At 40.2% G+C, this 61,640-nt stretch overlaps 2 protein-coding genes across 2 annotated transcripts; both read left to right on the top strand.

Annotated features, from left to right (window-relative positions):
• The first annotated feature begins 7,019 nt into the window (after positions 1–7,019).
• On the top strand, positions 7,020–12,681 carry MS3_00008895 (uncharacterized protein). Its single transcript, XM_051217243.1, has one exon. The coding sequence runs from the start codon at positions 8,229–8,231 to the stop codon at positions 11,163–11,165; it is 2,937 nt and encodes a 978-aa protein (XP_051064143.1). The 5' UTR covers positions 7,020–8,228; the 3' UTR covers positions 11,166–12,681.
• Positions 12,682–18,557: 5,876 nt separating this feature from the next.
• On the top strand, positions 18,558–23,045 carry MS3_00011089 (uncharacterized protein). The gene has a single exon (XM_051219495.1). The coding sequence runs from the start codon at positions 22,123–22,125 to the stop codon at positions 22,477–22,479; it is 357 nt and encodes a 118-aa protein (XP_051064142.1). The 5' UTR covers positions 18,558–22,122; the 3' UTR covers positions 22,480–23,045.
• Positions 23,046–61,640: the final 38,595 nt, after the last annotated feature.

Raw genomic sequence — 61,640 nt, 5'->3', positions numbered from 1 at the left:
GCTTTAATCAAAGAGTACATAGTTGGAATACACTGTCTCTACTAGGTCCATGTTACAAGCAAATCAGATATTTTAAAAATTCTGTTTTATGGGTTAGACGTCCATATGGTATATCACACTGCTATGAAAATAACTAATGGTTTAAAGAAGTAAGGATTAATAGTAAATCAAAAGATATGAGAGGGTATAAAATTGCAGAAAAAAAAAAAGAAAAAGACTTTAGGGTAAAAAAAATAAGACATTGAGAAACTCACAAGACTTTGTGGCCAAATTTTGAGCTTTGAATGATCGACCTTAGTAGATCAGCATCCATAAGATTGAGCTGTCTGTCTACTTGCAGTAAGAAAAAAAAAAGCATGACTTTTTTAGGAAGAATAATGTACATTTAACCTGTAGAGATTTGGGGACTGAAAGCTAGGGTTAGGAGCATGAAGTCATGAATAATGAATAGGAAATAATAGGAATAATAGGAAAGGATAAGCCATATATCCTGTGATTTGGTTATATTCATATTAGTAACAGTCGAACTTGTTAGAATTTTGTTCTTTCTAGATACTAGGCGGTCCATAATAAAGTGCCTCATCGGTGGGCGGGAGTTCAAGGTAATGTTGAAGCTCTTTGGAGTCTAGAAATAGGGTTATTAGCTTTTTGAATCTGGTAAACGTATCACAGTTACGGATAGGCATTGGCAGCCTGTTCCACAATGAACTGTACCGTACTGTAAAAGAACTTACAACGCATTTGTTTTTGGTGTTTTACGGTGAAGTAGTGTATATGCGTTGTTTCCGCAAGTCTATAGGCTGGGTCGTGGGTGATAGTCGGGCAGGAGGTTAGAAGGGAGAGCCCATATATCGCTTTGTAGAGAAATATTAAATTGTGTTTTAGCCTACGGTGCCATAAAGGTTCTAAAGATAGATGCTTACATCTGTCTGTGTAATCGAGATTCGAGTTACATCCTAGTAGTTGACGTGTGAAACGTCTTTGAACATCTTCTACTCTTATCTTGTCTGCGATATTCATATTAGAGAAGACAAAAGAGCAGTATTCAAGGGTGGGTCGTACACATATTTTGTAGAGTAAGTTTACCCTCTGTTGTGAAAAGGTTTTTCATTATAAAACCAATTAGCCGTCTAGATTTAGAAATAATAGAGGAGGCATGTTCTTCAAAGTTTAGGCTTCCTGTGTAATTAATTCCTAAATCGTGTACTGATTCAGTGTTTGGACTATACATTCATTTAAGTGAAGTCGCGGTTTATAGGGATGCTTTCCAAAGTGCATGATCCCGCACTTGTTGAGGTTAAATGGTAATTGCCATTTTCACTCCATATAGTTAAGTTATTGAGGTCCTTTTGGATCTGGGATACACTTTCGCTTAGTGTCTCAGGCTTATAGCTGTATACTATTTTGAGATCATCAGCATATAAGTACGGTTTCCCAAATTCTATGGTGTTACATATATCGTTTATATACATAAGAAACAAAAGTGGCCCTAATACGCTTCCCTGGATGACTCCACTGGTGATTGGTCTAGGGGACGAGAGACAGTCATTGTACTTTACCATCTGTTTACGTTCTGTTAAGAACGAAGCAAACCATGAGTACAGTGGGTTGTGTATTCCGAAGGACTTTAGTTTGACGAGTAGCCTTTGTGTGGGACCTTATCAAAGGCTTTCTTAAAGTCTAGGAATAGGACTGATACAAGGAGTCCGCTGTCTCGTTTCAGAGTTATATCATTCAGGTAGTCGACTAGGCATGTATCGCATGATCTGGACCTAAGAAATCCATGCTGGGAGGTCGACAAGAGATTGTTAGTTAATAGATGTTGGACTACAGCCGCCTTAACTACTTTTTCCATCACTCTGGATACCACTGAAGTTATGTTTATAGGCCGGTAATTTTCAACGTTTGCTTCAGGTCCTGTTTTAATTTTGGGAATGATATGTGTAGTTTTCCAGGCAGTAGGGTAACACGCTGAAGAGAGTGATATCGCGAATAGTTTGAGAAGCAAAACACACATATCATCACCTCCACGTTTTAGCATGCTAGATGGAATACCATCTGGTCCATCAGTGTAGGAGTGTTTCAATGTACTGATTGCTTTGGAGATATTTTGTACACTGAATTCTACATTAGTAATTTCACAGGGAGTTACTGGGATTGGTTCTGAATCATTAAATGGTTTTTCGTTAGTTAGTGAGAAACAAAAATGTTCACTGAATAATTCTGTGATAAGTTTGGGATCTTCGTATACTTGTTTGCCTTTAATGAATATACTCCCTCTCGATTTAGAGCGTTTAAGTTTATTTTGGAGTAGTATGGTGATTGCAGAGGAGTTATTATTAAGTTCAACTGCACGTTTTTCTGTGCTACTGCTTTTTGTTTACTTATTGCCTTTGTTCGGACAAGTATTTCTGTCATCGTTACTAAAGAGGAAAAGTCATTTAAGTTGTGGAATCGAGTACAATGTCTTTGAACACGTCTTCTTGTACTGACCGGTATATAGAGATCTTTGGAGAACGTAGGTTTACAGTATTCTAAAGGTGCGATGTTGTTGATGATACTTTTGATGTTGTGATAAAATATATTGGTTAATGTGTCGGTATTGTTTGAGGTAAAGAAAGTTCTCCAATCAGTGCTTTTTAGGTAATTGTGGAAGTTATTCCAATCAACCTTGCGATAGTTTCTACGAAGTGTTACGGTTTTACTTATATCGGTTGTGGTTTTTACATTAAGGCTGCATATGACAATGTTATGATCGCTACCTGGGAACTTTTTTCCAATATACAAAGTATTGGGGATGAGGCCACTGGTAAAGACTAAGTCTAAGATGTTTTGATGTCTGGTAGGAATTTTAAACGGCTGAATGTCCCAGCTCTACATGACTATCTATGTAACAGAAAGAGAACAGTAAAAATCCCTCTGCAGCTTCTTTGTTGAACAGTATTTTCATTTATTTGTTCCTTCTCCCTTTTGTGTATTCCAACCTTTGTTTCGATCTCGTTTAACCATGTCTTTTGTTCTTCAGTCTCCCCCGTTTAAGCCTTTATTATGTGATTTTGATTAAAGACTTATTTTTTGTTACCTAATTTTCTATTGCATGTTGCCGGACCATTGACAGTAAGGTTGTGTTTGACTAAGCTCAAGGTCACGGCGTGGTTCATTTTGTGACTGTTAACCTTCTGACTGTCTGCTTGGGAGAATTGCTGCAATCCCTGCAGATAGATATTTGATCCCATCTTATTGGGAATATTTGTATTGATTCTCAGGTATCAAACCCTTTAGTATTAACTGTCTCTTTCATTGTTTAGCGCGCTACTTTGCGTTAGAGAAACTTCTGACTGTATAGCACAGGCTGTACCGTTTGAGGTATTTTGTATTTTTGATGTAATTTGTTCTGTTTTCTTAGTTAGAACCGTTTATATTGAGCACAGAGTTTGTGTTTTGATATAATATAATACGAGTATCTCAAAGACGCGTTGTGGGCTATACAGAGGAACTTGGTCTGGTCTAATCGAATAAATTTTGGGTTCGTCAGTCCGTTGTTCCAACCGGATATTGGCTGTTCGGTCGTTACAGTTCTCAAACGAACAGTAATCTCAAGTGACAAATTCTGGAATGCCTGGAAAGCGCAATAAGGTCAACGAAAACTTGGCGTTGGGCCACGGAGAAATGCAATCGGATGCACCTCCAGATGCACGGCAAGTCAAATTAGATGCATTTTCATGTCATGGCTCTAATGTTAGTTTAGTAAGTAGACGTAGTAAAGTTAGCTCTAGAATTACCTTAGCAGAGTTGAAAGAGAGACAGTTATCAGAAATGAGAGACTTGAAAGATAGGCAGAGGAAACAACTACTGTGCTTTCAGAGAGAGTTTGGGTCGTTAAGGCTGAACGAAAGCACGTGCAGTAAGTTGTCTTCTGATTCTAACTGTGATGACAGAGGAAAGGAGCACACTCACAGGTTTGTAAGTCCTTCTCATGACCTTAGGACAAAGTCTCTAGAAAAGTCAAAATTGCTAGATTATTCGGGAACGAAGAGGAAGGAAGTGACCTTGGAATCTCTTAGTGTAGGTCTTGAACTTCCAAAGGTAGAGCTAAGTACCTTTGATGGACAACCGGCTAAATACTGTAAATTTATTAGACAATTTGATTTATATGTGGTTTCCAAGGTTGATGACGTTGGTCAACGGCTCATGTACTTGTTACATTATTGTAAAGGCAAGGCTCGAGAGGCCATAGAGGAATGCATAATGCTTCCACCGTCGTTGGGTTATCGTAGGGCGTGCGATATATTGAAACGGTTGTTCGGTAGAACACACGAAATATGTCGGGCTTTGATGAAAGATTTAACTGAAGGTCCTGATATTGCGCATAATGACGCAGAAAGTCTATCTAGACTAGCGATAAAGATGGAAAACTATTCTATAACCTTAGAACAAAATGGATTATTCAGCGGATCTCAACTCCGTAGTGACAATTGAAAGTATAGTAAAGAAGTTGCCCACGGTTTTACAGATGAGATGGGCTGAGACAGTAGGAAAGGTAACAGCAAATGGAAGAGAGCCTACTTTTGCTGAGTTAACAGAATTTGTATCATCTAGAGCGGAAATATTGCTTAGCAGATTCGGACAGATTGCAACTGCTAGTAAACGAGTTGCAAGCAAGGTGGCCTGTTCCACACAAGGTCTGTCGTTCGGTAAAATCGTTAGCAAGTCACCTTGTGTTATATGCGGAGAAACTCATAGTGTGGATAAATGTTTCCAGTTTTCCACCTTAGCAGTCAACGATAAGTGGGCGAAAGCAAAGGAAAAGGGCTTGTGTTATTGTTGTCTTCGAAGGGGCCACAGATCTGTGGATTGTAAAGATCGTGTTGTGTGTACTGTCGAAGGTTGTCGGGATCGGCATCACCCATCGTTGCATAAAACCATCCGAGTTCAGAGTGGTTCGAGTGAGTGCTTAAAGAAAGTCACTGTGGGTACACAGAGTCATTAAAAGAGGACGTGTTTCTGGGTCTGATCCCTGTACGCCTTAGAGCTGGGGACAAGGAAGTTTCTGGATATGCGTTTCTAGACAATGGCTCAGATACGACCCTAATCAAGTTAAGCACTGTACGACGTTTAGGATTATCGTCAGATGGTGCGTCGATTACCATCAAAACGGTCAACGGAAATAAGTTAAGCAGATCGACCACTAAAGCCTTTAAAGCTTACTCATTGAACGGAGACGAATGTATAAGTATTGAACAGGCTGTTGTAGTTGATGAGTTGCCGGTGCATCGACCAAGAGTACCTGTGAAGGACAGCGCCAAGAAATGGCCTCATCTTACTGACTTGCCTTGGACAGAATCAGTGGATGGTGAAGTTATGTTGCTTATTGGTTGTGACGTGCCTGAAGCGCATTGGGTCCTAGATCAAAGATTGGGTGGAAGAAAAAGCCCATATGCTATTAGGACACTTCTAGGATGGGTTCTGTTTGGACCGGCAGGCTTTAGCAAAAACAGTAAAAGGATGGTAAATTATATTTCTCAGTCTGACAACCCTGTAGAGCAGTTAAAGGAAATATATAACTACGAATTTGCTGACGTGCACTCCTCCGATAAAGCATTATCTTTAAATGACTTGAAAGCAGTTGGCATAGTGGAGCGCGACACTTATTTTGACGAGGGTCATTGGATTGTCCCTTTACCTTGGAGGGTGGAGAGAAATGTAGTCTCTGGTAGCTATGATCTAGCTAGACGAAGATTAGAAAGTCTAAGACGTAGACTCACATTCAATAAAGACTTTCGGGAAAGCTACACTTGTTCCATGCAGCAGACGATTGACAAAGGGTACGCGGTTGTGGTTCCAGGTATGCAACTCGATCCGGGTTATCGTCCAAAATGGTACTTGCCCCATCATGCAGTGATTAACCCCAGAAAACCAAGCAGAGTGAGAGTGGTATTGGATTGTGCTGCTAAGGTGGCTGGTAAATCCTTGAATGACCTTCTTTACCAAGGTCCAGATACTACAGCAAGTTTAGTTGGGATCCTGTTACGTTTCCGCGGATGTGGAAGAAATGTTCATGCAACTGGCGCGAACTTTGAAAGTGGTAACATTTTTTCACGTGGTTTAGGAATTCTTCGACTTGCTCTTTTGTAGGGTGTATTATACTGTGATTATCATCCTATCCTGTACATCGGGAACATCTCACCACGAAACATAAGAAAAAACTTATTTTCATTCGACGGACAATTACCAGTTCGTATTGTACCTATTGCGGACTTAAGTCGTAAATAGGTCTGCAATTTATTATATACTCACAGTCTCTAATCCTAGTATTAACCAGGTTAATACTTAATAACATTTAATACTCAGATATTATATTTAATTTAACGAGCACTGTGCTCACTTATATTCATATCATGTCCAATAACTCCAGTAAAAGAGGAATTTCACCAACTTCTAAGCCAAATAAAAGGTCCAAATCCGCAGCCCCTCTATCTTTACGTGCAGTATGCCAACGGTAAGACTGGTTGACATACAAGACACTATACCTACGTGCATTGAAAAGTCAGCACAGTCTACTAAACAGTATGTGCTACCAAGGCCTAAGTCTAAAATTTCAAAAACTAAAGAGTCCAATGGTCCACCTCATACGCACCAAAATACTGATAGATATAGTAATGACATCCGACAGCTACAAAACTCTCTATCCGAAATTAACGGCAAACTTGAGCAATTAGCACCCCTCACTCATATATGGGGCCTTGATACAGACAGAAATCTTGAGCAACTCACTAAAGCTGAGTGTATTTTGGAGTTTGTGGCTGAAGAAGTGACGAAGAGAGTAATGTCCTCCTTCAATGCAGTTGTGTATAACCTCCCCGACCGCACACACCCATCTAAGTTAAGAGATATTTGCCTAAGAGCATGCGGTATGCCGAACGTTAACTGCAAAGTCATCCGCCTTAGAAAAAAGTCAGACAGATCAACTTGCCCCCTCTTGTTTATGTTTGGCTGTTGTAACGATGCTAAGCAGTTTATTGATTTGAGCAAAAACATTAGCTCACTAATTCCATACAAAAATATAAAAGTCACTCCAGACCCTACGCCCTGTCAACGTCGTGTAAGAAGACGCGAAGCGATAAAATTGAATGGGAGTGTTACAGTTAATAATCAGCCAGAGACAGTTTGCAACACAGCAAATAGTTTAAAACACACGAACATTAAGCATGACACCACTCCACATACGGCTGATCACTCTGTTGATCTAGATGAGTCTACAGATCAGAAACCTTTGGATAAGATACGGACCCCAACTGACACCAAAAACCATAACGACATGACTAATCCCAGCTGTTCATTCAGTAATGTACTAAAATGTGAGTCGTGTAACAACACATGTGCTACTAAACCTATACACTTGAAAATTTGTCCTGCTAAAGACATTCCACAAGTAGACTTGAATGAACGTAAGTTCATCTCACAAAGACAACGAAAGAATCCTGCTCTGAAAATAAAGGGTGGGAAGACAAAACTCATGATACCGAATAGGGAAACACGTAAGATTGAACCCAACTGCTCTATAGGTATCCCAAGAACAGTGAGCAGGTTCTCCCCGCTGCTATCGTATAACTTGCCTTCAACACCTCCAAGTTGCAAAAGGGTGGTGGGCTTCAACGTAGCAAGCCTTCTTACACGCAGACTAACGAAAACTACCAGAGAACTGGCCACCCAAATCTCCCTCTGAAGCCTAAAACCATAAATAAGAATGGTAATAATAGGTTTCTCACTCCACACCCTACCTACATTCCCCAGGATCGCAACTGTAATTACTCTCAAAAAGAAAACTTCTCATACCCTTTAGTACCGACCCATCACATAACAACGGCTCCCATGTATAACAACAGTCGCAACTCCTCCCAGTTACGCGTAGCAGACCCCTCTCGCGCTAACGTAAAAAGCCATAACAGGGGCTACGAGTCTAACCATCAAGACTATTTTGTAAATAACCATACACTTCACAGTAGGCCTGTACAAGATTTTTTTGGAATAAGACCCCTAGTGACACCTCTGTTGAAGCATATAGCCCAGGTTATTTCAAACCACATGCAAACCATAAATTTGTTTCCTCCGTACAGTTTCCATCACAGAGTACTCCCACCCTTTCCTCCTGGGTAAACTCCCCAATCAACTTCACCAGCTCATTTGATACATCTCCCAATAAGTTTAGCTATCAAAATACCGAGCTAATGAAGAGCATCCAATCCCTCACATCAAACTCATCTTACACTCGCGAGGGTTACGACGACTTTATCCGAAATACCCTCACCCATTTTAACTTAGTAGGCCACTTGCTTAATATATGTCTTATCAACGCTCGATCGATCTGCAACAAAAAGACGGATTTAGCCCTGTTTGTATCCATATATCAACCATCAGTTATTATGATATCTGAAGCATGGACTAACAGTAATATTTCCGACCGAAGCATATCTCTAGATAACTATTCCCTATATAGAAGCGATAGATTGAATGGACGAGGCGGAGGATGCCTTATTTACGCTCACTCTAGCCTGAACTCACTGCTATGTGATATGCCTGAACTAAACAAACTGAAGGATTCGGTGTGGATTGTATTAAAGCCGTCGAATTCCGTTACCTTACTGCTCGGCTGTGTTTATCGTCAACCTAACGCATCAATAGATGAAATAGCAGTATTATCGGAGGTATTCACGCTAGCATCATCCCTCTCATTCACAGGCAAGCTCATTTGTGGTGACTTCAATATGCCCGAAATTTCTTGGCTGCCAGTCAAAGCGCCGAGACGTTATGAATCATTTATTGAATGTCTAGAGCTTGGACAATGGACTCAGTATGTCGATTGCCCTACCAGACATCAAAACATCTTAGACTTAGTCTTTACCAGTGGCCTCATCCCCAATACTTTGTATATTGGAAAAAAGTTCCCAGGTAGCGATCATAACATTGTCATATGCAGCCTTAATGTAAAAACCACAACCGATATAAGTAAAACCGTAACACTTCGTAGAAACTATCGCAAGGTTGATTGGAATAACTTCCACAATTACCTAAAAAGCACTGATTGGAGAACTTTCTTTACCTCAAACAATACCGACACATTAACCAATATATTTTATCACAACATCAAAAGTATCATCAACAACATCGCACCTTTAGAATACTGTAAACCTACGTTCTCCAAAGATCTCTATATACCGGTCAGTACAAGAAGACGTGTTCAAAGACATTGTACTCGATTCCACAACTTAAATGACTTTTCCTCTTTAGTAACGATGACAGAAATACTTGTCCGAACAAAGGCAATAAGTAAACAAAAAGCAGTAGCACAGAAAAAACGTGCAGTTGAACTTAATAATAACTCCTCTGCAATCACCATACTACTCCAAAATAAACTTAAACGCTCTAAATCGAGAGGGAGTATATTCATTAAAGGCAAACAAGTATACGAAGATCCCAAACTTATCACAGAATTATTCAGTGAACATTTTTGTTTCTCACTAACTAACAAAAAACCATTTAATGATTCAGAACCAATCCCAGTAACTCCCTGTGAAATTACTAATGTAGAATTCAGTGTACAAAATATCTCCAAAGCAATCAGTACATTGAAACACTCCTACACTGATGGACCAGATGGTATTCCATCTAGCATGCTAAAACGTGGAGGTGATGATATGTGTGTTTTGCTTCTCAAACTATTCGCGATATCACTCTCTTCAGCGTGTTACCCTACTGCCTGGAAAACTACACATATCATTCCCAAAATTAAAACAGGACCTGAAGCAAACGTTGAAAATTACCGGCCTATAAACATAACTTCAGTGGTATCCAGAGTGATGGAAAAAGTAGTTAAGGCGGCTGTAGTCCAACATCTATTAACTAACAATCTCTTGTCGACCTCCCAGCATGGATTTCTTAGGTCCAGATCATGCGATACATGCCTAGTCGACTACCTGAATGATATAACTCTGAAACGAGACAGCGGACTCCTTGTATCAGTCCTATTCCTAGACTTTAAGAAAGCCTTTGATAAGGTCCCACACAAAAGGCTACTCGTCAAACTAAAGTCCTTCGGAATACACAACCCACTGTACTCATGGTTTGCTTCGTTCTTAACAGAACGTAAACAGATGGTAAAGTACAATGACTGTCTCTCGTCCCCTAGACCAATCACCAGTGGAGTCATCCAGGGAAGCGTATTAGGGCCACTTTTGTTTCTTATGTATATAAACGATATATGTAACACCATAGAATTTGGGAAACCGTACTTATATGCTGATGATCTCAAAATAGTATACAGCTATAAGCCTGAGACACTAAGCGAAAGTGTATCCCAGATCCAAAAGGACCTCAATAACTTAACTATATGGAGTGAAAAATGGCAATTACCATTTAACCTCAACAAGTGCGGGATCATGCACTTTGGAAAGCATCCCTATAAACCGCGACTTCACTTAAATGAATGTATAGTCCAAACACTCGAATCAGTACACGATTTAGGAATTAATTACACAGGAAGCCTAAACTTTGAAGAACATGCCTCCTCTATTATTTCTAAATCTAGACGGCTAATTGGTTTTATAATGAAAAACTTTTTCACAACAGAGGGTAAACTTACTCTCTACAAAATATGTGTACGACCCACCCTTGAATACTGCTCTTTTGTCTTCTCTAATATGAATATCGCAGACAAGATAAGAGTAGAAGATGTTCAAAGACGTTTCACACGTCAACTACTAGGATGTAACTCGAATCTCGATTACACAGACAGATGTAAGCATCTATCTTTAGAACCTTTATGGCACCGTAGGCTAAAACACAATTTAATATTTCTCTACAAAGCGATATATGGGCTCTCCTTTCTAACCTCCTGCCCGACTATCACCCACGACCCAGCCTATAGACTTAGAAACAACGCATATACACTACTTACCGTAAAACACCAAAAACAAATGCGTTGTAAGTTCTTTACAGTACGGTACAGTTTATTGTGGAACAGGCTGCCAATGCCTATCCGTAACTGTGATACGTTTACCAGATTCAAAAAGCTAATAACCCTATTTCTAGACTCCAAAGAGCTTCAACATTACCTTGAACTCCCGCCCACCGATGAGGCACTTTATTATGGACCGCCTAGTATCTAGAAAGAACAAAATTCTAACAAGTTCGACTGTTACTAATATGAATATAACCAAATCACAGGATATATGGCTTATCCTTTCCTATTATTTCCTATTCATTATTCATGACTTCATGCTCCTAACCCTAGCTTTCAGTCCCCAAATCTCTACAGGTTAAATGTACATTATTCTTCCTAAAAGTCATGCTTTTTTTTTCTACTACAAGTAGACAGATAGCTCAATCTTATGGATGCTGATCTACTAAGGCCGATCATTCAAAGCTCAAAATTTGGCCACAAAGTCTTGTGAGTTTCTCAATGTCTTATTTTTTTTACCCTAAAGTCTTTTTCTTTTTTTTCTACAATTTTATACCCTCTCATATCTTTTGATTTACTATTAATCCTTACTTCTTTAAACCATTAGTTATTTTCATAGCAGTGTGATATACTATATGGACGTCTAACCCATAAAACAGAATTTTTAAATATCTGATTTGCTTGTAACATGGACCTAGTAGAGACAGTGTATTCCAACTATGTACTTTGATTAAAGCATTAATCATACTTACCACAAACGTAGGAGAGCCTAACATCACAAAAGGAGGGAGGGTGGCGTTACTGACCAGCAAACATGAAGGTGGGGAGATAACTTCAATCCACCCATGTCTGTAGGGCAGAACATTTTGTTTAATTACGGCTCCTTATGGTTTAGTGGGATGTCACGGACTTAAGGTATTGAAGCTGATTTATCACGCAAAATACCTCTTTAAATCGTGTTACGAACGTTAAATTGGTTTCACTTCCTACTCAGAAATCCTATTACAAGCAAACTAGACAATTCGCTAATATACGAAGCCTACTCAAGACCCTATAAAACCTTAAAAAAAACGAAAGGGGCTCTAATAGCTTCGATAATAAAAGGAAGATAGCCAGTTGTATATCACAATACTGTTTCTAGCACTATATTTTATTTTATAATCACACATAATCTTATACTCTCAGCTCTTTTCCGAATCGCCTCCATTTGTCAGTTGTATGTCCACTCACACCTTGCTAAAGCTTATTTTCTTTAACCTATTAAAATGCTCTTTCTTAACAAATACCTTAATAAAAGAAAATTAGACTGAGTAATCATACCTTAAACATTCCTACATGAATATTGGCTACTCTGCCTCTCGTGTTTTCTTTTACTTCCTCCCTCTTTCAGCTCCCTTGAGATATGGAACAGGTTACTTCATCCTGCACCATCCTTAAAGCCTTGGATATCCCAAAGGGACATAAGGTTGCGATTTCTAGAAGCTCATACCTTCAATGGACCTATTCTTGATCGTCAGTCGCACATTCGCAACGCAACTCTCGTGAAGCGCGCCAACTATAGTACTGATTAAAACAATCTACATTCATGTCTTATAAATTTTCAACCCAGCTATGTAATTTAATACAGTGTATATTGTATCATTTGTATCAATTTGATCTTGCCTGTAAACTGGCATGCCTCATGTAACAAACTGTTATTTGAGAATAAATTATTATTATTATTATAAGTAAAGGTCTCGAAGCCCGATTGTGGAGCGCTACGTTTCCTTTGGTGGCCGAAGGGTGATATCGAGAAGGAACCGGTGGAGTATCAGATGACATCACATCCCTTCGGGGCAATATCCTCACCCTTCTGTGCAAACTTTGCATTGATGAAGACGGCTCAAAGGTTCTCTAGTGACTATGATAACAGCGTAGGGGAATCGGTACTGAACAACTTTTATGTGGATGATTGCCTAGTATCCTTTCCCAATGATGAAGAGGCGAAAAGTTTTGTGGTACAACTAAATGAATTGATGGCTCGAGGAGGTTTCAAGTTGAAAAAATGGGTGACTAACTCGGAAATTGTAAGGAAAGTTTTTCCGCAATCTAATAGTATGGAAGCTATTGTTGATATGTCTCTGAATCAAGGGCGGACACATCGAGCCATTTCATCTCTTTTCGATCCACTGGGACTGATAGCTCCAATATACCTTCCTGCCAAACAACTCTTACAGAATCTTTGTAAAACGCGTATCGGTTGGGACCAGCCTCCGAGTGATAGTGTTATGTCCTCGTGGAACGAATGGGTCACGTTTGTGCGGAGGCACCATCTGTAAACTAATGATCGTAGAATGAATAAAATGGGAACATTTCCTTCAGTTAATTATAAAACTAAAGAAAATAGATTTTACAAAACTGTGTAACTCGAAAACCAACCAGAGAGTCGTACAATACACTAATTTAAATTTATTAGGTTACAGATACATGTATCATCTGTATAAAAAAACTTTGGTGTGAACCAATAACATCAGTCAATCAGTCAGTCAGTCGGCTACAACGTAGGACCAGGCACATATATGCATCAATCCAAGTTGCCATACCGCATTAGCACAGCAAGATGAACACCCGATTCATAGGAGTAGTTAAGTCAATAGTGGTAATATATGAAAGATTGTTAAAGTGTCATATAAGGATATAGTACAGGAAGAAAGATTTAGTACATAGAAAGGAAGATATGAAGCGATTTTAATCTCTTAGTTTAAGGGAAGACAGACAGTGTATACACCGACGCCACTGTGATCGATTCTGAGCCATCTCACCAAGAGTCTACAACCATTGGTTACGACAGTCACGTGGACCCTAACTGAGTAGTCTGCATCTACCAACATGGCTCAGACCAGATGTTAGTGTCTTCAAGCACTAATGCCACGTTTTGGTTTGGCCACCCTAACTTTCTTCCAACCATCCCCAACACCCGTTAGCATTGCACCATTTCATCTCTTTTCGATCCACTGGGACTGATAGCTCCAATATACCTTCCTGCCAAACAACTCTTACAGAATCTTTGTAAAACGCGTATCGGTTGGGACCAGCCTCCGAGTGATAGTGTTATGTCCTCGTGGAACGAATGGGTCACGTTTGTGCGGGGCTCGGAACGATCAGTGTTCCTCGAAGCATTATAAATGAAAACAGAAAGAACTTTAAGGCGATTGAGCTGCATTTATTTTGTGACGCCTCTGAACCTGGTTACGGTGCGGTAGCTTACTCGTGGAACACCATACAGCGTTCTACTCCATAGTAAGTCTAGAGTGGCACCTATAAAACAGGTGACTGTGCCTAGACTGGAACTAGCAGCGGCAGTATTGAGTGCTAGAATAGGGAAGTTTTAAATAGGAACCTTCCTCAGGTGTTTGACAAGACTCACTTCTGGACGGATTCTATGATAGTACTGTACTATATAAAAATACAGATAGTAGGTATTCCACCTTCGTGGCTAATCGCCTGGCCGCTATTCATCATTTAACATCTGTGGACCAGTGGGGGCACGTAGAGTCCAATGAAAATCCTGCTGACTGGACATCACGAGGCATACGGAAGGAGCTAGATTTAAAGAACCAGATTGAGGGTCCTTCCTTCTTAAGGAAGAGGAGTCTGTAGGAACACTAACGCTTATGTGCGAAAACCCCCAGAAAATGTTGAATTTAAAAGATGTCACACGACCAACGCAGTTGCGCTAAAACATAGCTTAAGTCCAATTCTGCTATATCACTCAAATTGGATAAAGCTGATTAAAGCGGTAGCATGGCTCAGAAGATACGTGACCTATATAACCATCATGTACTCCCATCACAAGGACAGGTCCCTAAGTGTGGGCTATCTGTCAGTTGATGAATTGGATGCAGCTAAACACAAGATATTAGCCTTAGTGCAGAAGGAAGTGTATGGGGAAGCAGTAAAAGTGTCTCGATGCAATGGCGTAAGCGCAACTGATATAAAAGAGCTAAAAAATCTTTCACCTACGCTAATCGATGGATTGCTTTGTGTCGGCGGACGATTAAATTGCTCGGATTATCCACTCTCAATCAGACATCCGGTAATTTTACCCAGTCATCACTCCGTAACAGAACTTATTATTAGACACCATCACCACCTAGAAGGTCACACCGGGACATCACAAGTGTTAGCTACCATACGAAGAAATTATTGGATTGTTAAAGGAACCAGTGCAGTTAAACGAGTGATAGGTAGATGTGTGAGGTGTATACGCGCGAAAGCCACATTAGGCCAACAGATGATGGCACCTCTCCCCAAGTGTCGAGTGCAGCAAGGCTGGTTTTGCTTCTCCTCCGTCGGGATAGACTATTTTGGGCCGTTGATAGTTCGTCGGGGAAGAAGTGAGGAAAAAGATATGGATGCCTATTTACGTGTCTCCAAACACGTGCCGTACATTTGGAAGTAGCTTTCAATTTGAGTACTGATGCTTTTATAATGGCCTTAATACGTTTCATAGGGAGGAGAGGAACTCCTAAGGAAATCTATAGCGACAATGGAACTAACTTTGTCGGGGCTACTTCCGAATTACGGGCTAATATGAGTGTGTGGGACAAGCATAAAATAAACGACTTAACAGTATCGAAGGGTATACACTGGCATTTCAACCCCCACTAGCTAGCCATCGAGGAGGAGTTTGGGAGAGATTAATACGGTCTGTTAGGAGGATCTTACTATCTATTTCCAACGGGCAAATATTACACGATGATAGTTTGGCAACTTATTTTGTGGAGGTAGAACGAATTTTAAACAACCGCCCAATCGTTCCTGTGACGTCAGATGAAAAGGATGATTTGGCGCTCACGCCAAACACTTTGTTATTACTAAGAGACTGTGATGGTTTAGGAGTGGAGTGTAGTGTTGCGGATAGGTATTCAAAGCGATGGAGACAGGTCAATTGTTTAGCCAATACCTTCTGGCGTCGATGGATAAAAGAGTACATTCCTTTACTGCAAGTGAGGCAGAAATGGTTTTGCAAACACAGAAACTTAAAAGAAGGCGATGTAGTTCCAGTGGCTAACGATGCAACTACTCGGGGTTCATGGCCAATGGGACGGGTTGATAAGTGCGAGACAGACAGAGATGGATTGGTAAGAACAGTGATGGTGCGAATGAGAGAAGGTGTAGTAAGAAGAGATGTGCGAAAGCTCTGCCTTCTAGAGGGAGCCGAGTAATTGTAGATTGTAGCTTAGGTTTATGGATGTACAGGCGTACTGTTGTAAGTCCTGTGCCTCCCATTGATATAGAGCAGTTAGTAAGGAGAGCCATGACAGAAATGTATTCTAAGGTGTCTTTGCGTAGCTGGAGGGATTTTGGGGGCCGGTGTAACAGAAAGAGAACAGTAAAAATCCCTCTGCAGCTTCTTTGTTGAACAGTATTTTCATTTATTTGTTCCTTCTCCCTTTTGTGTATTCCAACCTTTGTTTCGATCTCGTTTAACCATGTCTTTTGTTCTTCAGTCTCCCCCGTTTAAGCCTTTATTATGTGATTTTGATTAAAGACTTATTTTTTGTTACCTAATTTTCTATTGCATGTTGCCGGACCATTGACAGTAAGGTTGTGTTTGACTAAGCTCAAGGTCACGGCGTGGTTCATTTTGTGACTGTTAACCTTCTGACTGTCTGCTTGGGAGAATTGCTGCAATCCCTGCAGATAGATATTTGATCCCATCTTATTGGGAATATTTGTATTGATTCTCAGGTATCAAACCCTTTAGTATTAACTGTCTCTTTCATTGTTTAGCGCTACTTTGCGTTAGAGAAACTTCTGACTGTATAGCACAGGCTGTACCGTTTGAGGTATTTTGTATTTTTGATGTAATTTGTTCTGTTTTCTTAGTTAGAACCGTTTATATTGAGCACAGAGTTTGTGTTTTGATATAATATAATACGAGTATCTCAAAGACGCGTTGTGGGCTATACAGAGGAACTTGGTCTGGTCTAATCGAATAAATTTTGGGTTCGTCAGTCCGTTGTTCCAACCGGATATTGGCTGTTCGGTCGTTACAATCTACAACAGGTGGTTTGGGATGTTCACCCTCAACTCGATGTGGATGGTCATTGGGACTTCTTACTGCACACGCTCTTATGTGCTACAGACCATTCAGTTCCTCAAACGGTTCCCAAAAGCTGCAAGCCACCTACAGTAATCAAGAACCGTACCCTTCGCCTGCTAAGCCGCAAAAGGCACTGCTGGGCGGAATACAAACGAACTAATAACGATGGAGCGTATAGGCAATATAAACATATCAGGAACATATGCACGAAGGCTATAAGAGAAGACAGGCTTCTGTACCAAACAAAGCTTATGGACAAATTCGCCTCTAACCCTAGAAGCTTATTCCGTTATGCAGCCTCTCTTCGTCAAGCCAAAACAGGAGTTTCTCAACTGGTAGGTCTTAACGGCCCGACGAACAATGATGGCGACGCCGCTAACCTTCTGGCGGCACATTACTCTCAAACATTTCAACCGGCTGACATCAACTTTACTGACGACAGTTTCATCTGCAATTCCACAGGACTTTCTGAAGTAGACCTAAGCGCTGACTTGGTGTTCCGGAAATTGCAGCACATGAGACTAGACACTTCTCCTGGCCCGGATACGGATCATCCTGCCATACTGAGGGAGGCAGCCTCAATCCTGGCAACGCCGCTCAGCGTGATGTTTTCTCACTCGCTTAGCCGAGGCAAATTACCGGAAAATTGGAAGTTGGCTCACATCACACCAATTTTCAAAGGTGGTCGACGCAATGAACCTTCAAGTTATCGGCCGGTGGCTCTTCTGTCATTACCTTCAAAACTCATGGAGTCCCTGATATGCGACGGTTTAAATGACTATCTACTGTCCTTAAATTTCTTCTCACCCCAACAGCATGGTTTGAGGAAGGGTTACTCTTGTATAACCAACCTGCTGACTGCGGAAGAACTTTCCACACAATCTTCAATAGTTTCATCCGTCCCCATTTAGAGTACGGAAACATAGTACTCCCCCCCTCACTCCAAAAGGACAAGGTCACTTTGGAGCGTATCCAGCGGCGAGCCACGAAATCAGTTCGAGGACTCAAATCTAAGCCTTACGAAGAACGCCTCCGTTCACTAGACCTTTACCCACTAGAATATAGGCGTCTTAGAGGTGATTTATTAATGGCTTATGGTATACTTAACACTTCTGGACATCCTCTTGAACACCTACTTAGGCTTAGTTCGAATAACAACCTAAGGGGTAACACCCAGAAACTGGAAACACAACATAGCAAGACGGAATGTAGACACAATTTCTACTCCTTAAGAGTTGTCAAAAGCTGGAATTCGCTGCCAGCCGAGCTAGTCCAAGCGACTTCTCAGGAGTCCTTCAAGAGGCAACTTGACCTATTCTTAAGGACCAAGAACAGCATCACATTATGATTTACCAATCTCTTTTCCTCTTTTATTGTTAACATACCTAGGTTCCTGCCTGGAGGATTTGGTGATCCCCTGCTACTAGACACGGAAGCCTGTTAAGCGAGAGCTTCTTCTATTCCGTCCACAACCATTTGAACCATTTGAACATTTGATATCGTAGAGCGCTTGCTGTAAACTATGACCTTGAGAGGACGCGTACGTCAAGTTTGTTCCAAACGTCAGAAGTTTCATAGCTGTGCTCTCAGAGCAAGATTCTGAAGAAAAAAAAAGAGAAACAGAAGAGCAGCAAGGCACTTGGATATGAACGCCAAACGTTGCTTAACATTGTGTAGTAGAACGGGCAGAGGTATAATAAATTAGAATAAATTCATATTATGTCTTGTTAGAATGAAGTGAAGTCAGAGGCTCCATATTAGAGAATGTACTAATGAAGAACAATGAGTTGTGTCGTTTAACAAGTTGGAGTAAGCTCACATGAAGGAAGGGAAGTCAAGGTTGGTACAAGGGAAGCGGTTTATTAGGAGGGTGTGTATATAGAGGGTGAAGTGTTAAGAATACTAATGACTATATATTTTGTTGTCTAATTTTTTTTATTTTTTCGTCTGTCCGATGCCAGCTACACAATCCTTGTGTGAAAGTTCGAGTTAGCATGTTATAGGTTGTCTTAGTAGAATAGCTAATCCAGCATAATATTGGAAACATGAGTCTGAGTGGTGAGCGTAGGAAGACAATTTATATCACAGATTGACTGACTTATTCTCAATCATGAGGAGCCTGATACATACAAAATGTTCTGTCCCCGCAAACACGGGTGGATTAAAGTTATCGCCCTCACCATCAATGCTTGCTGGTCAGTAACTCCACCCTCCCTCCTTTTGTAATGTTAGGCTCATTTAGGCTTATTTTTGTATATACGTCATACCTCACACAATCCTCTGTTTCACAACCTGTTGGAAAGCACTATTTCTATTAGTACCATTTTACAAGCTTATCAGGCAGTTACAAGCTATGGACTGTGGGTAAAGCATCGATGCAGTGCCTCTGTTGACTATAGTATAAAGTATAGTTTGCCAATCGGAGTATAAGCGTTAAGAAGGGTATATTGTAGGATAGTTGTTGTAAAGAAGGATTTTAGATTCATTTTGATAGAAATTACGGAGAATAAAGCCAAGGGATTTCCGCATTTTGGATGCTTTGGCTGAGATGTGTTCAGAGATATTAAGACTGTGTGAGTAATGTACCCCTAGGTCAGTTACTGATGCCAGTCTGGGCAGTGTGTGATTGCTAAGTGTTTCATTTTAAGAGATGTGTCTCCTATACATAACCAGCCTCATTTCTCTGTGTTGAGCTCTAACCTCCAGCGTTTGCACCAGTTGTCTACCATGTTGAGTTCATGTTGGATTGTTTGCATAGTACCGCGTAAATCGCAAATGTCAGTTTTATAGATGACTTTTAAGTCATCGGCATAGAGGTAGGTCTTACCTGTGCTAAAACACTTGCATATATTGTTGATGTAGATTATAAAGAGCAATGGACCCAAGACACTACCCTGCACAACACCACTGGTTATTGGTCGAGGTGTAGATGTTTTAGAGTTAATGTTATTTATTTGATATCTGTTCGTAAGGAAAGACTTGATCCATTGCAAAAGGGGATTTATAATTGCAACTGACTTAAGTCTGTTGATTAGAAGATTATGAAGTACTTTATCAAAGGGTTTCTTAATATCGAGGTATAGTATGATAACTAGTTTCTTCTGGTCACGTATACGAGTAACCTCGTTAAAGAAGTCTATCAGGCATGTACTGCACGACCTTGTTCTAATGAAGCCGTGTTGTGACGGGTCTATTAGATGTTCCTTGAGTAGGTGATCAGATAGTTGATTTTGTATCACTTTTTCCATTATGCGTGATATGACTGGAGTGATATTTATAGGTCTGTAGTTTTCAACCAGGTTTCTCGGTCCGGATTTGTGTTTGGGAAGAACATACGTTACCTTCCAGGTTTCCGGATATGTACCTGTCTCTAAAGATAATGTGTATATTTTGAGTAGTAGCGTCTGTATGTCCGGTCCTGACATTTTATAAACGATTGAAGGGATATCATCGGCACCAGAACTCGCATTTGGCTTAAGGGTTTTAATGGCGGTATGTATACTCCTAATGTCGAAGTTTATGGTACTAAGATAGTTTTTGCCGGTGCACTTTATGTCGATATCTGGAGCATCAGATGTATTCCGATTGTGAGGAAACCATTCACTTAATAGTTCACATATGACGGTTTGGTCATTATACGTTACTCCATCGTGCAGTAAGGAGTGAATGTTGTGGTCTGTGTTCTTTCTTATGCGTTTCGTGAGGAGACGACATAGGGCTTGGGCTTTAGATGCAGCAGCGAGCGCAGTACGTTCCTCTACCTGTTTATGCTTGTTGTGTTGACTTTGTACTCCGTCAAGTACAGAGTATATCTGGTGCAGGGCACTGAAGTCTTTTTATATTTAGTACATCCTTTTCGGTTTTCGTAGTTTAGACCTAGTCTTTTAGTTTACATAGGGAGTAATTGTTTTAAAACCAATTTTAGAGGGTATAGTAGTGTCTAGTGCAGATTTGGTGGTGATATTGAATATTTCTAATGTTTCTAAGAGGTTATTACTGGTAAAGAAACTGCCCCAGTCAGAGTGCTTTATTAGAAATCGAAAGTTTTCCCAGTCAGCGTTTGCATAGTCTCTATATTGGAATCGCGTGTTTAATGTCTTTAATTTGTTGCATATGGCAAGAATCGGAATGGTGCAGAGGACTATTTTATGATCGCTGTTGTGAAACTTTTCGCCGACCACCATTGATGTTGGTGTGACATTATGACGCATATCTACTTGGTGCCTCCTTGTACTAATGTTTATATGTTTAAATAAATAAATAAGTAAACAGATGTCTTAGAAATATTGCTTGCATCTGCTGGTATCACCGGGTAAGTAACAGTGAGGTTAGATAGGGTATGGTAAATCAGTTGATGAGGTTGTGAGTCTTCATCGACTGAGATGGTTGGGCTACGTGTTGAGTGTGCCTGAACACCGATTACCACGACGTGCAATGCTAACGGGTGTTGGGGATGGTTGGAAGAAAGTTAGGGGTGGCCAAACCAAAACGTGGCATTAGTGCTTGAAGACACTAACATCTGGTCTGAGCCATGTTGGTAGATGCAGACTACTCAGTTAGGGTCCACGTGACTATCGTAACCAATGGTTGTAGACTCTTGGTGAGATGGCTCAGAATCGATCACAGTGGCGTCGGTGTATACACTGTCTGTCTTCCCTTAAACTAAGAGATTAAAATCGCTTCATATCTTCCTTTCTGTGTACTAAATCTTTCTTCCTGTACTATATCCTTATATGCAATCTTTCATATATTGCCACTATTGACTTAACTACTCCTATGAATCCGGTGTTCATCTTGCTGTGCTAATGCGGTATGGCAACTTGGATGATGCATATATGTGCCTGGTCCTACGTTGTAGCCGACTGACTGACTGATTGACTGATGTTATTGGTTCACACCAAAGTTTTTATACAGATGATACATGTATCTGTAACCTAATAAATTTAACTTAGTGTATTGTACGACTCTCTGGTTGGTTTTCGAGTTACACAGTTTTGTAAAATCTATTTTCTTTAGTTTTATAATTAACTGAAGGAAATGTTCCCATTTTATTCATTCTACGATCATTAGTTTACAGATGGTGTCTTACTTATTCTATTTAATGGGTCTTATTGATGGCTATTTTGTAGCATTTCATGCATATTATCCAACACCAACAACAGAAGAATTGTGTACATCAAATGTTAAACTAGCCTTTGAACTTATTCAAGCAGCTGGTATGGTTGAACCTCCAGCAAAACTTGAAGAAATTGTTGCAGGCGATAGCAGTGCTGTATTACGCGTGTTGTATGGCATCTATTCATATTGTGCACATATGGAGGATGAACAACGTCGGTATGAAATAAATAATATTCGGGAACAAGGTGAGATGGATGAATATTACGGTAATAACCAGAAACCTTCTGTACAACATGGTCTAATTAATTTATCGTGAAGTATATGTAACTGTGATAATATGTCTCTGCTGTTTTCTGTGATGTTAACATTTTAAAAATTACCGTGGAATAAAATGCGTTACCACTGGAGTGATTTACTTTTAATAAATAACAGATTATCGTTTGATGTTCTTTAGTTACTTTCTTTTTAGAAACAATAAACAATAAAACGAATTTGTATGTAAGTACTCCATTATATTATTTCTCTCTCTGTCTCTCTCTCTCACACACACACACTCCTTTGCGAATCTACGCTCTGCAGTCTGACATTTTTACACTAATAAACGTTCTGATGTCAGTTTTGTAGTTATCTACATTATTTTTTTGCGGTTAATTGTTTTACTTTCCTAACAATTGATGTCAGTTTCAATTTCTAGATACGATAATAAAAGCAATAACTTTGAAAAGATTCATTTATGATTATGTTCCTTTTGGTTAACTGATAGTGTAGTTTATTATTTTTCTCCGCGCTATGTAGTTTTATTGTATATTGTATAAGTTTTCTGCGCCCGTGAGTTTTATCTCACTGAATGTATTCATTACTACCAAATAGAATGGGGTTTTGTTTTTCTAGACGTTTATTTCTTGCTCTTATTACAACGTTTATGTTATATACCATTTCATTGGACAAATATATGAAATAATCATGCCTACATGTATACAAACGGAATATCTTAAAGAGATCAACTTTAGACAACAGTCATCTGTTAACATCGAAAAAGATTTGTCTTATAAAGAAAAAAATTGAAAGTTCAACATCAGAGAGTGATTTGAATTTCACAATAAGCATTCGTAAAAATAGTTTGTTCATTTACAAGTTCTATTCCCAATCCAGTTCATGATTCAAGTTACACTAAATATTTTATTCGCACAACAAATGTTTACATGGGCTTCTGATTATTATTTCATACTAACTTAAGCCCCATAACATTGTGCACTACATTCGCTTTTCGTGAAAGCAATTAGGCAGCCATGTAAGTGATGCTCACTTCGAGGCAGCGTGGAATGATATAAGAAAAGCTGTGGAAACAGCAGTGGCATCTGCTTAACTTTGGAACTACTTCAGTGGTTCCAACATGCGCGGGTAGTGATTTCATGATAATTTTGACCAGATTATTGTAATGCAAACATAGTTTATATTCCAAGAAAACACCCTACACTAGTAATGCAGTACAGATCGAAACACTGAACAGCACACCTGTTTTTTGTTTTTAACAAGCACTTGTGGGGAAGATGAATCAACTTGATGAAAATGAAATCGATAACAACAAGATTTCACCAACTATGAAATAACCAAGGTTGCACAGACTTCTAACACAAGTGACGACAACTACACACACACACACTCAACTTTACTGGCAACTGTCGACCTAACCATTGAGATAAACAAGTTGCAAGGCAGTAGTATTCTGAGTTTAGATGTATAAGATATCGCCCAGATATTTTCGGATTACCATGTAGACCGTACGGAAGAATTAAGTTTCTGTTCAACATGACTATATTATATTATCTGCATGGTATCGGTTTTCGAGTAGTGTACCCAGAACAAACGTCAATGAAGTTGGCAACGCTACAGAATTTCTAAAACATTGTGAAACAGTTGTCAAAATAATAATATGGACTATACTATTGTGTCATTAAAAAGACTATGAATGTGGTAAATAAACATTTCCGTTGAATCTGAATACAGTACATTTTTAATATAAAATGAATATTTAATTATTAATGAAAAAGTATTACGATAGTTGTGGTTATAGTTTTGATGAATCATTCTGTTTAAAAATTAGGGGAAATACTGAAAGAATTTATGTTGTTTAATAGAAGAAGATTGGTGAAGATTACAGATTGTTTCTAATCATAATATAATATTTAGTAAACCAGATAACACTACATCAATCATGATGAAAACTTGATTTGCAGAGAAGTTGAAAAGATGTAAGAGTAAGGTGTATTTCTGAAGAGTATTGATATGATAGGGAAGGTCTTATATACGTTGTAGAGTTAAACACCTTCAAAATGGATTTACTCTACTCGCCTATAGTATTGAATTATACTTATTTTTCTGGCAATACTTTGTACATCAACGTGTTATTTTATTTTTTAAAAATATCTCTTCTAGTGGGCAGTTGTCTTGGTTTTTGATATCAGCTTATTGAAGAGCTACATCAATATTTCGGTCACAGGAGTATCTATCACCTGGGTACATTTCATTTACATAACAAGTGAAAGTCACCGTATTATTCTCGTGAACATAATCACCACATATGTTTATGAATAATAGTTTTAATAGAGATCTGAAAATGAAAATGTTGTTGCTTAATATAATAGGGAACTTTCGAAACAACAAAATGACTGAACTGATGCATAACCTAGGACAGCAAGGCAACACTTTATATCAACGAAATTCGAAAGTGTGAAGTAAGTGTAAAAGTAATTATAAGGGCAGAACATTGCGGTGCAAGAAAGCGTTATCAATGAGAAATTATGAATGTGGAGTAAAAATAAAATACTTGCATTTGCAATGGGACCATCGGACATAAGCTTCTCAGTGCGGGCTTCAACAAGTTCATTGAATTCCTGGCGTTTGCGATTTGCCACCTCACCAGACGAAATCGATTTCCTGCCACGAACGCCTGACGATTTTGCATGTGTTTTTATACTTCTAGTGGAAGTTTTGGAATTTTTAGTTGAGGCAGCAACTCGTTGTAACTTTGGACCGCTTTCCGACTCCGCTGTACTAGTTGATAGACATGAAGGGATTAGAGGTAAAAATTAAATGTGATTTGAATTTAAAGCTCTTTAAATCTAGTAAATGAGAGTACAACCGAAAGCATAACTTGATTACTTGATTATTTAAACCACACAAATTCAAAACCAAACCGATGGCACTAGAAATATGTATGATAATGTTGATTGTCTCAGAATCCCCTCTTAGGTCTATAAGAGAATATGGCTAAGAGACATCATCCTTAAACCGAGACAGTATGACATTAGCTTGAACATGAAAATTGCTGTAGCTAGCTTTAAATCACTTAAATATACCATTCCGATAAAGTCAACTGACAAACTTACGCCTGTTGCTGTTCGTAAAATAGCAAAGACCTAGAGGAAGAAAGTTGAGATTAAAGAAAAGAAAACGAGAACAAACAATGATTGGTATGGAAACGAAAGAACATTCAGTCACCTCGAATGCTTTAACTAGAGAAAACGGGTGATAAATGAGTGTGAGCAGGGTCAGTGGAAAAAAGAACAGTGTAAATAGATGTAGGATGAAGATGGATATGAGTGGGATAAATGGAGGTTAAAGTAAAGAAATGTTGACACTGATGAATAAGTTTTGTGCATTCCCTGCCATTTTTCTTGTGGTCGAGTGGTCTAAGGCGTTGGATCTGTCCTGCAGTGTTAATGGGCGTCGGATCGAGTCCCAACCACATCAGAGTTGTTCACAATCACTCGACTCACAACATAACCAACAGGTGACACTCTGCACATTCTCACAGCGTTCCGTGTCACTTGAACACTTGGTGCAATGCACAACACCGACCAGTGGCACTGCCTTACCTAGTCCCACCCACATCATAGCTCCTCACAATCACTCGACTCACACCATAACCAACAGGTGACACTCTGCACATTCTCACAGCGTTCCGTGTCACTTGAACACTTGGTGCAATGCACAACACCGACCAGTGGCACTGCCTTACCTAGTCACATTCACAGACAACATGGTCTCACAGTATGCTACTCCTCTGATGCATGCTGATCAGTGTATTCCTATCAGCCATCGGTGGAGAGGCTGAATAGAAGACTGACGCTTGTTGTGGAGCACATGCTTGGATTCACTTGATGCTCTAGTACGAGCACGTATTTGTATGCGTCTTACTGGACGTAGGAAAGATGCTGCAAGAAAGCCTGTTACGGTTGCACTTAGTGATGATAGTCAAGCTGAGTATATATTTGAGGAACAACTAGGAATACACCTATCTGCCCAACACGTTAGGACATAAAGTGACGAGTATTCCAGCCATTATAGCTTGATTGTGTCATTACGACATACAATCAGCTATAGTCTGAGTCATGTTGACAAATATACAATACCTAGTTAGGATTCTCATGATAACCTCTACCAGTGGTTGAAGACGGTAAGTAACACCTAGAATTGATCATAATGGCGCAAATTCTTTATCTTATCATATATCTTAAGTTATTGTTCCATTTAAGAAAAGGTGAGATTTATTACTATTAAGTCTACTATTAACATCAATATCAGTATTATCATCATACAGTATTGTTTATTAAACATCTGAGTTACAAGACTTTTACTAGTTAATCAAATGATACTACTTTTAATTGTGTAATTTGTCAGATCAACCATTTAAAGAATTAAAGTGAATAAACTCTCTCTGTTAGTAGATAAACTTCTTGTCAAGAATAATACATAAATGTACCAAGGCTTAAAATTTGTAACCTGAGCAGTAAAGCTCAATGCCGTTTCACAGGAAAACCAGACACCATATAGACTTCATGTTATATCCCGATCAGAATAACGAATGATAACTTTGGGGATCCATTTATGGACCAATAGTATACGTATACTTTTATCTTATATCATTGCTAAATAACTACACTATTCATATTCGTGTCCCTCTTATTATGAGCTTTATTTTAACCTGTGAACTATTATTATGCGACTTACCATTCTTGAGTAAGGCCCAGTTTATCAATTACTACCTCCCACATTCACAGGCTTTTTTGTCTAGATCTTGTACAAATGTTGTTTCCTATTTTATTGGTAGGTTGTGGTCTGTTTGATTGGTATATAAACTTAGTATATTTGAAATACATGATTCATATCTCGGAGGCCGAGATTGGTGATCTGGAATCAATGGGCAGGACTAGGCGGAAAGCAGGACCAATAAGCACTCTAGACTGCTCTCATAGATTTTATGCGTCATTGGTCCGGTTGATAATTCATTGTTCTCTAATTCACGGTATCATTACATCATAGATTAACAGAGCATACAGGCTACAAGTTATAACACTTCAATGCTACAATCTGAATCGTACAATTAAATCCTGGTACGACTGACTAAATATTCCTTTGAAAATTTTTTACTGATACATTTCTATATCATAAAATTACATTTACAATCGGTATAATTTTCTTGTTTAAGATCAGTACAAAGTTAAATTTTGTAAATTATACACTTATGAAATCGATTAGAATAGAAACGACTATAACCTGAAGTATATAAAAAGAGAAAAAGAAGAGAAGAGAAGAGAAGAAAGAAAGAAAGAACCAAGCAAGGAAGGAAGGAAGGTAACCAAATTGAGTCAATCAATCAATCAATCAATCAATATGATCTCGTCTGGTAATCATGTCCTATTTATATTTAATTAATAATCCCATTTGTTTTGTAATAAGAAAATCTCTTTTTTTCTCTTTTCAATTTGTTCTTATGTTATGAAAAACAAAAATGATCGATTTGATTCAATTAAGGTTTTATATTTATTTATTTATTTATTTATTCAATTAATATGAAAAAACAAAAAACAAACAAACTATTTCATGAATAAAAGTTGAAATCAAATTTAAGTAAATAAGTAAAAGATCAATAAAAAGAAAGAAAAATGAAAGAAAAAGAGAAAAAGAGAATAGATATGGATAAAAAAGTTTTTTCATTCATTTAATCAAAACATAAAACACATAAAAGATGAATATTTTCAAAGAGAAAGAACGAGAGAGACAGCGAGAGAAAGAGAGAAAATCTTCTTCATCTAATAGAACGATGTTTTTTTTTCATTTCATCTTTATCTCTTTATTGTTTACTATTATTTGCATTATTGTTAAGTTTACATAATGAACTAAAATACAAACTATTGTAGTGGTAGTCCTAGTTGCTGTCGTAGTACTAGTAGTAGTAGTCGTAGCCGTAATCGTCGTCGTTGTCGTATTCGTAGTAGTAATGGACATTGTATTTTTTTGTTACGATCTATCATGTTTAATTTTGATGTTCCAATATTCAGTAAGTTAATTTAAAGAGTAATCTAAAAGTGAAAAAGATTAAGAAATGACTAGATATAAAGCTAGAAAGCAGTTGATAGCGTAGACAGGACAACACAATAGAAGGTTCTTCGACACTATGGTGTGTCTGAGAAAATAGTCAATGTCATACGGAATTCCTATGATGGATTAGGCTGTAAAATCGTGCATCGAAAACAATTGACAAACTCGTTCGAAGTAAAGACCGGTGTCAGGCAAGGATGCTTACTTTCATCCTCTCGCTTTCTCCTGGTGATCGACTGCATTATGATGACGTCAACATCTAGAGAGGAAAAATGTGATACAGTGGACACATATGACACAACTGGAAGATCTAGACTTCGCAGATGATCTGGCTCTTTTGTCTCACACACAACTACATATGCAAGGGTAGACAACCAGTGTAGCAACAATAGGCCTCAACATACACAAACGGAAAACAAGATTATCCGATACAACACAACATGCATCAATTCAATGTTAAAAACACGAAGTTCACCAAAGGGATCTATTTTCAACGAATTTATTATCAAGCTGTACAATCATATATAAATGAAAGTAATAGTTCCATGAGGAAATATGGATAAGGAATAACCAAGATGATGTAATAGAAGGATTACAATGCTAGATTACGTAATACGAATAGTAACAATAGACTTAATAAGTTAGTAACCAATTATCATCAAATGAATGTAGTAAGATGATTAAAATGTTTATGTTACAATAACTGGTGGGAATTAAACGTAATAGAAGTACAAAATTAAGTGAAGTGATATCATGAACAATTATGAATAAAATAACGAGTGTATGAGACATAAGTAAAGTGGAAAATGCAACGGTAATAATAATAATGATTAAGGCCAAGGTAACGATAACGATAGGACGTAATTCTTTTGTACGCATAGTTGTAGCTTGGGCTCATCGATGGTAAGAGCTTCGGTTATTGTGATGGGGTTTTGTTCCTTGAGCTGGATGGTTTGGTCGTGAAACTTTCATCGTTCTTCTGAACGACATCATCATCAGAAACCTCTGAGCTACAAATCTTCTTCATCAGCTTCGGTTATTATTAGGAGTTGAATACGAAGAAATCAAGGGTAGACTTGGACGAATCGTATATACAACCTTAAAATCAAACTGTGGATCGATAGAATGATTACAGTCGATTAGATGTTCGATTATGGAACTTCTAACTGCTTTCCTCTCACCCTTGTAGAACCACACTTTTCAATTACCTATCAGTTTCCTTATGCTCTATATAGATAAACTATACTGTAATCATTTACTTTATGTATTATTCTTGACAAGAAGTTTATCTACTAACAGAGAGAGTTTATTCACTTTAATTCTTTAAATGGTTGATCTGACAAATTACACAATTAAAAGTAGTATCATTTGATTAACTAGTAAAAGTCTTGTAACTCAGATGTTTAATAAACAATACTGTATGATGATAATACTGATATTGATGTTAATAGTAGACTTAATAGTAATAAATCTCACCTTTTCTTAAATGGAACAATAACTTAAGATATATGATAAGATAAAGAATTTGCGCCATTATGATCAATTCTAGGTGTTACTTACCGTCTTCAACCACTGGTAGAGGTTATCATGAGAATCCTAACTAGGTATTGTATATTTGTCAACATGACTCAGACTATAGCTGATTGTATGTCGTAATGACACAATCAAGCTATAATGGCTGGAATACTCGTCACTTTATGTCCTAACGTGTTGGGCAGATAGGTTGAAGAACAGTATGATTGAAAGCAGTAAACTCGTGGCCTGAGGGATAGGTTTTACTCCCAAATATACCGAAGTATAGCTCCAGAATGGTGTTGTCCTGAAACAACCACCATCTGTATTGATCCAACTTTCTTATAACAAGTGGACGAGGTTGGAAAATATATGTCTCAAATAGTTTAATCATAATGGTCTCATATTGTGAAACTGCATTAACCCGTTGGAATCCCATAGTCATGATGAATCCCTAAGCATTCCATGGACATATTGCTGATGAGATTCCAATTAATCGAGGATAATATCACGCCACGGAATGATCATTATATTTACTAGAGGATAATGTAGAAATTTGTCTTTCATTCTTTCATATATAAATAATATCTACCGTATACTTACATGCGTTTGGAATGAATTCACCTGTCTTTCTATCCTGATAAGTATAAAATGTTCTATGGATTGATATTTATTTCAAATATCCAGTTTTATTGATTATTGATTTTTACAAAACTGGGAAATCGAAAATCAACTCGGATTGCAATCGCTTTCTTTAGTTTTCATAAAACTATCAAAAGAGTATACCATGAACGACTTCGTTCATATATATATATATATATATATATATATATATATATATGTATATATATATATATATATATATATCCGACGCTTTATTCACTCTTGAGTGCTGTTAGAGGTGTGAGGGCGGCTATCACTTTCCGGTCTGTGCGCTGTCCAGCTAAACGGAACAGAAACGACTCGGAAAGATACGGACACTCGTCGTTGCCTCTTCGTCATCTCTGCCTATTCTCCCACTGACTGCAGCTCAGATGACGTTAAAGATGAGTTTTACAGAAAGCAATCCGACTTTCTCCGAAAAGCTAGGCGCTCTGATGTAGCAATAGTGTCTCGTCAATTTATGGCAAAATTAGCTGAACTAAGCGAAATGGAGAGACACCTGGATGGATGTTATGGTGATACTGCACAGAGAACAGATAACGGCGACCGTCTGTTGCAGGCAGCTATGTTCAAATAACCACTTGTTTCTTACAAATACTAACCTTAAGCATAAGGAAAAACATGTTTTGACACGGCTTGGCTATCATCACTAAGTACAACCCTAACAGGCTTTCTTGCAGCATCTTTCCTACGTCCAGTAAGACGCATACAAATACGTGCTCGTACTAGAGCATCATGTGAATCCAAGCATGTGGTCCACAACAAGCGTCAGTCTTCTATTCAGCCTCTCCACCGATGGCTGATAGGAATACACTGATCAGCATACATCAGAGTAGTAGCATACTGTGAGACCATGTTGTCTGTGAATGTGACTAGGTAAGGCAGTGCCACTGGTCGGTGTTGTGCATTGCACCAAGTGTTCAAGTGACACGGAACGCTGTGAGAATGTGCAGAGTGTCACCTGTTGGTTATGTTGTGAGTCGAGTGATTGTGAGGAGCTATGATGTGGGTGGGACTAGGTAAGGCAGTGCCACTGGTCGGTGTTGTGCATTGCACCAAGTGTTCAAGTGACACGGAACGCTGTGAGAATATGCAGAGTGTCACCTGTTGGTTATGTTGTGAGTGGAGTGATTGTGAACAACTCTGATGTGGTTGGGACTCGATCCGACGCCCATTAACACTGCAGGACAGATCCAACGCCTTAGACCACTCGACCACAAGAAAAATGATAGGAAATGCACATTTTTTTTACTTTAACCTCCATTTATCCCACTCATATCCATCTTCATCCTACATCTATTTACACTGTTATTTTTTCCACTGACCCTGCTCACGCTCATTTATCAACCGTCTTCTCTAGTTAAAGCATTCCAGGTCACCGAATGTTATCGGCGATTACTTGATGCTACACTGGAAACTGTATGATGTAGCTTTTAACGCCCGAATACTGAAGCAAATTCCACAACAGATTTCATTAGCTAGCAGCTTAGAATATCGCGCCGTCTTTGTATACTTCGTCACCGAAACGCGCATAGAGGATCTGAGTAGTTTCCGTTCATCAACATTTCTTTACTTTAACCTCCATTTATCCCACTCATATCCATCTTCATCCTACATCTATTTACACTGTTATTTTTTCCACTGACCCTGCTCACACTCATTTATCACCCGTTTTCTCTAGTTAAAGCATTCGAGGTGACTGGATGTTCTTTCGTTTCCATACCAATCATTGTTTGTTCTCGTTTTCTTTTCTTTAATCTCAACTTTCTTCCTCTAGGTCTTTGCTATTTTACGAACAGCAACAGGCGTAAGTTTGTCAGTTGACTTTATCGGAATGGTATATTTAAGTGATTTAAAGCTAGCTACAGCAATTTTCATGTTCAAGCTAATGTCATACTGTCTCGGTTTAAGGATGATGTCTCTTAGCCATATTCTCTTATAGACCTAAGAGGGGGTTCTGAGACAATCAACATTATCATACATATTTCTAGTGCCATCGGTTTGGTTTTGAATTTGTGTGGTTTAAATAATCAAGTAATCAAGTTATGCTTTCGGTTGTACTCTCATTTACTAGATTTAAAGAGCTTTAAATTCAAATCACATTTAATTTTTACCTCTAATCCCTTCATGTCTATCAACTAGTACAGCGGAGTCGGAAAGCGGTCCAAAGTTACAACGAGTTGCTGCCTCAACTAAAAATTCCAAAACTTCCACTAGAAGTATAAAAACACATGCAAAATCGTCAGGCGTTCGTGGCAGGAAATCGATTTCGTCTGGTGAGGTGGCAAATCGCAAACGCCAGGAATTCAATGAACTTGTTGAAGCCCGCACTGAGAAGCTTATGTCCGATGGTCCCATTGCAAATGCAAGTATTTTATTTTTACTCCACATTCATAATTTCTCATTGATAACGCTTTCTTGCACCGCAATGTTCTGCCCTTATAATTACTTTTACACTTACTTCACACTTTCGAATTTCGTTGATATAAAGTGTTGCCTTGCTGTCCTAGGTTATGCATCAGTTCAGTCATTTTGTTGTTTCGAAAGTTCCCTATTATATTAAGCAACAACATTTTCATTTTCAGATCTCTATTAAAACTATTATTCATAAACATATGTGGTGATTATGTTCACGAGAATAATACGGTGACTTTCACTTGTTATGTAAATGAAATGTACCCAGGTGATAGATACTCCTGTGACCGAAATATTGATGTAGCTCTTCAATAAGCTGATATCAAAAACCAAGACAACTGCCCACTAGAAGAGATATTTTTAAAAAATAAAATAACACGTTGATGTACAAAGTATTGCCAGAAAAATAAGTATAATTCAATACTATAGGCGAGTAGAGTAAATCCATTTTGAAGGTGTTTAACTCTACAACGTATATAAGACCTTCCCTATCATATCAATACTCTTCAGAAATACACCTTACTGTTACATCTTTTCAACTTCTCTGCAAATCAAGTTTTCATCATGATTGATGTAGTGTTATCTGGTTTACTAAATATTATATTATGATTAGAAACAATCTGTAATCTTCACCAATCTTCTTCTATTAAACAACATAAATTCTTTCAGTATTTCCCTAATTTTTAAACAGAATGATTCATCAAAACTATAACCACAACTATCGTAATACTTTTTCATTAATAATTAAATATTCATTTTATATTAAAAATGTACTGTATTCAGATTCAACGGAAATGTTTATTTACCACATTCATAGTCTTTTTAATGACACAATAGTATAGTCCATATTATTATTTTGACAACTGTTTCACAATGTTTTAGAAATTCTGTAGCGTTGCCAACTTCATTGACGTTTGTTCTGGGTACACTACTCGAAAACCGATACCATGCAGATAATATAATATAGTCATGTTGAACAGAAACTTAATTCTTCCGTACGGTCTACATGGTAATCCGAAAATATCTGGGCGATATCTTATACATCTAAACTCAGAATACTACTGCCTTGCAACTTGTTTATCTCAATGGTTAGGTCGACAGTTGCCAGTAAAGTTGAGTGTGTGTGTGTGTGTGTAGTTGTCGTCACTTGTGTTAGAAGTCTGTGCAACCTTGGTTATTTCATAGTTGGTGAAATCTTGTTGTTATCGATTTCATTTTCATCAAGTTGATTCATCTTCCCCACAAGTGCTTGTTAAAAACAAAAACAGGTGTGCTGTTCAGTGTTTCGATCTGTACTGCATTACTAGTGTAGGGTGATTTCTTGGAATATAAACTATGTTTGCATTACAATAATCTGGTCAAAATTATCATGAAATCACTACCCGCGCATGTTGGAACCACTGAAGTAGTTCCAAAGTTAAGCAGATGCCACTGCTGTTTCCACAGCTTTTCTTATATCATTCCACGCTGCCTCGAAGTGAGCATCACTTACATGGCTGCCTAATTGTTTTCACGAAAAGCGAATGTAGTGCACAATGTTATGGGGCTTAAGTTAGTATGAAATAATAATCAGAAGCCCATGTAAACATTTGTTGTGCGAATAAAATATTTAGTGTAACTTGAATCATGAACTGGATTGGGAATAGAACTTGTAAATGAACAAACTATTTTTACGAATGCTTATTGTGAAATTCAAATCACTCTCTGATGTTGAACTTTCAATTTTTTTCTTTATAAGACAAATCTTTTCGATGTTAACAGATGACTGTTGTCTAAAGTTGATCTCTTTAAGATATTCCGTTTGTATACATGTAGGCATGATTATTTCATATATTTGTCCAATGAAATGGTATATAACATAAACGTTGTAATAAGAGCAAGAAATAAACGTCTAGAAAAACAAAACCCCATTCTATTTGGTAGTAATGAATACATTCAGTGAGATAAAACTCACGGGCGCAGAAAACTTATACAATATACAATAAAACTACATAGCGCGGAGAAAAATAATAAACTACACTATCAGTTAACCAAAAGGAACATAATCATAAATGAATCTTTTCAAAGTTATTGCTTTTATTATCGTATCTAGAAATTGAAACTGACATCAATTGTTAGGAAAGTAAAACAATTAACCGCAAAAAAATAATGTAGATAACTACAAAACTGACATCAGAACGTTTATTAGTGTAAAAATGTCAGACTGCAGAGCGTAGATTCGCAAAGGAGTGTGTGTGTGTGAGAGAGAGAGACAGAGAGAGAAATAATATAATGGAGTACTTACATACAAATTCATTTTATTGTTTATTGTTTCTAAAAAGAAAGTAACTAAAGAACATCAAACGATAATCTGTTATTTATTAAAAGTAAATCACTCCAGTGGTAACGCATTTTATTCCACGGTAATTTTTAAAATGTTAACATCACAGAAAACAGCAGAGACATATTATCACAGTTACATATACTTCACGATAAATTAATTAGACCATGTTGTACAGAAGGTTTCTGGTTATTACCGTAATATTCATCCATCTCACCTTGTTCCCGAATATTATTTATTTCATACCGACGTTGTTCATCCTCCATATGTGCACAATATGAATAGATGCCATACAACACGCGTAATACAGCACTGCTATCGCCTGCAACAATTTCTTCAAGTTTTGCTGGAGGTTCAACCATACCAGCTGCTTGAATAAGTTCAAAGGCTAGTTTAACATTTGATGTACACAATTCTTCTGTTGTTGGTGTTGGATAATATGCATGAAATGCTACAAAATAGCCATCAATAAGACCCATTAAATAGAATAAGTAAGACACCATCTGTAAACTAATGATCGTAGAATGAATAAAATGGGAACATTTCCTTCAGTTAATTATAAAACTAAAGAAAATAGATTTTACAAAACTGTGTAACTCGAAAACCAACCAGAGAGTCGTACAATACACTAAGTTAAATTTATTAGGTTACAGATACATGTATCATCTGTATAAAAAAACTTTGGTGTGAACCAATAACATCAGTCAATCAGTCAGTCAGTCGGCTACAACGTAGGACCAGGCACATATATGCATCGATCCAAGTTGCCATACCGCATTAGCACAGCAAGATGAACACCGGATTCATAGGAGTAGTTAAGTCAATAGTGGCAATATATGAAAGATTGCATATAAGGATATAGTACAGGAAGAAAGATTTAGTACATAGAAAGGAAGATATGAAGCGATTTTAATCTCTTAGTTTAAGGGAAGACAGACAGTGTATACACCGACGCCACTGTGATCGATTCTGAGCCATCTCACCAAGAGTCTACAACCATTGGTTACGATAGTCACGTGGACCCTAACTGAGTAGTCTGCATCTACCAACATGGTTCAGACCAGATGTTAGTGTCTTCAAGCACTAATGCCACGTTTTGGTTTGGCCACCCCTAACTTTCTTCCAACCATCCCCAACACCCGTTAGCATTGCACGTCGTGGTAATCGGTGTTCAGGCACACTCAACACGTAGCCCAACCATCTCAGTCGATGAAGACTCACAACCTCATCAACTGATTTACCATACCCTATCTAACCTCACTGTTACTTACCCGGTGATACCAGCAGATGCAAGCAATATTTCTAAGACATCTGTTTACTTATTTATTTATTTAAACATATAAACATTAGTACAAGGAGGCACCAAGTAGATATGCGCCACACAAATCATTCGACTTGTGTGAGGGCTGGGATACTGCCCGGGTGCCCAAACCGAAGCAGGTGGTTTTCTTAGGGGCCACACCCCAAGCCTTTGACCTAAAGGTCTAACCCACAAGGCAGTGGAGCATCGTAAGGAGATCCAGTCCCATGGTAGCCGGTGGCCAACGATTGGTTCATACGCCATTTGTTCCCTCAGGATACTGGAGCCCATGTGCAACATTGATTTGGTTTGGGGTCCGGTTACAGCGCCGGACATTCGCTTTTCGTCCTCTCATTTTCGCAAACAACACCCCTGTCACGAGAAGGCAGTGAGTAGGACTTCCCTGGCAGAGGCTGTATACGCGTGGCCATGTGAGAGCATTTCGAGAGGGAGGCGGCCCCACCCCACTCTCGGTCATACCAGGGCATTTGGGGGCAAGACATCTGTGGTCAAACACTAGTAGCTTACGAGTGTCTTCTACTCTTAATGGCCATGTTTCGTGGCCGTAAAATAGAGCAGAACGAACTGCCGCGCAGTACACTTGTCCTTTTATTGATAGACGGATATCTCGCCTTCACCATAGATGACGTAAGTTAGCAAAAGCAAAACGAGCTTTCCGAATCCGTGCTGAGATTTCGTCAGACACCAACCCATTAGGGCTAATTAGACTTCAAAGACAAGTGAAGTTGTCAACGCGTTCGACTACTTCACTCCCTGTATTTAGTTCAGATGTTGACGCAGGCCAGTCCTGGAGCAACAACTTGCATTTAGAGGGAGAGAAGCTCATTCTAAACATTCTGGTATAGTTGCTTAGTGCCACCAGAAGACTCTTCATTTTATCAGTGTCTTCACCAAACAGGACTATGTTGTCTGCGTATTCCAAGTCGACAAGTGGACCTCCTGGAAGGAGATCAATACCCGAGAATTCAGTCGACGTGAATGTTATTTCCATCAGTAGGTCTGTGATGAAGTTAAACAAAAATGGAGAAAGTGGGCAGCCTTGACGGACGCAAAACCAGATGACAAGTCGCCATCAGCTCTGACTCGACTAGTGGTGTTCGGGTAAAGAGCCCTCACAAGGTTTACGTACTTCTGAGGTACGCCTTTCAATGACAGGCACTGCCACAGAATGTCGCGGTCTACGGAGTCAACTGCTGCTTTTAAGTCAAGAAAGACCACCATTGTCGGACGCCGATAAGTATGCCTGTGTTCTAGAACCTGACGAATGGTGAATATGTGGTCTATGCATCCATGACCAGGTCTGAAGACAGACTGATTTTCTCGTGTCTGCAGTTCACGAGTCTTAGTTGGGCGTCCAATAATTATCGAGGCTAGTACTTTAGATACTATATTAGTTAAACTAATCCCTCTATGGTTGTCACAGGATGATTTTAACCCTACCTTATATATTGTGACGATAAGTGATTGTGACCAGTCAGATGGAATAACGTCTAACTCCCAGATCTTAGCCAAAATATTAGTCCACCTAATCGCTAAGATTGGTCCACCATCCTTAAAGACCTCTAGAGCCAATCCATCTGGACCAACTGCCATTCCTCGTTTCAGACTAGCTATAGCCTTTTGAACTTATGCTAGAGTTGGGGGACCTACTTCAATGTTCCATTCACACTGTCTGGGAATGATGGGTAGTTGTAGAGTAGCTGGAGGCCAGCTGAACTGCTTTTTAATGTGTTTCGCCGATCTTTCTAAACGTCTGGACTGGGAGCAGATGAGTGTCGTCTTTTTCCGAGATATTCTCACTTACATTTGACTTAGTAATTCCAGTTTCTTTTATTAATCTGTAAAGCTGTCTTGTGTTCCATATAGCCGCCGCCTTTTCCATCTCTTTTGCTTTCGTTGCCCACCACTGCTCACGGTCGTTCCTTAGACTTTTGCTTAACCTAGATCTGATTTGTTTTCGCTCTTCATCGTGTTCAGAACCCGATGGGATGAGTTTACGAGAATCCATCAGTGCAATAGACCTTGAAAGGAATCCATTGGTTCTTTGTAACCCTGTGGCCTAAATCACTAATAGATGTCACTGCTATTTCCACAGCTGCTTGTATATCTTTCCAAGCAACATCTGGGTCAGCCTCGTTTTCCGAACTACCTAAGTGTGACCTCAGTTGTTCCTGGAACCTACTTTTGGTTTTCTCGTTACTCAATTCAGTTCTAATGGGTCCTTTTGTGCGGCTTTTCTGCGTCCAGCGAAATGCAAGCAGACATATGTGAGGTTGAGAGCGAAGATTATCAGAAAGCCGAAATAATGAACTGGTCGTCGTGTCAGTTGACTAAATCTTCAATAAGTAATGCTAAATAATTGTTCAGTTGTTACATGTCGGTAAATGTATTGTGATGAGTGTTTATAAAACACGATAGTAGGCAGAGCTTCAACGACAAACCATCAGATTGTGAACCAACCTGTTAAAATCTGAAGAGTGGTAGGTTTCTGAGAATACCAGTCAGTCATAAATGTAGAACCTGTACGTATGTGCATCTGTTCAAGTTGTCATACCTCATTAACACAGAGATAAATTTGTCAGGCCAAATCTCATGATAGTACAGGCAGTAACAGTAACAGTGGGAATAGAAAAAACTAAGCGTCGAACAGACGACCTAAAAAGAAAATCTAAATAAGCGCAATATAAACAAAAATATGTTATGAGGAATGTAGAGTTTCATTATGTCGGGGAAGACAAAAAATAGATGCACATGCGCCATTCCAAACAATTTTGAGCCATGTCATTCAAAGTCTGACCATTGGTTACGATAATCACGCGGACCACAACCAGGTAATCTATACTTGCTAACATGGCTAAGTCCAATTGTCAGTAACATCACGTACTGATGCCATGTTTTGGCTCGGTCGCCCCTATCTTTCTTCTAGCTAGCAACTGCTGCACCAGAAAACATCACTCGTCGAGGTAAACGGTGGCTGGGTATACGTAACACATCCCAACCACCTCAGTTGATGAGGACTTACTACCTCACCAGTCGGTTCCCTATCCTCACCTGGCACTCTATTCTTAACCCAGACATTGCTTACTCCGTGGTTGCAAAGCAAAATACACGGACAATGCTTCGTAGACACCTATAACCAAATGCCAGTGACCCACTAATATCCTTTACTCTTAATGGCCACGCTTCACATCCACAAACTATAACGGAGCGAACGGCTGCGCAATAAACCCGCCCTGTAAGATGACTTACCTACGCACCCTATTACTTCTAAACAACCCCTCACTTGTTTTGATAACGGAAAGTTGCCTGTCCTCCGATACCACAGACACATATCTACAAATAGACACCTCTGAGCTCTTCCGCTGTGATCGAGTCACCAAGAAGGGTGGTGGTTGTCTCGTTTATGTATCAAAAAATTTGAGAGCGGAAATCTATAGCGACCACGTCCTCAGCAAACTTCCTGAATCGATACGGCTTACTGTGCACACTCATGAATGTAAAATACTAATCGGATGCATATATCGAGCTCCAAACACTCCTAGTTCAACTGACACTATTATAAGTGAGTCATTTGCTCAGCCTGCCTCGCTTGACTTCACTTACAAAATTGTATGTGGTGATTTCAACCTTCCCACCATCAACTGGAAAACACATTCTGGCCCATTGTGCTTTGAAAGCATACTTAGGTCCTTAGACATACACGGCTGGCAACAACATGTACACCTGCCTACACGAAATCACAACATTCTTGACTTGATATTCTGTCATAATGTCACACCAACATCAATGGTGGTTGGCGAAAAGTTTCACAACAGCGATCATAAAATAGTCCTCTGCACCATTCCGATTCTTGCCATATGCAACAAATTAAAGACATTAAACACGCGATTCCAATATAGAGACTATGCAAACGCTGACTGGGAAAACTTTCGATTTCTAATAAAGCACTCTGACTGGGGCAGTTTCTTTACCAGTAATAACCTCTTAGAAACATTAGAAATATTCAATATCACCACCAAATCTGCACTAGACACTACTATACCCTCTAAAATTGGTTTTAAAACAATTACTCCCTATGTAAACTAAAAGACTAGGTCTAAACTACGAAAACCGAAAAGGATGTACTAAATATAAAAAGACTTCAGTGCCCTGCACCAGATATACTCTGTACTTGACGGAGTACAAAGTCAACACAACAAGCATAAACAGGTAGAGGAACGTACTGCGCTCGCTGCTGCATCTAAAGCCCAAGCCCTATGTCGTCTCCTCACGAAACGCATAAGAAAGAACACAGACCACAACATTCACTCCTTACTGCACGATGGAGTAACGTATAATGACCAAACCGTCATATGTGAACTATTAAGTGAATGGTTTCCTCACAATCGGAATACATCTGATGCTCCAGATATCGACATAAAGTGCACCGGCAAAAACTATCTTAGTACCATAAACTTCGACATTAGGAGTATACATACCGCCATTAAAACCCTTAAGCCAAATGCGAGTTCTGGTGCCGATGACATCCCTTCAATCGTTTATAAAATGTCAGGACCGGGCAAATGTCCGGCGCTTTAACCGGATTCCAAATCAATGGTGCACATGGGCTCCAGTATCCTGCGGGAACAAATGGCGTATGAACCAATCGTTGGTCACCGGCTACCATGGGACTGCATCTCCTTACGATGCTCCACTGCCTTGTGGGTTAGACCTTTAGGTCAAAGGCTCGGGGAGTGGCCCCTAAGATAACCACCTGCTTCGGTTTGGGCACCCGCGCAGTATCACAGCCCACACACAAATTGATGAACTCTTTATGCCTATGGAGATTACCTTCCTCGCTTTGAAAAACAAACAATTGATTCAGATTATTATCATTAGAATTATTGTCATTATTAATACTATTATTATTATTACTACTATTATTGTCATTATTATTATTATTATTATTGTCATTATTATTATTATTATTATTATTATTATTATTATTATCTTCCACATTATTCACCCTCTTATATACTTATACAGCGGCTCGTCTTTGGTGGAAATTCGACTGTATCTAAACGTTCTCGAGTCACTGTCCGGTTGAAAATTGTATGTTACCACCGAATACGAGGACTGAAGCAGTTTTTCTGAAACCACGTGCACCATTCAAACTGGCTGCCTTCAACGTTCGCACATTTATGCAGGTCGGACAACAGATAGGGCTGGCTATGTCTTTGGAAAGTCTTAATATTGATGTTTGTTGTCTATCCGAGACCCGTATTCAAGATTCTGGTGAAGTACTACAAATTCGCTCTCCATCTGTCGCTTCGAAAAGCTTGTTTTACGTGCGCTTATCCGGGGACCCTGTGGCATCTTCGTCCGGTCTTGCTGGCGTTGGTGTCGCACTAAGCGCTAGAGCTGAGGCAGCACTAGTCGATTGGATCCCCATTAACAGTCGGTTATGTGCTGTTAGATTAGAAAGTTCCATCAAAGTGGGAAGAAATCGGCGTGAGAAACGATGTCTTTTCGTTATCTCCGCCTATGCTCCGACAGATTGCAGCCCGGATGCAATCAAGGATGAGTTTTACCACCAGTTATCAGTTCTTCTCCAGAAAGTGCGTTCGACAGATATTGTAGTACTAGCCGGAGACTTGAATGCTCAGGTCGGGCGTCTAGACACAGAAGAGTCGTTTAGGTGGCCGATGGGGACTCGTTGGTCGCAGGTCAGATAACGGGGACCGTCTACTGCAACTCTGCACAGACCACAACCTGTTTCTGGCTAGCACTAACTTTCGGCACAGTCATCGCCGATGTGCCACCTGGCGTCCTCCCTCTGCATCTCAAGCCTGGACTCAGATTGATCACATCGCGATCAGCTACCGCTGGCGTGGTTGTGTACAAGACTGCCGCTCCTTTTGGAGTACCTATCTGGACTCTGACCATGCCTTGGTCTGCGCCAATCTTGCCTTACTTTTCAGTGGCCAACGAAGTGACCACCACCAAAAGATTGATGTTAGCAAGCTGGTTGCAACTTCTGTTGCAAGTAAGTATCGAACCGAGCTAGCCTCTAGGCTAGTTACCATTCCACCGAAAAGTATAGATGAGCATTGGTTGCAATTGCATGACGCCATGAAAATGGCGAGAACAGTCAGTTGTGGGTTTGCGAAACGTCCCGCTTTTAAGCACTGGGTTTCTCCAGGTTCCTTACAACTCATCGAAGCCCGTCGGTCTACTCCGGGTGACCGTGAGTTTGACCATAAACGAAGGATGTTACGTAAGGAAATTGGGCAAAGCTTGCGTAAGGACCGAGAAGCCTGGTGGTCGATGCGTGCTAACGAGCTGGAAGCAGCAGCTGCATCTGGTAACTACCGGAAGCTCTTCCAGTTCATCCGAGCCACTGGCAGCAAGAAGTCCGCAAGGAACTCCAACTCTTGAAGCGTTACAAATCACCTGGCCCAGATGACTTACCTCCGGCTCTTTTTAAAGATGGTGGTGACTTTTTGACTAAGGAATTGACGACGTTGTTTACAAAGGTTTGGGAACTAGAGAGTGTGCCAACGTTATGGAATGAGTCGATAGTTGTCCCTATCTTTAAAAAGGGTTCACGTCGTTCCTGTAACAACTATCGGGGATAAGTCTACTTCCGATTGCGTCCAAGCTATTGGCTTCCGTCATACTTCGTAGGTTGTTCAAAACCCGAGAAAGATTGACTCTCGAGGAGCAGGCTGGGTTTCGTTCTGGTCGAGGATGTATTGATCATATCTTCACCCTCCGCCAAATGTTAGAACACCGCCATACTTTTCAAAGGCCAACAATCGTAGTGTTTCTTGACATCAGGGCTGCCTTCGATTCGTTGGACAGGACTGTTCTCTGGGATTGTCTATTGAAGAAGGGTGTGCCTGAGAAGTTTATTAACATCCTGAAAGCCCTATATAAAAACACCTCAGGCAGAGTGAGGGCATACAACCACCTCTCTCCATTGTTCCATTCGAGCAGTGGGGTTAGGCAGGGTTGCCCAATCTCACCATTCCTCTTCAACTTTGCCATCGATGACATTCTGGAAACAGCTCCGATGAATGTAAGTAATGGGGGTGTGGATCTGTTGCCTGGAGAAAGACTTCTCGACCTTGAGTATGCGGACGATATTGTCTTACTGTGCGATAATGCCCAAGGCATGCAATCCGCACTTAATCAGTTGGCAATCAGTGTCCGTAGGTATGGTATGTGCTTTGCACCTTCGAAGTGCAAAGTACTTCTACAAGACTGGCAGGATTCTAATCCTGTACTCACCCTGGATGGTGAGCAGATAGAAGTAGTTGAGAAGTTCGTGTATCTGGGTAGCTGCATAAGTGCTGGTGGGGGTGTGAGTGATGAGATCAATGCACGAATAGTGAAAGCCAGAGCGGCTTATGCCAATCTGGGCCACCTTTGGCGCCTTCGTGATGTTAGTCTGGCTGTAAAAGGCCGGATCTACAACGCGTCGGTGAGAGCAGTTTTGCTCTATGCTTGTGAAACCTGGCCTCTCCGAGTTGAGGACGTTAGACGACTCTCTGTGTTCGATCATCGCTGTCTCCGAAGGATTGCTGACATTCAGTGGCAACACCATGTCAGTAATGCAGAGGTTCGGCATCGTGTGTTCGGGCACAGAGATGATAATTCAATTGGTGTCACCATCTTGAAACACCGACTTCGGTGGCTTGGACATGTTCTCCGAATGTCGTCCCAGAGAATTCCACGTCGTGCATTATGTGCCGACTCTGGGACTGGTTGGAAGAAGCGGAGAGGTGGTCAGTGCATGACATGGTGTCGCGGGATGGAAGAAAGCTGCAAAGGACTGGCTTCTGTTGGTCCTTCACGACTCCCTGGTGGGGTCTGAGAGATGGTGCTACACAGTGGCTAGAGACGTTATCAGATATGGCTCAGAATAGGAGCCAGTGGCGAACCTGCTGTAACCTTCTTTTACTTTCTTCATAAAAAGTGGTTGTGTCTCCTTTACCTGAAAGATTTCTTCTCATTGTACCTTTTCGTTCCGTCGTTACTACCACTCTATCTTACCTACTCACATTCAAAGACAACATAGTGTCACAGTATGCTACTACTCTGATGTTTGCTGATCAGTGTATTCCTATCAGCCATCGGTGGAGAGGCTGAATAGAAGACTGACGCTTGTTGTGGAGCACATGCTTGGATTCACATGATCCTCTAGTACGAGCACGTATTTGTATGCGTCTTACTGGACGTAGGAAAGATGCTGCAAGAAAGCCTGTTACGGTTGTACTTAGTGATGATAGTCAAGCTGAGTATATATTTGAGGAACAACTAGGAATACACTGATCAGCATACATCACAGTAGTAGCATACTGTGAGACCATGTTGTCTGTGAATGTGACTAGGTAAGGCAGTTCCAGTGGTCGGTGTTGTGCATTGCACCAAGTGTTCAAGTGACACGGAACGCTGTGAGAATGTGAAGAGTGTCACCTGTTGGTTATGTTGTGCCTCGAGTGATTGTGAACAACTCTGATGTGGTTGGGACTCGTATGGTGAGTCAACATCCTACTTAAAAATAACACCAGGCACTTATTCAATAACGTTGTCCGGCAGCAACCACTTTGTCTAACTAAATTTCCTGCTCTCACTTGTAATTCTCTTTCCAACAACACAAAGCAAAACAACTTTCTAAGCGTGCAAACCATAGTTCACACTTTACAGCATTAAATACAGCTAAAGCTACAGAGATGGCACCCATGGAATACACTTACATAAAAGGTTCAGTCAATTATCAAATAACATGACACCAAGAAATAATAACAACACCAATAACAATAAGCTCAGCATTGAAATATACAATATGACGAATTAACAAATAACAACAATAAATACATACATGAGACTCACCGAATAATAAAACTGTCACTTTGGCTTTAAATATGCAGACTTTGTAGACAAAAATGGTGCATGTTCCAAATGTCACTGCGGCTGCTGCTGATGCTGCTGCTGCTGCTGCTCATCAACCAACTTTGTTCAAGCTAATTTCCTTTATATCTGATTCCAATGAATAATAATTATACGAATAATAATATCATCCCGTTAACTGAGTATTTAAAGCAGGCTTAATCTTCCAGTAGAATTATCAGCTACATCATGCAGTTTCCAGTGTAGCATCAAGTAATCGCCGATAACATTCGGTGACCTGGAATGCTTTAACTAGAGAAGACGGTTGATAAATGAGCGTGAGCAGGGTCAGTGGAAAAAATAACAGTGTAAATAGATGTAGGATGAAGATGGATATGAGTGGGATAAATGGAGGTTAAAGTAAAAATAATGTGCATTCCCTATCATTTTTCTTGTGGTCGAGTGGTCTAAGGCGTTGGATCTGTCCTGCAATGTTAATGGGCGCCGGATCGAGTCCCAACCACATCAGAGTTGTTCACAATCATTCGACACAACATAACCAACAGGTGACACTCTGCACATTCTCACAGCGTTCCGTGTCACTTGAACACTTGGTGCAATGCAGACCAGTGACTGCCTACTCCACCCACATCATAGCACAATTCTCACAGCGTTCCGTGTCACTTGAACACTTGGTGCAATGCACAACACCGACCAGTGGCACTGCCTTACCTAGTCCCACCCACATCATAGCTCTTCACAATCACTCGACTCACAACATAACCAACAGGTGACACTCTGCACATTCTCACAGCGTTTCGTGTCACTTGAACACTTGGTGCAATGCACAACACCGACCAGTGGCACTGCCTTACCTAGTCACATTCACAGACAACATGGTCTCACAGTATGCTACTACTCTGATGTATGCTGATCAGTGTATTCCTATCAGCCATCGGTGGAGAGGCTGAATAGAAGACTGACGCTTGTTGTGGAGCACATGCTTGGATTCACATGATCCTCTAGTACGAGCACGTATTTGTATGCGTCTTACTGGACGTAGGAAAGATGCTACAAGAAAGCCTGTTACGGTTGTACTTAGTGATGATAGTCAAGCTGAGTATATATTTGAGGAACAACTAGGAATACACTGATCAGCATACATCACAGTAGTAGCATACTGTGAGACCATGTTGTCTGTGAATGTGACTAGGTAAGGCAGTGCCACTGGTCGGTGTTGTGCATTGCACCAAGTGTTCAAGTGACACGGAACGCTGTGAGAATGTGCAGAGTGTCACCTGGTGGTTATGGTGTGACTGGAGTGATTGTGAACAGCTATGATGTGGGTGCGACTCGTATGGTGAGTCAACATCCTACTTAAAAATAACACCAGGCACTTATTCAATAACGTTGTCCGGCAGCAACCACTTTGTCTAACTAAATTTCCTGCTCTCACTTGTAATTCTCTTTCCAACAACACAAAGCAAAACAACTTTCTAAGCGTGCAAACCATAGTTCACACTTTACAGCATTAAATACAGCTAAAGCTACAGAGATGGCACCCATGGAATACACTTACATAAAAGGTTCAGTCAATTATCAAATAACATGACACCAAGAAATAATAACAACACCAATAACAATAAGCTCAGCATTGAAATATACAATATGACGAATTAACAAATAACAACAATAAATACATACATGAGACTCACCGAATAATAAAACTGTCACTTTGGCTTTAAATATGCAGACTTTGTAGACAAAAATGGTGCATGTTCCAAATGTCACTGCGGCTGCTGCTGCTGCTGCTGCTCATCAACCAACTTTGTTCAAGCTAATTTCCTTTATATCTGATTCCAATGAATAATAATTATACGAATAATAATATCATCCCGTTAACTGAGTATTTAAAGCAGGCTTAATCTTCCAGTAGAATTATCAGCTACATTATGCAGTTTCCAGTGTAGCATCAAGTAATCGCCGATAACATTCGGTGACCTGGAATGCTTTAACTAGAGAAGACGGTTGATAAATGAGCGTGAGCAGGGTCAGTGGAAAAATAACAGTGTAAATAGATGTAGGATGAAGATGGATATGAGTGGGGTAAATGGAGGTTAAAGTAAAAAAATGTGCATTCCCTATCATTTTTCTTGTGGTCGAGTGGTCTAAGGCGTTGGATCTGTCCTGCAGTGTTAATGGGCGCCGGATCGAGTCCCAACCACATCAGAGTTGTTCACAATCACTCGACTCACAACATAACCAACAGGTGACACTCTGCATATTCTCACAGCGTTCCGTGTCACTTGAACACTTGGTGCAATGCACAACACCGACCAGTGGCACTGCCTTACCTAGTCCCACCCACATCATAGCTCTTCACAATCACTGACTCACAACATAACCAACAGGTGACACTCTGCACATTCTCACAGCGTTCCGTGTCACTTGAACACTTGGTGCAATGCACAACACCGACCAGTGGCACTGCCTTACCTAGTCACATTCACAGACAACATGGTCTCACAGTATGCTACTACTCTGATGTATGCTGATCAGTGTATTCCTATCAGCCATCGGTGGAGAGGCTGAATAGAAGACTGACGCTTGTTGTGGAGCACATGCTTGGATTCACATGATCCTCTAGTACGAGCACGTATTTGTATGCGTCTTACTGGACGTAGGAAAGATGCTGCAAGAAAGCCTGTTACGGTTGTACTTAGTGATGATAGTCAAGCTGAGTATATATTTGAGGAACAACTAGGAATACACTGATCAGCATACATCACAGTAGTAGCATACTGTGAGACCATGTTGTCTGTGAATGTGACTAGGTAAGGCAGTGCCACTGGTCGGTGTTGTGCATTGCACCAAGTGTTCAAGTGACACGGAACGCTGTGAGAATGTGCAGAGTGTCACCTGGTGGTTATGGTGTGACTGGAGTGATTGTGAACAGCTATGATGTGGGTGCGACTCGTATGGTGAGTCAACATCCTACTTAAAAATAACACCAGGCACTTATTCAATAACGTTGTCCGGCAGCAACCACTTTGTCTAACTAAATTTCCTGCTCTCACTTGTAATTCTCTTTCCAACAACACAAAGCAAAACAACTTTCTAAGCGTGCAAACCATAGTTCACACTTTACAGCATTAAATACAGCTAAAGCTACAGAGATGGCACCCATGGAATACACTTACATAAAAGGTTCAGTCAATTATCAAATAACATGACACCAAGAAATAATAACAACACCAATAACAATAAGCTCAGCATTGAAATATACAATATGACGAATTAACAAATAACAACAATAAATACATACATGAGACTCACCGAATAATAAAACTGTCACTTTGGCTTTAAATATGCAGACTTTGTAGACAAAAATGGTGCATGTTCCAAATGTCACTGCGGCTGCTGCTGATGCTGCTGCTCATCAACCAACTTTGTTCAAGCTAATTTCCTTTATATCTGATTCCAATGAATAATAATTATACGAATAATAATATCATCCCGTTAACTGAGTATTTAAAGCAGGCTTAATCTTCCAGTAGAATTATCAGCTACATTATGCAGTTTCCAGTGTAGCATCAAGTAATCGCCGATAACATTCGGTGACCTGGAATGCTTTAACTAGAGAAGACGGTTGATAAATGAGCGTGAGCAGGGTCAGTGGAAAAATAACAGTGTAAATAGATGTAGGATGAAGATGGATATGAGTGGGGTAAATGGAGGTTAAAGTAAAAAAAATGTGCATTCCCTATCATTTTTCTTGTGGTCGAGTGGTCTAAGGCGTTGGATCTGTCCTGCAGTGTTAATGGGCGCCGGATCGAGTCCCAACCACATCAGAGTTGTTCACAATCACTCGACTCACAACATAACCAACAGGTGACACTCTGCATATTCTCACAGCGTTCCGTGTCACTTGAACACTTGGTGCAATGCACAACACCGACCAGTGGCACTGCCTTACCTAGTCCCACCCACATCATAGCTCTTCACAATCACTCGACTCACAACATAACCAACAGGTGACACTCTGCACATTCTCACAGCGTTCCGTGTCACTTGAACACTTGGTGCAATGCACAACACCGACCAGTGGCACTGCCTTACCTAGTCACATTCACAGACAACATGGTCTCACAGTATGCTACTACTCTGATGTATGCTGATCAGTGTATTCCTATCAGCCATCGGTGGAGAGGCTGAATAGAAGACTGACGCTTGTTGTGGAGCACATGCTTGGATTCACATGATCCTCTAGTACGAGCACGTATTTGTATGCGTCTTACTGGACGTAGGAAAGATGCTGCAAGAAAGCCTGTTACGGTTGTACTTAGTGATGATAGTCAAGCTGAGTATATATTTGAGGAACAACTAGGAATACACTGATCAGCATACATCACAGTAGTAGCATACTGTGAGACCATGTTGTCTGTGAATGTGACTAGGTAAGGCAGTGCCACTGGTCGGTGTTGTGCATTGCACCAAGTGTTCAAGTGACACGGAACGCTGTGAGAATGTGCAGAGTGTCACCTGGTGGTTATGGTGTGACTGGAGTGATTGTGAACAGCTATGATGTGGGTGCGACTCGTATGGTGAGTCAACATCCTACTTAAAAATAACACCAGGCACTTATTCAATAACGTTGTCCGGCAGCAACCACTTTGTCTAACTAAATTTCCTGCTCTCACTTGTAATTCTCTTTCCAACAACACAAAGCAAAACAACTTTCTAAGCGTGCAAACCATAGTTCACACTTTACAGCATTAAATACAGCTAAAGCTACAGAGATGGCACCCATGGAATACACTTACATAAAAGGTTCAGTCAATTATCAAATAACATGACACCAAGAAATAATAACAACACCAATAACAATAAGCTCAGCATTGAAATATACAATATGACGAATTAACAAATAACAACAATAAATACATACATGAGACTCACCGAATAATAAAACTGTCACTTTGGCTTTAAATATGCAGACTTTGTAGACAAAAATGGTGCATGTTCCAAATGTCACTGCGGCTGCTGCTGCTGCTGCTGCTGCTCATCAACCAACTTTGTTCAAGCTAATTTCCTTTATATCTGATTCCAATGAATAATAATTATACGAATAATAATATCATCCCGTTAACTGAGTATTTAAAGCAGGCTTAATCTTCCAGTAGAATTATCAGCTACATTATGCAGTTTCCAGTGTAGCATCAAGTAATCGCCGATAACATTCGGTGACCTGGAATGCTTTAACTAGAGAAGACGGTTGATAAATGAGCGTGAGCAGGGTCAGTGGAAAAATAACAGTGTAAATAGATGTAGGATGAAGATGGATATGAGTGGGGTAAATGGAGGTTAAAGTAAAAAAATGTGCATTCCCTATCATTTTTCTTGTGGTCGAGTGGTCTAAGGCGTTGGATCTGTCCTGCAGTGTTAATGGGCGCCGGATCGAGTCCCAACCACATCAGAGTTGTTCACAATCATTCGACTCACAACATAACCAACAGGTGACACTCTGCATATTCTCACAGCGTTCCGTGTCACTTGAACACTTGGTGCAATGCACAACACCGACCAGTGGCACTGCCTTACCTAGTCCCACCCACATCATAGCTCTTCACAATCACTCGACTCACAACATAACCAACAGGTGACACTCTGCACATTCTCACAGCGTTTCGTGTCACTTGAACACTTGGTGCAATGCACAACACCGACCAGTGGCACTGCCTTACCTAGTCACATTCACAGACAACATGGTCTCACAGTATGCTACTACTCTGATGTATGCTGATCAGTGTATTCCTATCAGCCATCGGTGGAGAGGCTGAATAGAAGACTGACGCTTGTTGTGGAGCACATGCTTGGATTCACATGATCCTCTAGTACGAGCACGTATTTGTATGCGTCTTACTGGACGTAGGAAAGATGCTGCAAGAAAGCCTGTTACGGTTGTACTTAGTGATGATAGTCAAGCTGAGTATATATTTGAGGAACAACTAGGAATACACTGATCAGCATACATCACAGTAGTAGCATACTGTGAGACCATGTTGTCTGTGAATGTGACTAGGTAAGGCAGTGCCACTGGTCGGTGTTGTGCATTGCACCAAGTGTTCAAGTGACACGGAACGCTGTGAGAATGTGCAGAGTGTCACCTGGTGGTTATGGTGTGACTGGAGTGATTGTGAACAGCTATGATGTGGGTGCGACTCGTATGGTGAGTCAACATCCTACTTAAAAATAACACCAGGCACTTATTCAATAACGTTGTCCGGCAGCAACCACTTTGTCTAACTAAATTTCCTGCTCTCACTTGTAATTCTCTTTCCAACAACACAAAGCAAAACAACTTTCTAAGCGTGCAAACCATAGTTCACACTTTACAGCATTAAATACAGCTAAAGCTACAGAGATGGCACCCATGGAATACACTTACATAAAAGGTTCAGTCAATTATCAAATAACATGACACCAAGAAATAATAACAACACCAATAACAATAAGCTCAGCATTGAAATATACAATATGACGAATTAACAAATAACAACAATAAATACATACATGAGACTCACCGAATAATAAAACTGTCACTTTGGCTTTAAATATGCAGACTTTGTAGACAAAAATGGTGCATGTTCCAAATGTCACTGCGGCTGCTGCTGATGCTGCTGCTGCTGCTGCTATCAACCAACTTTGTTCAAGCTAATTTCCTTTATATCTGATTCCAATGAATAATAATTATACGAATAATAATATCATCCCGTTAACTGAGTATTTAAAGCAGGCTTAATCTTCCAGTAGAATTATCAGCTACATTATGCAGTTTCCAGTGTAGCATCAAGTAATCGCCGATAACATTCGGTGACCTGGAATGCTTTAACTAGAGAAGACGGTTGATAAATGAGCGTGAGCAGGGTCAGTGGAAAAATAACAGTGTAAATAGATGTAGGATGAAGATGGATATGAGTGGGGTAAATGGAGGTTAAAGTAAAAAAATGTGCATTCCCTATCATTTTTCTTGTGGTCGAGTGGTCTAAGGCGTTGGATCTGTCCTGCAGTGTTAATGGGCGCCGGATCGAGTCCCAACCACATCAGAGTTGTTCACAATCACTCGACTCACAACATAACCAACAGGTGACACTCTGCATATTCTCACAGCGTTCCGTGTCACTTGAACACTTGGTGCAATGCACAACACCGACCAGTGGCACTGCCTTACCTAGTCCCACCCACATCATAGCTCTTCACAATCACTCGACTCACAACATAACCAACAGGTGACACTCTGCACATTCTCACAGCGTTTCGTGTCACTTGAACACTTGGTGCAATGCACAACACCGACCAGTGGCACTGCCTTACCTAGTCACATTCACAGACAACATGGTCTCACAGTATGCTACTACTCTGATGTATGCTGATCAGTGTATTCCTATCAGCCATCGGTGGAGAGGCTGAATAGAAGACTGACGCTTGTTGTGGAGCACATGCTTGGATTCACATGATCCTCTAGTACGAGCACGTATTTGTATGCGTCTTACTGGACGTAGGAAAGATGCTGCAAGAAAGCCTGTTACGGTTGTACTTAGTGATGATAGTCAAGCTGAGTATATATTTGAGGAACAACTAGGAATACACTGATCAGCATACATCACAGTAGTAGCATACTGTGAGACCATGTTGTCTGTGAATGTGACTAGGTAAGGCAGTGCCACTGGTCGGTGTTGTGCATTGCACCAAGTGTTCAAGTGACACGGAACGCTGTGAGAATGTGCAGAGTGTCACCTGGTGGTTATGGTGTGACTGGAGTGATTGTGAACAGCTATGATGTGGGTGCGACTCGTATGGTGAGTCAACATCCTACTTAAAAATAACACCAGGCACTTATTCAATAACGTTGTCCGGCAGCAACCACTTTGTCTAACTAAATTTCCTGCTCTCACTTGTAATTCTCTTTCCAACAACACAAAGCAAAACAACTTTCTAAGCGTGCAAACCATAGTTCACACTTTACAGCATTAAATACAGCTAAAGCTACAGAGATGGCACCCATGGAATACACTTACATAAAAGGTTCAGTCAATTATCAAATAACATGACACCAAGAAATAATAACAACACCAATAACAATAAGCTCAGCATTGAAATATACAATATGACGAATTAACAAATAACAACAATAAATACATACATGAGACTCACCGAATAATAAAACTGTCACTTTGGCTTTAAATATGCAGACTTTGTAGACAAAAATGGTGCATGTTCCAAATGTCACTGCGGCTGCTGCTGATGCTGCTGCTGCTGCTGCTCATCAACCAACTTTGTTCAAGCTAATTTCCTTTATATCTGATTCCAATGAATAATAATTATAAGAATAATAATATCATCCCGTTAACTGAGTATTTAAAGCAGGCTTAATCTTCCAGTAGAATTATCAGCTACATTATGCAGTTTCCAGTGTAGCATCAAGTAATCGCCGATAACATTCGGTGACCTGGAATGCTTTAACTAGAGAAGACGGTTGATAAATGAGCGTGAGCAGGGTCAGTGGAAAAATAACAGTGTAAATAGATGTAGGATGAAGATGGATATGAGTGGGGTAAATGGAGGTTAAAGTAAAAAATGTGCATTCCCTATCATTTTTCTTGTGGTCGAGTGGTCTAAGGCGTTGGATCTGTCCTGCAGTGTTAATGGGCGCCGGATCGAGTCCCAACCACATCAGAGTTGTTCACAATCACTCGACTCACAACATAACCAACAGGTGACACTCTGCATATTCTCACAGCGTTCCGTGTCACTTGAACACTTGGTGCAATGCACAACACCGACCAGTGGCACTGCCTTACCTAGTCCCACCCACATCATAGCTCTTCACAATCACTCGACTCACAACATAACCAACAGGTGACACTCTGCACATTCTCACAGCGTTTCGTGTCACTTGAACACTTGGTGCAATGCACAACACCGACCAGTGGCACTGCCTTACCTAGTCACATTCACAGACAACATGGTCTCACAGTATGCTACTACTCTGATGTATGCTGATCAGTGTATTCCTATCAGCCATCGGTGGAGAGGCTGAATAGAAGACTGACGCTTGTTGTGGAGCACATGCTTGGATTCACATGATCCTCTAGTACGAGCACGTATTTGTATGCGTCTTACTGGACGTAGGAAAGATGCTGCAAGAAAGCCTGTTACGGTTGTACTTAGTGATGATAGTCAAGCTGAGTATATATTTGAGGAACAACTAGGAATACACTGATCAGCATACATCACAGTAGTAGCATACTGTGAGACCATGTTGTCTGTGAATGTGACTAGGTAAGGCAGTGCCACTGGTCGGTGTTGTGCATTGCACCAAGTGTTCAAGTGACACGGAACGCTGTGAGAATGTGCAGAGTGTCACCTGGTGGTTATGGTGTGACTGGAGTGATTGTGAACAGCTATGATGTGGGTGCGACTCGTATGGTGAGTCAACATCCTACTTAAAAATAACACCAGGCACTTATTCAATAACGTTGTCCGGCAGCAACCACTTTGTCTAACTAAATTTCCTGCTCTCACTTGTAATTCTCTTTCCAACAACACAAAGCAAAACAACTTTCTAAGCGTGCAAACCATAGTTCACACTTTACAGCATTAAATACAGCTAAAGCTACAGAGATGGCACCCATGGAATACACTTACATAAAAGGTTCAGTCAATTATCAAATAACATGACACCAAGAAATAATAACAACACCAATAACAATAAGCTCAGCATTGAAATATACAATATGACGAATTAACAAATAACAACAATAAATACATACATGAGACTCACCGAATAATAAAACTGTCACTTTGGCTTTAAATATGCAGACTTTGTAGACAAAAATGGTGCATGTTCCAAATGTCACTGCGGCTGCTGCTGATGCTGCTGCTGCTGCTGCTCATCAACCAACTTTGTTCAAGCTAATTTCCTTTATATCTGATTCCAATGAATAATAATTATACGAATAATAATATCATCCCGTTAACTGAGTATTTAAAGCAGGCTTAATCTTCCAGTAGAATTATCAGCTACATTATGCAGTTTCCAGTGTAGCATCAAGTAATCGCCGATAACATTCGGTGACCTGGAATGCTTTAACTAGAGAAGACGGTTGATAAATGAGCGTGAGCAGGGTCAGTGGAAAAATAACAGTGTAAATAGATGTAGGATGAAGATGGATATGAGTGGGGTAAATGGAGGTTAAAGTAAAAAAATGTGCATTCCCTATCATTTTTCTTGTGGTCGAGTGGTCTAAGGCGTTGGATCTGTCCTGCAGTGTTAATGGGCGCCGGATCGAGTCCCAACCACATCAGAGTTGTTCACAATCACTCGACTCACAACATAACCAACAGGTGACACTCTGCACATTCTCACAGCGTTCCGTGTCACTTGAACACTTGGTGCAATGCACAACACCGACCAGTGGCACTGCCTTACCTAGTCCCACCCACATCATAGCTCTTCACAATCACTCGACTCACAACATAACCAACAGGTGACACTCTGCACATTCTCACAGCGTTTCGTGTCACTTGAACACTTGGTGCAATGCACAACACCGACCAGTGGCACTGCCTTACCTAGTCACATTCACAGACAACATGGTCTCACAGTATGCTACTACTCTGATGTATGCTGATCAGTGTATTCCTATCAGCCATCGGTGGAGAGGCTGAATAGAAGACTGACGCTTGTTGTGGAGCACATGCTTGGATTCACATGATCCTCTAGTACGAGCACGTATTTGTATGCGTCTTACTGGACGTAGGAAAGATGCTGCAAGAAAGCCTGTTACGGTTGTACTTAGTGATGATAGTCAAGCTGAGTATATATTTGAGGAACAACTAGGAATACACTGATCAGCATACATCACAGTAGTAGCATACTGTGAGACCATGTTGTCTGTGAATGTGACTAGGTAAGGCAGTGCCACTGGTCGGTGTTGTGCATTGCACCAAGTGTTCAAGTGACACGGAACGCTGTGAGAATGTGCAGAGTGTCACCTGGTGGTTATGGTGTGACTGGAGTGATTGTGAACAGCTATGATGTGGGTGCGACTCGTATGGTGAGTCAACATCCTACTTAAAAATAACACCAGGCACTTATTCAATAACGTTGTCCGGCAGCAACCACTTTGTCTAACTAAATTTCCTGCTCTCACTTGTAATTCTCTTTCCAACAACACAAAGCAAAACAACTTTCTAAGCGTGCAAACCATAGTTCACACTTTACAGCATTAAATACAGCTAAAGCTACAGAGATGGCACCCATGGAATACACTTACATAAAAGGTTCAGTCAATTATCAAATAACATGATACCAAGAAATAATAACAACACCAATAACAATAAGCTCAGCATTGAAATATACAATATGACGAATTAACAAATAACAACAATAAATACATACATGAGACTCACCGAATAATAAAACTGTCACTTTGGCTTTAAATATGCAGACTTTGTAGACAAAAATGGTGCATGTTCCAAATGTCACTGCGGCTGCTGCTGCTGCTGCTGCTGCTCATCAACCAACTTTGTTCAAGCTAATTTCCTTTATATCTGATTCCAATGAATAATAATTATACGAATAATATTATCATCCCGTTAACTGAGTATTTAAAGCAGGCTTAATCTTCCAGTAGAATTATCAGCTACATCATGCAGTTTCCAGTGTAGCATCAAGTAATCGCCGATAACATTCGGTGACCTGGAATGCTTTAACTAGAGAAGACGGTTGATAAATGAGCGTGAGCAGGGTCAGTGGAAAAATAACAGTGTAAATAGATGTAGGATGAAGATGGATATGAGTGGGATAAATGGAGGTTAAAGTAAAAAAAATGTGCATTTCCTATCATTTTTCTTGTGGTCGAGTGGTCTAAGGCGTTGGATCTGTCCTGCAGTGTTAATGGGCGCCGGATCGAGTCCCAACCACATCAGAGTTGTTCACAATCATTCGAGGCACAACATAACCAACAGGTGACACTCTGCACATTCTCACAGCGTTCCGTGTCACATGAACACTTGGTGCAATGCACAACACCGACCAGTGGCACTGCCTTACCTAGTCCCACCCACATCATAGCTCTTCACAATCACTCGACTCACAACATAACCAACAGGTGACACTCTGCACATTCTCACAGCGTTTCGTGTCACTTGAACACTTGGTGCAATGCACAACACCGACCAGTGGCACTGCCTTACCTAGTCACATTCACAGACAACATGGTCTCACAGTATGCTACTACTCTGATGTATGCTGATCAGTGTATTCCTATCAGCCATCGGTGGAGAGGCTGAATAGAAGACTGACGCTTGTTGTGGAGCACATGCTTGGATTCACATGATCCTCTAGTACGAGCACGTATTTGTATGCGTCTTACTGGACGTAGGAAAGATGCTACAAGAAAGCCTGTTACGGTTGTACTTAGTGATGATAGTCAAGCTGAGTATATATTTGAGGAACAACTAGGAATACACTGATCAGCATACATCACAGTAGTAGCATACTGTGAGACCATGTTGTCTGTGAATGTGACTAGGTAAGGCAGTGCCACTGGTCGGTGTTGTGCATTGCACCAAGTGTTCAAGTGACACGGAACGCTGTGAGAATGTGCAGAGTGTCACCTGGTGGTTATGGTGTGACTGGAGTGATTGTGAACAGCTATGATGTGGGTGCGACTCGTATGGTGAGTCAACATCCTACTTAAAAATAACACCAGGCACTTATTCAATAACGTTGTCCGGCAGCAACCACTTTGTCTAACTAAATTTCCTGCTCTCACTTGTAATTCTCTTTCCAACAACACAAAGCAAAACAACTTTCTAAGCGTGCAAACCATAGTTCACACTTTACAGCATTAAATACAGCTAAAGCTACAGAGATGGCACCCATGGAATACACTTACATAAAAGGTTCAGTCAATTATCAAATAACATGACACCAAGAAATAATAACAACACCAATAACAATAAGCTCAGCATTGAAATATACAATATGACGAATTAACAAATAACAACAATAAATACATACATGAGACTCACCGAATAATAAAACTGTCACTTTGGCTTTAAATATGCAGACTTTGTAGACAAAAATGGTGCATGTTCCAAATGTCACTGCGGCTGCTGCTGATGCTGCTGCTGCTGCTGCTCATCAACCAACTTTGTTCAAGCTAATTTCCTTTATATCTGATTCCAATGAATAATAATTATACGAATAATAATATCATCCCGTTAACTGAGTATTTAAAGCAGGCTTAATCTTCCAGTAGAATTATCAGCTACATTATGCAGTTTCCAGTGTAGCATCAAGTAATCGCCGATAACATTCGGTGACCTGGAATGCTTTAACTAGAGAAGACGGTTCATAAACGAGAGTGACCAGGGTCAGTGGAAAAAATAACAGTGTAAATAGATGTAGGATGAAGATGGATATGAGTGGGATAAATGGAGGTTAAAGTAAAAAAAAAGTGCATTCCCTATCATTTTTCTTGTGGTCGAGTGGTCTAAGGCGTTGGATCTGTCCTGCAGTGTTAATGGGCGCCGGATCGAGTCCCAACCACATCAGAGTTGTTCACAATCACTCGACTCACAACATAACCAACAGGTGACACTCTGCATATTCTCACAGCGTTCCGTGTCACTTGAACACTTGGTGCAATGCACAACACCGACCAGTGGCACTGCCTTACCTAGTCCCACCCACATCATAGCTCTTCACAATCACTCACAGGTGACTCTGCACTCACAGCTTCGTGTCACTTGAACACTTGGTGCAATGCACAACACCGACCAGTGGCACTGCCTTACCTAGTCCACCACATCATAGCCTCACAATCACTAGTCACACCATAACCAACAGGTGACACTCTGCACATTCTCACAGCGTTCCGTGTCACTTGAACACTTGGTGCAATGCACAACACCGACCAGTGGCACTGCCTTACCTAGTCACATTCACAGACAACATGGTCTCACAGTATGCTACTACTCTGATGTATGCTGATCAGTGTATTCCTATCAGCCATCGGTGGAGAGGCTGAATAGAAGACTGACGCTTGTTGTGGAGCACATGCTTGGATTCACATGATCCTCTAGTACGAGCACGTATTTGTATGCGTCTTACTGGACGTAGGAAAGATGCTGCAAGAAAGCCTGTTACGGTTGTACTTAGTGATGATAGTCAAGCTGAGTATATATTTGAGGAACAACTAGGAATACACTGATCAGCATACATCACAGTAGTAGCATACTGTGAGACCATGTTGTCTGTGAATGTGACTAGGTAAGGCAGTGCCACTGGTCGGTGTTGTGCATTGCACCAAGTGTTCAAGTGACACGGAACGCTGTGAGAATGTGCAGAGTGTCACCTGGTGGTTATGGTGTGACTGGAGTGATTGTGAACAGCTATGATGTGGGTGCGACTCGTATGGTGAGTCAACATCCTACTTAAAAATAACACCAGGCACTTATTCAATAACGTTGTCCGGCAGCAACCACTTTGTCTAACTAAATTTCCTGCTCTCACTTGTAATTCTCTTTCCAACAACACAAAGCAAAACAACTTTCTAAGCGTGCAAACCATAGTTCACACTTTACAGCATTAAATACAGCTAAAGCTACAGAGATGGCACCCATGGAATACACTTACATAAAAGGTTCAGTCAATTATCAAATAACATGACACCAAGAAATAATAACAACACCAATAACAATAAGCTCAGCATTGAAATATACAATATGACGAATTAACAAATAACAACAATAAATACATACATGAGACTCACCGAATAATAAAACTGTCACTTTGGCTTTAAATATGCAGACTTTGTAGACAAAAATGGTGCATGTTCCAAATGTCACTGCGGCTGCTGCTGATGCTGCTGCTGCTGCTGCTCATCAACCAACTTTGTTCAAGCTAATTTCCTTTATATCTGATTCCAATGAATAATAATTATACGAATAATAATATCATCCCGTTAACTGAGTATTTAAAGCAGGCTTAATCTTCCAGTAGAATTATCAGCTACATTATGCAGTTTCCAGTGTAGCATCAAGTAATCGCCGATAACATTCGGTGACCTGGAATGCTTTAACTAGAGAAGACGGTTGATAAATGAGCGTGAGCAGGGTCAGTGGAAAAATAACAGTGTAAATAGATGTAGGATGAAGATGGATATGAGTGGGGTAAATGGAGGTTAAAGTAAAAAAATGTGCATTCCTATCATTTTTCTTGTGGTCGAGTGGTCTAAGGCGTTGGATCTGTCCTGCAGTGTTAATGGGCGCCGGATCGAGTCCCAACCACATCAGAGTTGTTCACAATCACTCGACTCACAACATAACCAACAGGTGACACTCTGCATATTCTCACAGCGTTCCGTGTCACTTGAACACTTGGTGCAATGCACAACACCGACCAGTGGCACTGCCTTACCTAGTCCCACCCACATCATAGCTCTTCACAATCACTCGACTCACAACATAACCAACAGGTGACACTCTGCACATTCTCACAGCGTTTCGTGTCACTTGAACACTTGGTGCAATGCACAACACCGACCAGTGGCACTGCCTTACCTAGTCACATTCACAGACAACATGGTCTCACAGTATGCTACTACTCTGATGTATGCTGATCAGTGTATTCCTATCAGCCATCGGTGGAGAGGCTGAATAGAAGACTGACGCTTGTTGTGGAGCACATGCTTGGATTCACATGATCCTCTAGTACGAGCACGTATTTGTATGCGTCTTACTGGACGTAGGAAAGATGCTGCAAGAAAGCCTGTTACGGTTGTACTTAGTGATGATAGTCAAGCTGAGTATATATTTGAGGAACAACTAGGAATACACTGATCAGCATACATCACAGTAGTAGCATACTGTGAGACCATGTTGTCTGTGAATGTGACTAGGTAAGGCAGTGCCA

This window comes from Schistosoma haematobium (assembly GCF_000699445.3).
Source record: "Schistosoma haematobium chromosome Unknown HiC_scaffold_67, whole genome shotgun sequence".
NCBI lineage: Eukaryota > Metazoa > Platyhelminthes > Trematoda > Strigeidida > Schistosomatidae > Schistosoma > Schistosoma haematobium.
This window is presented reverse-complemented; position numbering and strand designations above follow the sequence as displayed.

Excerpts from the sequence above, each read along its gene's own strand:
- MS3_00011089 (XM_051219495.1), top strand. The coding sequence starts at position 22,123 with ATGGTGTCTTACTTATTCTATTTAATGGGTCTTATTGATGGCTATTTT.
- MS3_00008895 (XM_051217243.1), top strand. The coding sequence starts at position 8,229 with ATGAAGAGCATCCAATCCCTCACATCAAACTCATCTTACACTCGCGAG.